Raw genomic sequence first — 72,089 nt, forward strand, 5'->3', positions numbered from 1 at the left:
AACAGGGATGACCCCTCTCACCACTGTTATTCCACGTAGTATGGGAAACCCTAACCACAGCACTCAGACAACCAAAAGAAATAAGAGGCATCCAAATCGGCAAGGAAGAAGTAGCACTTTCGCTATTGGGAACTGACGTGATGTGTTCTATAAAAAGCATGAAATATTCCCTTAAAAAATGCTAGAATTGATATATGAATTCCACAAGTCACAATATACAGAAATCAAGCTACATAGATGTATTGCATTTCTAACACAAATCATGAATTAACACAGAAAGAAAGTAAGGAATCAATCCCATTGACAGGCTCACAAATACCACAAGAAACCAGGAATAAACCTAACTAAAGAGGTGAAAGACCTGTACTCTAAAGTCTATGAAACACTGATGAAAGAAATGGAAGAGGACACAAAGAAATGGAATACATTTCATGTTCATGGATGGGAAGCACAAAATACTGTTAAAACGTCTACACTCCTCAAAACAATCTACACATATAATGAAATCCCTATCACACTAACAAAAACATTTGTCACAGAACAATAACAAATAATCTCAAAACTTGTATGGAATGACAAAAGTCCCCAAACAGCCAGCCAAAACAAACTTGAAGAAGAAAAGCAAAGCTGGAGACATCACAATTCCAGACTTTAGGTTATATTACAAAGCTGTACTGATCAGAACAGTATGGTACTGGCAAAACAACAACAACAACAACAACAACAACAACAACAACAACACACAGAGGCATAGATCAATAGAATAGAAACGCAGTAATGAATTCACACCTATATGGTCAATTAATTATCAACAAAGCAGGAAAGAACATCCAATGGAAAAAGAGATAGTCTTGGGACACAGGGGTGGCTCAGTCAACAAAGCGTGCGATTGTGAATTCAGCTCAGGTTATGATCTCAGGGCAGTGCAGAGCATGCATGGGATTCTCTGTCTCCATTTCTCTCTGCCCCCCTTCTGCATGCTCTCTCTCTCTCTCTCAAAAATAAGTAAATAAACTTAAAAAAAGGCTCCTCAACATATGGTTTTGGAAAAACTGGACAGCATCCGGCAAAACAAAACAAAAACAACAATGGACCACTTTCTTACAACATACACAAAAATAAATCCAACATGGATAAAGACCTATATGTGAAACCTGAAACCATAAAAATCCCAGAGGATAACACGGGTAGTATCTTATTTGACATTGCCTGTGCAAACGTCTTTGTAGATATATCTCTAGAGGTAAGGGAAACACAAGCAAAAATAATGAGACTTCATAAAAATTAAAACCTTCCGTCACCTAGGAAATAATCAACAAAACTAAAACACCTACAGAATGATATTTGCAAACGACATCAGATAAAGTGTTAGTGCCCAAAATATATACAGTTATACAGCACCCAAAAAATGAAAAATCTGATTAAAAATGGGCAGAAGACAAAAATGGACATTTCCTGAAGGAAGACATATACCTGGCCAAGAGACACATGAAAAAATACTCAACAATACTGATCTTCAGGGAAATACAATTCAAAAGTACAATGAGATAACACATCACATCTGTCACAATGACGAAAATCAATGAAGGATGAAACAGCAGGTGTTGCCAAGGATGTGGGGAAAGAATAACCCTCTTGCACTGTGGGTAAGAATGCAAACTGGTGCAGCCAGTCTGGAAAACATTATGGAGATTTCTCAAAAAAAAAAAAAACTGGAAATGGAAGTACCTTACGATCCAGCAATTTCACTACAAGGTATTTCCACAAAGAATACAAAATCTTCAAAGGGATACATGCACCATGATGTTTACAGCAGCATTTTCTACAACAGCCAAATTACAGAAACTATCCAAGCATCCATCAACTGATGAATAAATTGAGATATGGTATATGGAATGTAATATTATTAGGCCGTAAAAACATGAAATCTTGCCATTTGCCATGAGCTGCATGGAGAGAATGTTATCCTGGGTGAAATAAGCCTTTCAGACAAAGACAAATACCAGATGATTTCACTAACACATGGAAATAACACAAAACAAAGCGGGGGGCGGGGCGGGGAGAAGACAGTGACAAACAGACTTTTAACTAGGAAACAAACTGAGGGCTTCCAGAGCAAGGTGGGGAATGGGTGAAACAGCTGCTGGGGATTAAGAAGTGCACCTGGGATGAGCACCGGATGACGTGTGGAAGGGTTGCTCTATATTTTACACCTGAAACTAATACTACACTGTATCTTTACTCACTGCAATTTAAATTCAAGATAACGTACATTAATGACAGGTACCTACCAGGTTTTCTGTAGTTTGCAATCACTTAATTAGGTTGGAAAAATAACCATGAAACTTTTTAAAAGGCATGTATGATATGGGGGACAGTTTGTGCCCTTACCTCGGTCACTGGTTCTAGCAGGACTCGGAAAGTGGGTCCCAGCTCATTCTTCTAGGAGTTCCCAAGACGAGCATTTCATGTATTCATGTCCTAACGGAATGCAGCTCCCGTTCTTCTGAATTTCTGTCAGGGTTTCTTCCCGGAAACAAGCCTGAATCTGGAACAACAAACCATCGACTGCATCAATGAGGTGATGTCGTGGGCCTCCGCAATCCACGAGACCTTTAGTAAAATATGTCTTGTTCAAATACTGTCTGGGAAGGGGAGGAATGAAACACGGGAACAGCCCAGAAAACGCAAGGGCCTGTGCAGCTCAGCAACCAGTTTGCCCAGGGAAGCCACCCAGCGCCCACTCCTCAGCACTCAGTACAATAAGACAAATTCTCTCTGGCGACTCAGGAGATGCCAAGTTGCTACAAAGCTCCCAAGATCTCCCCTGGGGCGGGTGGCACAACCTGCTGGAAATGCAGCTCTGCTCTCTGTACTGAGGCAGCGGCAGAGGCCCTGAGTCCTCTGGGAGCAATCAAAGCCCTTCCTGCTCTCAGGTGCCCTGGGTCAGAAAAGCCCATGGTGCGCCCTCTACTGGCCATCACTGCCTGGGCAGAGGAACCCGCCTCTCCGGGTCTATGGTGCTCGAGCTCTCTCTGTTGGCCATCGTGGGCATTTTTGCAATGTGGAAGGCCCTGGTCGCTCAGCTGAGACACTGAAGGTGCCTGGGCAACTAAACCTGTTCTCCACATTGGGAAAGGTTTTAATGACAGGGCCTGGGACACAAAGAAATCTTTTCCTTCTCCTTTCTTGTGAGTGAAGAATGAAACCGACGTTATTAACGTAATGACATCATTTGTAATGTTTTAAGCAATGTTCACAGAAAAATAGACCGCCAATTTACACTTGCTGAGCAAGTGGTAATTGTGTTTACCACCAAAATACTTAGGTTAGATAAAGAATGAACACCTTTGAGAGAGATACTGGCGTCAGCTATGGAATGAATGAGTCCTAGGGATACAAGGGACAGCCAATGTAATGGAGTCAATCCTGTAATACTGTTGCATGCTTTCACAGGATAGCTACACTTGTGCTTAAGTACAATATAATTTATAGACATATGGAATGACTACAATGTATGCCTAAAACTCATACAACAAATGTGTGAACAATATTTCAATTAAAAATAAACATCCTTTACACTATTTTTAATTTCTCCTTCTTTGCCAATAAACTATCATTCCTGGGGCGCTTGGGTGGCTTAGTCGGCTAAGCGTCCGACTTTGACGCAAGTCGTGATCTTGCAGTCCATGAGTTTGAGCCCCGCGTCAGGCTCTGTCCTGAGAGCTCAGAGCCTCGAGCCTGCCTCAGATTCGGTATCTCCCACTCTCTCCCCCCTCCCCAGCTCGGGCTCTCTCAAAAAAAGAAAAAAAGAAACATTAAAAATGAAAAATAATTCCTCATTTGGAATTTGTGAAATTCCATTTCTACCAGATTCTCTAACATCACCATCTTGATGTGGAGAGCTTATCTGAAAAGTCACTAATAATATCTTTGATGACACGTATGTGACAAGGTCAGAATGAAACTTACAGGGAGCTATGAATCAGTTGTGAATTTACAGTACGTATCCTTGGCTAATATTTACAATGAAACGTGCTTTAGGGTCACGGATGGATGAAATAATGTCCACCAGTCATATAGGTAAATATTCTATAGGACCATTATGCCTTCAATTACTAATTGCCATCTCTTCAGCAGTAAAAGAAAGCTGGGACAAGAAAATGTCTTTGAATTTGATGTAAGAGAAGACTAGAGTGTTTTAAAGTGTTCACCTACCTTCTGGAATGCTCAGATTAGTTGTGGACAGGAGGATAGCAACCCACGATTGGGATGCACACCGCTAGTCCCAGAGGGAGGATATGGACCTTATTGTCAAATTTTTTTTAAATCAGTATCAGCAGTCCACCTCTGCCAGGTACAGACTTCAGGACTGGGGACAACATGATGCCTGATGCCTGGGTTCAGAACTTGAGGAAGGCCAGCTGGTGGGGGAGAGGGGAAATCCAACAGGGCCGGTGGCAGTGAGAGAGATGGCCCCAGGACACCTCCCCACAGGGCAGACTTGGAGTATACCTGCCAAAGAGCAGCACAATCTCCCTCAAGACATCCCTCTCCATGACAGAACATGAGGCTGAGCCTCACAGTTCCAGAAGAAATGAGGGATACCCATCTGTTCAATTCCAATGGCTTCTGCAGAGCTTGGACCCAGGGATGTTGGAGTCTTGGGGTCATGGAACTCTGGTTCCCATGATACAAGCCCTTTCTGCCCCAGCACTCAGAGCCACCTCATACATCCCCTCTCCCCTGACGCCTCTAACGCCATCCACATACCTCGAGCAGGTGTCTACCTTCCTCTTTGTACTTCCTCTTTGTCACTGTTTCTCTCTAACCACATCTCTCTATGTTTCTTCCTTTCACTCTTTAGGGAGTGGTGTAACATATGGTGCTAACCTTTATTCTTATACATGTGAATATCCAATTTTCGCAGCACCAGTTATTCAAGAGACTATTCTTCTCCACTGTGTATCTTTGACTCCCTTGTCAAATACTAGTTGACTGTGCATGCTTGGGTTTAGATTGGGCTCTGAATTTCCGTTCCATTGTCTTATGTGTGTGCTTATGCCAGTGACATAACTGACTTCTTTGTGTTAGAATGTAGCTTGAAATCGAGAAGTGTGATGCCTCCTATTTTGTCCTTTCTTGCATTGGCTACTTAGGATCTTTTTGTGGTTCCAAATACATTTGAGGAAATGTGTTTCTAATTGCATAAAAATTGCATCGGAGTCTTGATAGAGATAGCACTGAATCTCTAGGGGGCTTTGAGTAGTATGGACATTGTATCTGTATTAATTCCTCCTACAGATGGACATGGGGTGGCTTTTCACTGACTTGTGTGTTCTGTTTCTTCCATGAAAATTGAATTTCTTCCATTTCTGCACACAGGTTTTATAGTTTTCTGTAGAGATCTTTCACCTTCTTGGCTCAATTTATTCCAATAAATTTTATTGTTTTTGATGCTATTGTAAACGTATGGCCAACTAATCTTTGACAAAGCAGGAAAGATTATCCAATGGAAAAAAGACAGTCTCTTTAACAAATGGTGCTGGGAGAACCGGACAGAAACATGCAGAAGATTGAAACTAGACCACTTTCTCACACCATTCACAAAAATAAACTCAAAATGGATAAAGGATCTGAATGTGAGACAGGAAACCATCCAAACCCTAGAGGAGAAAGCAGGAAAAGACCTCTCTGACCTCAGCCGTACCAATTTCTTACTTGACACATCCCCAAAGGCAAGGGAATTAAAAGCAAAAATGAACTACTGGGACCTCATGAAGATAAAAATCTTCTGCACAGCAAAGGAAACAACCGACAAAACTAAAAGGCAACCAACGGAATGGGAAAAGATATTTGCAAATGACATATCGGACAAAGGGCTAGTATCCAAAATCTATAAAGAGCTCACCAAACTCCACACCCGAAAAACAAGTAATCCAGTGAAGAAATGGGCAGAAAACATGAATAGACACGTCTCTAGAGAAGACATCCAGATGACCAACAGGAACATGAAAAGATGTTCAACGTCGCTCCTTATCAGGGAAATACGAATCAAAACCACATTCAGATATGACCTCACGCCAGTCAGAGTGGCCAAAATGAACAAATCAGGAGACTATAGATGCTGGTGAGGATGTGGAGAAACGGGAACCCTCTTGCACTCTTGGTGGGAATACAAATTGGTGCAGCCACTCTGGAAAACAGTGTGGAGGTTCCTCAAAATATTAAAAATAGACCTACCCTATGACCCAGAAATAGCACTGCTGGGAATTAACCCAAGGGATTCAGGAGTACTGATGCATAGCGGCATTTGTACCCCAATGTTTATACCCTCCAGATTTTCCAGTGATCCGTGCACTGCAGTCTGCAGGGAACCAAGTCCCCACAGCACTGCACCCTGCAGTGAACCCTGTTCCGACTGCACTGCAGGTTCTAAGGATCCCAGTGCCCATGGCACTTCAGCCTCCAGGGAACAAAGTGCCCGCAGCAATGCAACCTCCAGTGAACCCAGTGCCCGCGGCACTGCAGCCTGCAGTGAACCCAGGGCCTGCGGGTCTCTACGCTCCAGTGAAGCCAGTGTCCCTGGCACTGCACCCTCCAGTGAACCCAGTGCCCACGGCACTACACCATCCTGTGAAAAGAGTGCCCTCAGCACTGCCCCATGCAGTGAATTCACTTCCCGCTTCTATGCAGCCTCAAGTAAACCAATTGCCCACAGCACTACAACCTCCAGTGTACCCACTGACCGAGGCACTGCACCCTACATTGAAGGCAGTGCCTGCCGCACTGCACCCTCCAGTGAAACCAGTGCTCGCGGAACTGCACCATGCAGTGAACCAGGTTCCCACTTATATGCAGCCTGTAGTGAACACAGTGCCCGTAGCACTGCAGTCTCCAGTGAACCCAGATCCCGCAGCAGTGGAACCTCCAGTGAACTCACTTCCTGCAGCACTGCACCCGCCAGTGAAGGCAGTGCCTGCCGCACTGTAGCCTCCTGTGAACCCAGTGCCCGCGGCACTGCACCATGCAGTGAAACCAGTTCCAGCTTGTATGCAGTCTCCAGTGAACATATTGCCCGCAGCACTGCAGCCTCCAGTGAACCCAGATCCGGTGGCACTGCCCCTTACAGTGAACCCACTGCCTGCGGCACTGCAGCCTCCAGTGACCCACTGCCTGCGACACTGCCTCCTCCAGTAATACAGTGTCCGTGGCACTGCACCCTCCAGTGAACCCAGTGCCTGCGGCAATGCACCCTCCAGTGAACCCAGTGCTCAGGGCACAACAGCATCCAGTGAACAAAGTGCCTGCGGCACTGCAGCCTGCTATGAACCCAGTGCCCGCAGATCTGCAGCCTCCACTGAAGTCAGTGCCTGCCGTACTACACTCTCCATTGAACCTTGGGTCCGCGGCACTGCAGCTGCCAGTAAAGCCAGTGCCCTCGGCATTGCAGCCTCAAGTGAAACCCGTGCCCACAGCACTGCAGGCTCCAGGTTTCCCAGTGATCTGTGCACTGCAGTCTGCACTGAACCAAGTGCCCACAGCACTGCACCCTGCAGTAGAACCTAGTTCCGACTGCACTGCAGGTTCCAAGGATCCCAGTGCCCATGGCACTTCATCCTCCATTGAACAAAGTGCCTGCGGCAATGTACCCTGCAGTGAGCCCAGTACCTGCGGCTCTGCAGCCTGCAGTGAACCCAGGGCCTGCGGGTCTCTACCCTCCAGTGAAGCCAGTGTCCCTGGCACTGCACCCTCCAGTGAACCCAGTGCCCACGGCACTACACCATCCAGTAAACAAAGCGCCCTCAGCACTGCACCATGCAGTGAACCCCGTTCCCGCTTCTATGCAGCCTCAAGTAAACCAACTGCCCGCAGCACTGCAGCTTCCAGTGAACCCACTGACCGCGGCACTGCAGCCTCCATTGAAGGCAGTGACTGCCGCACTGCACCCTCCAGTGAACCCAGTGCTCGTGGAACTGCACTATGCAGTGAACCCAGTTCCCGCTTCTAGGCATCCTGCAGTGAACACAGTGCCCGCAGCACTGCAGCCTCCAGTGAACACAGATCCCGCAGCACTGGAGCCTCCAGTGAACCCACTTCACGCAGCATTGCACCCGCCAGTGAAGGCAGTGGCTAACGCACTGTAGCCTCCTGTGACCCCACTGCCCACGGCACTGCAGCATGCAGTGTAACCAGTTCCAACTTGTATGCAGCCTCCAGTGAACACACTGCCCGCAGCACAGCAGCCTCCAGTGAACCCAGATCCGGCGGCACTGCCTCCTCCAGAGAACCCACTGCCTGCGGCACTGCAGCATCCAGTGACAAACTGCCTGCGACACTGCAGGCTCCAGTGAACCCAGTTACGCGGCACTGCACCATCCAGTGAACCGAGTGCACGCGTCACTGCATCCTGCATTGAACCCACTGCCCAGGGTACTGCAGCCTGCATTGAACCCAGTTCCCGCTGCACTGCACCATCCAGTGAACTCAGTACCCGTGGCACTGGAGCCTGCTGTGAACCCACTGCCCGAGGCCCTGCAGCCTCCAGTGACCCACTGCCTGCGACACTGCCCACTCCAGTGAACACAATGTCCGTGGCACTGCACCCTGCAGTGAAGCCAGTGCCAGCGGCAATGCACCCTCCAGTAAAACCAGTGCCCACGGCACGACACCATCCACTGAACAAACTGTCCGCAGCACTGCAGCCAGTAATGAACCCAGTGCCCGCGGTTCTGCAGCTTACATTGAAGCCAGTGCCCGCCGTACTGCACTATCCAGTGAAACTAGGGTCTGCGGCACTGCAGCCGCCAGTAAAGCCAGTGCCCACGGCATTTCAGCCTCCAGTGAAACACTTGCCCACTGCACTGCAGCCTCCAGTTATCCCAGTGATCCGTGCACTACAGTCTGCAGTGAACCCAGTGTCCACAGCACTGCACCCTGCAGTGAACACAGTTCCAACTGCACTGCAGTTTCCAGGGATCCCAGTGCCCACTGCACTGCAGCATCCAGTGAACGAAGTGCCTACGGCACTGCAGCCTGCAATGAACCCAGTGCCCGCGTCTCTGCAGCCACCACTGAAGGCAGTGCCCGCTGTAATGCACTCTCCAGGGACCCTAGGGTCCGCGGCACTGCAGCTGCCAGTAAAGCCAGTGCCCGCTCCATGGCAGCCTCCAGTGAAACGCGTGACCACTGCACTGCAGCCTCCAGTTATCACTGTGATCCGTGCACTGTGAGCCTGCATTGAACACAGTACCCGCAGGACTGCACCATGCATTGAACCCAGTTCCCGCTTCTATGCAGCCTCCCGTGAACCTAGTACCCGTGGAATTGCAGCCTCCAGTGAACCCAGTGCACGCGTCACTGCATCCTGCATTGAACCCAGTGCCTAGGGTACTGCAGCCTACAGTGAACCCAGTTACCACGTCACTGCACCATCCAGTGAACCCAGGAACCGTGGTACTTGAGCCTGCTGTGAACCCACTGACTGCGGCACTGCAGCCTCCAGTGAAACCAGTGCCCGCGGCACTGCACCCTCCATTGAACCCAGTGCACATGTCACTGCATCCTGCATTGAACTCACTGCCCAGGGTAATGCAGCCTGAAGTGAACACAGTTCCTGCGACACTGCACCATCCAGTGAACTCAGTACCCGTGGCACTGGAGCCTTCTGTGAACCCAATGCGTGCGGCACTGCAGTCTCCAATGACCCACTGCCTGCGACACTGCCCCCTCTAGTGAACACAGTGTCCATGGCACTGCACCCTCCAGTGAAGCCAGTGCCCACGGCACTACACCATCCAGTGAACAAAGTGCCCGCGGCACTGCAGCCTGCAATGAACCCAGTGCCCGCAGCTCTGCAGCCAACATTGAAGACAGTGCCTGCTGTAATGCACTCTCCAGGGAACCTAGGGTCCGCGGCACTGAAGCCTCCAGTAAAGCCAGTGCCCGCGCCATTGCAGCCTCCAATGTAACCCGTGCCCACTGCACTGCAGCCTCCAGTTATCCCTGTGATCCGTGCACTGCACTCTGCATTGAAACCAGTACCCGCAGGACTGCACCATGCAGTGACCCAGTTCACGCTTCTATGCAGCTTCCAGTGAGCCCAGTGCCCGCAGCACTGAACCATGCTGTGAAACCAGGTCCCGCTTCTATGCAGCCTCCAATGAACCCGGTGCCAATGGTACTGCAGCCTCCAGTGAACCCAGCGCACGCGTCACTGCATCTTGCATTGAACCCAGTGCCCAGGGTACTGAAGCCGGCAGTGAACCCAGTTCCCGCGGCAATGCACCATCCAGTGAACCCAGGACCCATAGTACTGGAGCCTGCTGTGAACCTCTGCCCGCGGCACTGCAACCTCCATTGACCCACTGCCTGCGACACTGCCCCCTCCAGTGAACAAAGTGTCCGTGGCACTGCACCCTCCAGTGAACCCAGTGCCCACAGCACTGCAGCCTGCTATGAACCCAGTGCCCCCGCTCTGCAGCCTCCATTGAAGCCAGTGCCCGCGGTACTGCACTCCCTATTGAACCTTGGGTCCGCCGGACTGCAGCTGCAGTAAAGCCAGTGCCCGCGGCATTGCAGCCTCAAGTGAAATCCGTACCCACAGTACTGCAGCCTATAGTTTTCCAAGTGATCTGTGCACTGCAGTCTGCAGTGAACCCAGTGCCCACACCATGGCACCCTGCAGTGAATCTAGTTCCGACTGCACTACAGGTTCCAAGGATCCCAGTGCCCATGGCACTTCAGCCTCCAATGAACAAAGTGCCTGTGGCAATGCACCCTCCAGTGAACCCAGTGCCCATGGCACTGCAGCCTGCGGTGAACCCAGGGCCTGTGGGTGTCTACCCACCAGTGAAGCCAGTGTCCCTGGCACTGCACCCTCCAGTGAACCCAGTTACGTGGCACTACACCATCCAGTGAACAAAGTGCCCACGGCACTGCAGCCTGCAATGAACCCAGTGCCCGCAGCTCTGCAGCCTCCATTGAAGCCAGTGCCCGCCGTAATGCACTCTCCAGGGAACCTAGGGTCCGCGGCACTGCAGCCACCAGTAAAGCCAGTGCCCGCGTCATTGCAGCCTCCAGTAAAACCCGTGCCCACTGCACTGCAGCCTCGAGTTATCCCAGTGATCCATGCAATGCAGTCTGCATTGAATCCAGGGCCCGCAGGACTGCGCCATGCAGTGAACCCAGTTCCCGCTTCTATGCATCTTCCAGTGAACCCAGTCCCGCAGCACTGCACCATGCAGTGAACCCAGGACCCGCTTCTATGCAGCCTCCAGTGAACCCAGTGCCCACAGTACTGCAGCTTCCAGTGAACCCAGTGCCCATGGCACTTCAGCCTCCAGTGAAAAAAGTGCCTGCATCAATGCACCCTTCAGTGAACCCAGTGCCCAGGGCACTACAGCATCAAGTGAACAAAGCGCCTGCGGCACTGCAGCCTGCAGTGAACCCAGGGCCTGCGGGTCTCTACCCTCCAGTGAAGCCAGTGTCCCTGGCACTGCACTCTCCAGTGAACCCAGTGCCCACCACACTACACCATCCAGTGAACAAAGTGACTGCGGCACTGCAGCCTGCTATGTACCCAGTGCCCGTGGCTCTGCAGCCTCCATTGAAGCCACTGCCCACCGTACTGAACTCTCCATTGAACCGTGGGTCCCTCGAACTGCAGCCGCCATTTAAGCCAGTGCCCGCGGCATTGCAGCCTCAAGTGAAACCCGTGCCCACAGCACTGCAGCCTCCACTTATCCCAGTGATCCGTGCACTGCAGTCTGCAGTGAACCAAGTCCCCACAGCACTGGACCCTGCAGTGAACCTAGTTCCGTCTGCACTGCAGGTTCGAAGGATCCCAGTTCCAATGGAACTTCATCCTCCAGTGAACAAAATGCCTGCGGCAATGCACCCTCCAGTGAACGCAGTGCCCGCGGCACTGCAGCCTGCAGTGAACCCAGGGCCTGCCGGTGCCTACGCACCAGAGAAGCCAGTGTCTCTGGCACTGCACCCTCCAGTGAACCCAGTGCCCACGGCACTAAACCATCCAGTGAACAAAGTGCCCGTGGCAGTGCAGCCTGCAATGAGCCCAGTGCCTGCAGCACTGCACCATGCAGTGAACCCAGGTCCCGCTTCTATGCAGCCTCCAGTGAACCCGGTGCCCACAGTACTGCAGCTTCCATTGAAGACAGTGCCCATGGCACTGCAGCCTCCATTGAACCCAGTGCCCGCAGCTCTGCAGCCTCCATTGAAGCCAGTGCCCGCCGTACTGCACTCTCCAGTGAACCTAGGGTCTGTGGCACTGCAGCCGCCAGTAAAGCAAGTGCCCGCAGCATTGTAGCCACAAGTGAAACCCGTGCCCACAGCACTGCAGCCTCCAGTTATCCCAGTGATCCGTGCACTGCAGTCTGCAGTGAACACACTGGCAATGGCACTGCATGCTGCAGTGAACCCAGTTCCAACTGCACTGCAGGTTCCAGGAATCCCAGTGCCCATGGAAATGCAGCCTCCAGTGAACAAAGTGCCCGGGGGAATGCACTCTCCAGTGAACCCAGTGACCGCGGCACTGCAGCCTGCAGTGAAACCAGGGCCTGAGGGTCTCTATATTCCAGGGAAGCCAGTGTCACTGGGAGTGCACACTCCAGTGAACCCAGTGCCCACTGTACTACATCATGCAGTGAACAAAGTGCCTGCCGCACTGCAGCCTGCTATGAACCCAGTGCCCGTGTCTCTGCAGCCTCCATTCAAGACAGAGCCCACCATAACTGAACTCTCCATTGAAACTTGGGTCTGTGGAACTGCAGCCGCCATTTGAGCCAGTGCCCGCGGCATTGCAGCCTGAAGGAAACCCGTGCCCACAGCACTGCAGCCTCCAGTGATCCCAGTCATCCGTGCACTGCAGTCTGCAGTGAACCAACTCCCAACAGCACTGCACCCTGCAGTGAACCCATTTCCAACTGCACTGCAGGTTCAAGGATCCCAGTGCCCAAGACACTTCAGCCTCCAGTGAACAAAGTCCCTGTGGTAATGCACCCTCCAGTGAACCCAGTGCCCGCAGCACTGCAGCCTACTATGAACCCAGTGCCCACGGCTCGGCAGCCTCCATTGAAGCCAGTGGCCGCCGTACTGCACTCTCCATTGAACCTTGGGTCCGAGGCACTGCACTGCCAGTAAAGCCACTGCCCGCGGCATTGCAGCCTGAAGTGAAACCAGGGACCACAAAACTGCATCGTTCAGTTATCCCAGTGATCCATGCACTGCACTGTGCAGGGAACCCAGTGCCCACACCACTGCACCCTGCAGTGACCCCAGTTCCGACTGCACTGTAGGTTCCATGGATCCCAGTGCCCATGGCAATTCAGCCTCCAGTGAACAGATTGCCTGCTGCAATACACCCTCCAGTGAACCCAGTACATGCGGCACTGGGGCCTGCAATGAACCCAGGGCCTGAGGGTGTCTACCCACCAGTGAAGCCAGTGTCCCTGGCACTGCACCCTCCAGTGAACCCAGTTACGTGGCACTACACCACTGAGTGAACAAACTGCCCGCAGCACTGTAGCCTGCTATGAACCCAGTGCCCGTGGCTCTGCAGCCTCCATTGAAGCAAGTGCCCACCGTATTGCACTCTCCATTGAACCTTGGGGCCGCGGCACTGCAGCCGCCTGTAAAGCGCGTGCCCGTGGCATTGCAGCCTCAAGTGAAACCCGTGCACACAGCACTCCAGCCTCCAGTTATCCCAGTGATCAGTGCACTTCAGTCTGCAGTGAACCAAGCCCCCACATCTCTGGACACTGCAGTGAACCCATTTCCGACTGCACTGCAGGTTCCAAGGCTCCCAGTGCCCAAGGCACTTCAGCCTCCAGTGAACATAGTGCCTGCGGTAATGCACCCTCCAGTGAACCCAGTGCCCGCAGCAGTGCAGCCTGCTATGAGCCCAGTGCCCACGGCTCTGCAGCCTCCATTGAAGACAGTGCCCGCCGTACTGCACTCTATTGAATCTTGGGTCCGCAGCCCTGCACTGCCAGTAAAGCCACTGCCCGCAGCATTGCAGCCTGAAGTGAAACGCGTGCCCACAGCACTGCATCGTCCAGTTATCCCAGTGATCCATGCACTGCACACTGCAGTGAACCCAGTGCCCACACCACTGCACCCTGCAGTGAACCCAGTTCCGACTGCACTGTAGGTTCCAAGGATCCCAGTGCCCATGGGAATTCAGCCTCCAGTGAACAAATTGCCTGCCGCACTGCACCCTCCAGTGAACCCAGCGCCCGCGGAACAGCACCATGCCATGAACACAGTTCCTGCGGCACTGCACCATGCATTGAACTCAGTACCCGTGGCACTGGAGCCTGCTCTGAACCCACTGCTTGTGGCACTGCAGTCTCCAGTGACCCACTGCCTGCGACACTGACCCCTCCAGTGAACACAGTGTCCGTGGCACTGCACCCTCCAGAGAACCTAGTGTCTGCGTCAATGCACCCTCCAGTGAAATACGTGCCCAAGGCACTACACCATCCAGTGAACGTGCCCGTGGCACTGCAGCCTGCTATGAACCCAGTGCCCGCGGCTCTGCAGCCTCCATTGAAGCCAGTGCCCACCGTACTGCACTCTCCATTGAACCTTGGGTCCGCGGCACTGCAGCCGCCAGTAAAGCCAGTGCCCGCGGCATTGCAGCCTCCAGCGAAACAAGTGCCCACTGCACTGCAGCCTCCAGTTATTCCAGTGATCCAGGCACTGCACTGTGCAGGGAACCCCGTACCCACACCACTGCACCCTGCAGTGAACCCAGTTCCGACTGCACTGTAGGTTCCAAGGATCCCAGTGCCCATGGCAATTCAGCCTCCAGTGAACAAATTGCCCGCAGCAATGCACCCTCCAGTGAACCCAGTGCCTGCGGCACAGCGGCCTGCAGTGAACCCAGGGCCTGCGGGTGTCTACACACCAGTGAACCCAGCGCCCGCGGAATGGCACCATGCTGTGAACACAGTTCCCGTGGCTCTGCACCATGCAGTGAACTCAGTACCCGTGGCACTGGAGCCTGTTCTGAACCCACTGCTTGTGGCACTGCAGTCTCCAGTGACCCACTGCCTGCGACACTGACCCCTCCAGTGAACACAGTGTCTGTGGCACTGAACCCTCCAGAGAACCCAGTGCCCGTATCAATGCACCCTCCAGTCAAACCAGTGTCCTAGGCACTACACCATCCAGTGAACAACGTGCCTGCGTCATTGCTGCCTGCTATGAACCCAGTGACCACGGATCTGCAGCCTCCATTGAAGCCAATGCCCACCCGTCTGCACTCTCCATTGAACCTTGGCTCTGCGGCACTGCAGCTGCCAGTTAAGACAGTGCCCGCGGCATTGGAGTCTCAAGTGAAACCCGTGCTGGCAGCACTGCAGCCTCCAGTTATCCCAGGGATCCGTGCAATGCAGTCTGCAGTGAACCAAGTCCCCACAGCACTGCACCATGCTGTGAACCCTGTTCCGACTGTACTGCATGTTCCAAGGATCCCAGTGCCCATGGCACTTCAGCCTCCAGTGAACAAAGTGCCTGCGGTAATGCACCCTCCAGTGAACCCAGTACCCGCAGCACTGCAGCCTGTTATGAACCCAGTGCCCACGGCTCTGCAGACTCCATTGAAGCCAGTGCCCGCCGTACTGCACTCTCCATTGAACCTTGCGTACGTGGGACTGCAGCTGCCCGTTAAGCCAGTGCCCGCGGCATTGGAGCCTCAAGTGAAAACTGTGCCCACAGCACTGCAGCCTCCAGTTATCCCAGTGATCCATGCACTGCAGTCTAGAGTGAACCCAGTGCCCACAGCACTGCACCCTGCAGTGAACCCAGTTCCCACTTCTATGCAGCCTCAAGTAAACCAATTGCCTGCAGCACTGCAGCCTCCAGTGAACGCACTGACCGCGGCACTGCACCCTCAAATGAAGGTAGTGCCTGCCACACTGCACCCTCCAGTGAACCCAGGGCCCGCAGAACTGCACCATGCGGTGAACCCAGTTCCCGCTTCTATGCACCCTGCATTGAACACAGTGCCCGCAGCACTGCAGCCTCCAGTGAACCCACTTCCCGCAACACTGCACCAACCAGTGAAGGCAGTGCCTAACGCACTGTAGCCTCCTGTGAACCCAGTGTCCACGGCACTGCACCATCCAGTGAACCCAGGACCCGTGGTACTGGAGCCTGCTGTGAACCAACTGCCCGCGGCACTGCAGCCTCCAGTGAACCCAGTTCCCGCGGCACTGCACCATGCAGTGAAACCATTTCCAGCTTGTATGCAGCATCCAGTGAACACATTGCCCCCAGCAATGCAGCCTCCAGTGAACCCAGATCCGGCGGCACTTCCCCCTCCAGTGAACCCACTGCCTGCGGCACTGCAGCCTCCAGTGACCCACAGCCTGCGACACTGCCCCCTCCAGTGAACACAGTGTACGTGGCCCTGCACCCTCCAGTGAACCCAGTGCCCGCGGCAATGCACCCTCCAGTGAACCCAGTGCCCAGGGCATGACAGCATCCAGTGATCAAAGTGCCTGCAGCACTGCAGACTCCTATAAACACAGTGCCCACTTCTCTGCAGCCTCCATTGAAGCCAGGGCCCACAGTAATAGACTCTCCAATGAACCTTGGGTCCGCGGCATTGCAGCCGCCAGTAAAGCCAGTGCTCAAGGCATTGCAGTCTCAAGTGAAACCCGTGCCCACAGCATGACAGCCTCCAGTTTTCCCAGGGATCCGTGCAATGCAGTCTGCAGTGAACGCATGCCTACAGCACTGTACCCTGCAGTGAACCTAGTTCTGACTGCACTGCAGGTTTCAAGGATCCAAGTGCCCATGGCAGTTCAGCCTCCAGTGAAAAAAGTGCCTGCGGCAATGCACCGTCAAATGAACCCAATGCCTGCGGCACTGCAGCCTGCAGTGAACCCAGGACCTGTGGGTCTCTACATTCCAGTGAAGACAGTCCCCACGGCACTACACCATCCAGTGAACAAAGTGCCCGCAGCACCGCACCATGCAGTGAACCCAGTACCCGCTTGTATGCAGCCTCAAGTAAACCAATTGCCGCAGAACTGCCGCCTCCAGTGAACCCACTGACCACGGCACTGCACCCTCAATTGAAGGCAGTTCCTGCCGCACTGCACCCTCCTGTGAACCCAGTGCCCGCGGAACTGCACCATGCTGTGAACCCAGTTCCCGCGGCACTGCACCATCCAGTGAACTCAGTCCCCTTGGCACTGGATCCTGCTGTGAACCCACTGCCCGCGGCACTGCACCCTGCTATGAACCTTGTCGCGAATGCACTGCAGGTTCCAGGGATCCCAGGACCCATGGCACTTCAACATCCAGTGAACAAAATGCCTGCCGCAATGCATCCTCCAGTGAACCCACTGCCCATGGCACTACACCATCCAGTGTACAAAGTGCCCGCGGCACTGCAGCCTGCAATGAACCCAGTCCCCACGGCTCTGCAGCCTCAATTGAAGCCAGTGCCTGCCGTACTGAAATCTCCATTGAACATTGGGTCCGCGGCATGGCAGCTGCCAGTAAACCAGTGCCCGTGGCATTACAGCCTCCAGTGAAACACGAGCCCACTGCACTGCAGCCTCCAGTTATTCTAGTGATCCGTGCACTGCAGTGTGCAGTGAACCCAGTGACCACAGCACTGCACCCTGCAGTGAACCCAGTTCCGACTGCACTGCAGGTTCCAGGGATCCCATTGCCCATGGCACTGCAGCCTCCAGTGAACAAAGTGCCCGCGGCAATGCACCCTCCAGTGAACCCAGTGACCGCGTCACTGCAGCCTGCACTGAACCCAGGGCCTGCGGGTCTCTACCTCCAGTGAGGCCAGTGTCCCTGGCACTGCACCCTCCATTGAAGACAGTGCCTGTGGCACTGCACCCTCCAGTGAACCAAGTGTCCGCGCCACTGCAGCCTCAAGGGAAGCCAGTACCCATGGCACTGCACACTCTAGTAAAGCCAGTGATGGCGGCACTGCAGCTTCCAGTGAATCCAGTTCCTGCGTCACTGGAGCCTCCAGTGAACCCAGTGACCACTGCACTGCAGCCTCCTGTGAACCCAGTGCCAGCTGTAATGGATTGTCCAGTGAACCCAGTGCCTGGGGCAATGCAGCCTCCAGTGAATGCACTGCCCGATGCAGTGCAGCCTACAGTGAACCCACTGCCAGTGTCACTGCAGCCTCCAGTAAACTTACCACCCGAAGCACTGCTGACACCTGTAAACACACTTTCCGACGCACTGCTGCCTACAGTGAACCCACTGCCCGAGGCAATGCAGCCTCCATGAACCCAGCGCCTGCCATCATGGAGTTACTTACGTTAAGGCGTCATGTCACTAACCCTAAATTTACTCCTGTAGGAATGTAACCTTTAACCGGTCAACAATGAAATTCCTAGTCATTGCCGGAAATTTAACTGATAGACCACTGCCATTCCATCAGGGAGGAAATCTCGCATAAATAAGGTATTCCATGCCACTAAATTTGTTTTCAGTTTATTTTGAGAGAGACAGAGAGACAGAGAGCACAAGCAAGGAAGGGGCAGGAATAGAGGGAAAGAGAGAAGCCCATGACCACGAGGTCATGATCTGAGCCAGGATCAAGACTCGGACACTTAACCAAGTGATCCAGACCCTGAGAATGTGGAGTTTCAAAGGTTAGAAGGCTTGGCTGGGATACAGCCCTGAGGGCACTGGCCTAATTCTTCAGAGAGGGCAGCAAACTACTTACAGGCAGATGGCATGGAAACAGTGACCTGTACATCGCCTGGTGAACACAGTGGGGAGATTATACACTATCATGGAGAGCACCCTTGAGAGGCAGTGTTCACAACAAGGGGACAAAGGAGCTAGGACAGAGGAGGTGTGTGGGACCATTTTCCTCCTCTTCTCCACAGCATTAACACAGAGCCATCTGCTGGAAACAATGTCATCCCCACACTGGCTGCCTAAGATGCTTACACCAACCCCACATTCCTGTGCTCTGGTGAGACTGGCCTTCTAGGTCAATCAGGCTTGCCTCAGTCCCAATGGAGGTGTCCCCTTCCCCAGGAGACCAGCGGAAGCCCAGGACCACACCACCTCTCTTGACCAGACAGTTCTGCAGAGCTTCACTTCGAGTGGCAGTCATTTCAAGTCTCATTTAAGAAGCAGATCGGAGCTGGCCTAGACAAAACTCAGCACATTCTGGCCAAGGACCATACATTGTCCATACAACTGGCCTGAAGGACAGTGCAGCCAGAACACAAAACAATGTATGCAACACACACCATGGACACTCCCTGATGTGTCAGCCCCTGGACACTAGATGACCTCCTTTTCATAAAGCCATTCATCTCACAGACAGCTAACATAATGAGTGTTTGTAACACAGAGAAGGCAAAAACTCAGCCAAAATGCCAAGACAAGAGGAAGGCATCCCAAATGAAAGAACAAGATAAGGTCATGGCCAGAGAAATGGAAGGAACACTTCCAAACTCATTCTATGAGGCCAGCTTGGCCTTGAGTCCAAACTGGACAAAGACCCCACCAGAAAGGAAAACTACAGACCAATTTCCCTGATGAACCTGGATGCAAAAATTCTCAACAAAAGTAGTAAACCGGATCCAACAATACATACAAATAATTATTCACCACAATGAATTGGATTCTGGGATGCACCACGAATTCAATATCTGCAAATCAACTGATGTGATACATCACATTGATAAAAGAAAGAATAACAACCATATGATCCTCTCAATAGATGCAGAAAGAGCATTTGACACAATGCAGCATCCGTTCTTGATGGAAAAAAAAGCACTCGTGAAAGGAAGGATAGAAAGATCTTGTCTGAATATCCGTATGTCCAGATACGAAAGTCCCACAACTAATATCATCTTCAATGAGGAAAAACTGAGAGCTTTCCCCCTAAGGTCAGGAACACGACTGGGATGTCCACTCTCACCACTGTTATTCCACAAACTGTTGGAAGTCCTAACCTCAGCAAGCAGACAACAAAAAGAAATACAAGGCGTCCAAATTGGCAAGGAGGGTCAAACTTTCCCTCTTCGCAGACATGATACTTTCCAAGGAAATCCAAAAGACTCCATGGAAAAACTTGTAGGACTGATACTGGAATTCAGGAAAGTCTCAGGATATAAAATCAATATACAGAAGTTGACTGCATTTCTATACACCAATAATGAGTCAGCAGAGAGAAATCAAGGATTGATGTTCTTTACAACTGCACTGAAAACCATCAAATACCCAGGGGTAAACATAACCAAAGAGGTAAAAGATCAGTACACTTAAAACAATAGAGGGGCGGGGCGCCTGGGTGGCTCAGTCGGTTAAGCGTCCGACTTCAGGTCACGATCTCACGGTCCGTGAGTTCGAGCCCCACGTCGGGCTCTGGGCTGATGATGGCCCAGAGCCTGGAGCCTGCTTCCAATTCTGTGTCTCCCTCTCTCTCTGACCCTCCCCCATTCATGCTCTGCCTCTCTCTGTCTCAAAAATAAATAAACGTTCAAAAAATATTAAAAAAAAAACAATAGAGGGGCGCCTGGGTGGCTCAGTCGGTTAAGTGCCGACTTTGGTTCCGGACATGATCCTGCATTTGTGGGTCTGAGTCCCGTGATGGGCACTGTGCTGACAGCTCGGAGCCTGGAGCCTGCTTCAGAGTCTTTGTCTCCCTCTCTCTCTCTTTCTGCCCCTCCCCTGCTCATGTGCTCTCTCTTTCTCTCTCTCTCTCTCAAAAATAAACAAAGATTAAAAACATAAAGGAACAAACCATAACATCTATGAAAGAAATGGAAGAAACACAAAGAAATGGAAAAACATTCCATACATGGATGAGAAGAACAAATATTATTAAAATGTCAATACCACCCAAAGCAATCGACACATTCAATGCAATCCCTATCAAAATAACAACAGCATTTCTCACAGAAACAGAACAACCCTAAAATTTGTAGGGAGCCAGAAAAGACCCCAAATCGCCAAAGTCATGTTGAAAAAGAAAACAAAGCTGGAGACATTAAAATCTGGACTTTATGGTGTATTAGAAAACCGCCATCATCAAGACAGTATGGTACGGGCACAAAAACGGACACAGACATCAATGGAACGGAATAGGGAACCCATAAATGGACCCTCAAACATATGGCCGAGTAATCTTTGATAACACTGGAAAGAGTATCCAATGGAAAAACAAAAGTCTCTTCAGCAAATGGTACTGGGAAAACTGGACAGTGAGAAGATTGGACCTCACCTATGTTCTTAAACCACACACACACACACACACACACACACACACACACACACACACACACAAACACACACCTGAAAATGGATGAAAGATATAAATGTAAGAAAGGGACCATCAAAATCCTAGAGGAGAAAACAGGCAATCTACCTCCTTGATCCTGGCCACAACAACTTCTTGCTTGTCATGTCTCCAAAGCAAGGGCAATAAAAACAAAATGAACTATTGGGACCTCAAGATAAAAAGCATCTGCACAGCAGAGGACACAATCAGCAAAACTGAAAGGCCACTGAATGAAATGGGAGAAGATATTTGCAGGTGACATATCAGATAAAGGGTTAGTATCCAAAATCTATAAAAAATTATCACACTCAACACCCAAAAACCAAATAATCCAGTGAAGAAATGGGCAAAAGACGTAAACAGACACTTTAACAAAGATGACATCCAGACTGGTCACACATGAAAAGATGCTCAATCTCACTTGTCATCAATGAAATACAAATCGAAACCACAATGAGATATCCCCTCACACCTATCAGAATGGCTAAAATTAACATCTCCGAAAAAGACAGATGTTGGCAAGGATGCATAGAAAGGGAACGCTTTTGAAATGCTGGTGGGCATGCAAAGTGGTGTAGCCACTCTGGAAATAGTATGGAGATTTGACAGAAAAACTAAAAATAGAACTACACTAGGCCCCAGCAATTGCACTACTACGTATTTATGCAAAGGATACACTAACGCTGAGTCGAAGTGGCATATGCACTGCAATGTTTATAGCAACATTATCAACAATAGCTAAATTATCCAAAGAGCCCAAATGACCATTGACAGATGAATGGATAAAGAAGATGTGGTATATCATACAATGGAATATTACTCGGCGGTCAAAAAGAATGAAATCTTGCTATTTGAAACAACATGGATGGAACCGGACTTGATTATGCTAAGCAAAATATGTCAGAGAAAGACACATATCATATGATTTCTCTCATCTGTGGAATTTAATACAACTGATGAATGTAGTGAAAGGAAAGCAAAAATAAGATGCAAACAGAGAGAGAGTCAAACGATAAGAGACTCTGAAATACAGAGAAGAAACTCAGGGTTCCAGGAGGGTTACTGAATAGGGGTATGGACTAAATGGGTATGGGCATTACGGGCGCACTTGGGATGAGTATTGGGTATAATTTGTACTTGATGGATCACTAAATTCTACTGCTGAAATGTATTCCACTATAAAGTAACTAACTTGGGCTTAAATTTAAAAAAAAAAAGAAATATTAAAAAGAAGTAAAGAAATGTACTACCAGTCAAAAGAAAAGAATATTTAAATCGGGCTCCTTGAGTGGAAATATAGGACTAAAAGTGTTACAGACAAGAAAGGATCAGAGAAAACATCAAGAAACAATGGCAAAACAACTAGTAGAATGGCACTAAATATATGCCTATTAATAATCACTCTAAATGTACATGTACTAAATGCTCCAATCATAAGACATTGGATAGGGCGTCAGAATGGACAAAACAAACAAACAAACAAACAAACAAACAAACAAAAACAACACCTATCTAGATACTGCCTACAAAGCTTTATTTGGACTTGAGTCACCTTCAGATTTAAAGTAAGGGAATGAAGAAACACTTATTATGCCAATAATGTCAAAGGAAAGCCAGTAGCAATACTTATATCAGGCAAAATAACCTTTAAAACCCAGACTCTATTTTGATACACTTTGGGTAAATACCTAATAGTGACATTTCATGAACCCAGTATTTATAGCAGCATTATCAAGAGTAGCCAAACTATAGAGAAAGCCCAAGTATCCATCAACTGATGAAGGTATAAAGAAGTTGTGGTGTGTGTGTGTGTGTGTATGTATGTATACGCATATATACATATGTACATATGTGTACGTTCATATATACAAACATGTATATGCAAAGAAATATAACTCAACTTCAAGAAGAATGAAATCTTGCCATTTGCAATGATGTGGATGGAGCTAGAATGTATTATGTGGATGGAGCTAGAATGTATATATGACATATATAGAAATATGTCAATCAGAGAAAGACAAATATATGATTTCACTCATGTGGAATTGAAGAAACAAAACAGATGAAAACATGGGAAAGGGGCAGGAAACGAGAAGAGTGGTAACAAACCACATGACTCTCTTAATGTTAGAGAAAAAAACCGAAGGTTGATGGAGGGAAATGGGTCAGCGCTGGGCTAGATGTGGGATGACTATTACAGAGAGCACTTGTTGGGATGAGCACTGGGTATTGTATGTAAGGGATGAATCACCAAATTCTACTCCCGAAACCGAGAATGCACTATATGTCAACTATGACTTAAATTAAAATACATAAATAAATAAATAAATAAATAAATAAATAAATAAATAAAGCTATAACAAGAGATGAAGACGACGCTATCTCATACTAAAGGGGACAATGAAACAAGAAGATCCAATGATTATAAATTTTGATGCACCCAACATGCGATCAACAAGTATATAAAATATTTAACAACAACCATAAAGGAACTCATCTTTTATAATATAATGATAGTAGAGGACTTTAACACATCGCTCACATCAATGGACAGAAGCTGTAAACAGAAAATCAACAAGGAAACAATGGCTTTGAATGACACACTGGACCAGATGGGTTTAACAGATATATTGAGAACACTCCATACTCAAATGGCAGAGTACATATTCTTTCCAAGCGCACATGGGACATTCTCCAGAATTGATAATATTCTAGGTCACATATCAGAAGAAGAACAGCAGAAGGAAGGAAGTAATAGAGATTCAGACAGAAATAAGGGATATTCAAACCAAAAAGACACTAGTCAAAATCAGTGAAACCAGGGGCTGGTTCTTTGTAAACATTAATCGACATGAAAACTTCTAGGCAGACTTTTCAGTAAGAAGAGAGAAATGACTCAAATAACTAAAATCACAAATAAGAAAGGAGAAATAACAGTCCACACCACAAAAATACAGTTAGAAGTTAATATTATGAACAACTATATGCAACAAATTGGACACTCTGAGAAATATAGACAAATTCCTATAAACACACAAACTACCAAAACTGAAACAGGAAGATACATAAAATCTGAAAACAGAAAGAAATAAAATCTGTAATAAAAAAAAATGTCCCCCCAACACAAGAGTTCTGGGCCAGATGGTATAACTGATGAATTCTACCATCCATTTAAGAAAGAGGTAATATGTATTCTCCTCGAATTATTACGAAAAATAAAAAAGAAGGAAAACTTATAAATTCATCTTATGAGGCCATCATTACCCTGATACCAAAACCAGATAAAGTCTCCACTAAAACCGAAAACTGGCGGGGCGTCTGTGTGGCTCGGGGTGTTTACTGTCCAACTCTTAATTTCGGATTATGACATTATCTTGCGGTGCGTGGGTTCGAGTCCCATGTTGGACCCTGCCATGACAGTGTGGGGCATGGCCAGGATTCTCTCTCTCCCTATCTCTGAGCCCCTCCCTCACTTTTATGTACTCAAAGGAAAGAAATAAACATTTTAAAATGTTTAAATTTTTTTAAAATAAAACTGCAGCCCAATAGCCTGATGACTATGTATGCAGAAATTCTTATTAAAATACCTTAAATTAAAGTCAACAATACATTAATAGAATCATTTACCATAATCAAGTGGGATATATTCATGGGCTGCCAGGGTGGTTCCACATTCACAGATCAATCAACATGATGCACCACAGTAATAGAAGAAAGGATAAGAACAATACGATGCTTTCAACAGATGCAGGAAAACTATTTGACAGAATGTCACATCCATTCATGATAAAACCCCTCAGCAAAGTACATTGAGAGTCAACCTACCTGCACATAATAAAGGTCATCTAGGAAAAACCCACAGCTCGTCTCATCCTCAATGGGGAAAAATTGAAAATTTTTCCTCCAAGGTCAGGGACAAAACAGGGATGACCCCTCTCACCACTGTTATTCCACGTAGTATGGGAAACCCTAACCACAGCACTCAGACAACCAAAAGAAATAAGAGGCATCCAAATCGGCAAGGAAGAAGTAGCACTTTCACTATTGGGAACTGACGTGATGTGTTCTATAAAAAGCATGAAATATTCCCTTAAAAAATGCTAGAATTGATATATGAATTCCACAAGTCACAATATACAGAAATCAAGCTACATAGATGTATTGCATTTCTAACACAAATCATGAATTAACACAGAAAGAAAGTAAGGAATCAATCCCATTGACAGGCTCACAAATACCACAAGAAACCAGGAATAAACCTAACTAAAGAGGTGAAAGACCTGTACTCTAAAGTCTATGAAACACTGATGAAAGAAATGGAAGAGGACACAAAGAAATGGAATACATTTCATGTTCATGGATGGGAAGCACAAAATACTGTTAAAACGTCTACACTCCTCAAAACAATCTACACATATAATGAAATCCCTATCACACTAACAAAAACATTTGTCACAGAACAATAACAAATAATCTCAAAACTTGTATGGAATGACAAAAGTCCCCAAACAGCCAGCCAAAACAAACTTGAAGAAGAAAAGCAAAGCTGGAGACATCACAATTCCAGACTTTAGGTTATATTACAAAGCTGTACTGATCAGAACAGTATGGTACTGGCAAAACAACAACAACAACAACAACAACAACAACAACAACAACATCAAACACAGAGGCATAGATCAATAGAATAGAAACGCAGTAATGAATTCACACCTATATGGTCAATTAATTATCAACAAAGCAGGAAAGAACATCCAATGGAAAAAGAGATAGTCTTGGGACACAGGGGTGGCTCAGTCAACAAAGCGTGCGATTGTGAATTCAGCTCAGGTTATGATCTCAGGGCAGTGCAGAGCATGCATGGGATTCTCTGTCTCCATTTCTCTCTGCCCCCCTTCTGCATGCTCTCTCTCTCTCTCTCAAAAATAAGTAAATAAACTTAAAAAAAGGCTCCTCAACATATGGTTTTGGAAAAACTGGACAGCATCCGGCAAAACAAAACAAAAACAACAATGGACCACTTTCTTACAACATACACAAAAATAAATCCAACATGGATAAAGACCTATATGTGAAACCTGAAACCATAAAAATCCCAGAGGATAACACGGGTAGTATCTTATTTGACATTGCCTGTGCAAACGTCTTTGTAGATATATCTCTAGAGGTAAGGGAAACACAAGCAAAAATAATGAGACTTCATAAAAATTAAAACCTTCCGTCACCTAGGAAATAATCAACAAAACTAAAACACCTACAGAATGATATTTGCAAACGACATCAGATAAAGTGTTAGTGCCCAAAATATATACAGTTATACAGCACCCAAAAAATGAAAAATCTGATTAAAAATGGGCAGAAGACAAAAATGGACATTTCCTGAAGGAAGACATATACCTGGCCAAGAGACACATGAAAAAATACTCAACAATACTGATCTTCAGGGAAATACAATTCAAAAGTACAATGAGATAACACATCACATCTGTCACAATGACGAAAATCAATGAAGGATGAAACAGCAGGTGTTGCCAAGGATGTGGGGAAAGAATAACCCTCTTGCACTGTGGGTAAGAATGCAAACTGGTGCAGCCAGTCTGGAAAACATTATGGAGATTTCTCAAAAAAAAAAAAAACTGGAAATGGAAGTACCTTACGATCCAGCAATTTCACTACAAGGTATTTCCACAAAGAATACAAAATCTTCAAAGGGATACATGCACCATGATGTTTACAGCAGCATTTTCTACAACAGCCAAATTACAGAAACTATCCAAGCATCCATCAACTGATGAATAAATTGAGATATGGTATGTGGAATGTAATATTATTAGGCCGTAAAAACATGAAATCTTGCCATTTGCCATGAGCTGCATGGAGAGAATGTTATCCTGGGTGAAATAAGCCTTTCAGACAAAGACAAATACCAGATGATTTCACTAACACATGGAAATAACACAAAACAAAGCGGGGGGCGGGGCGGGGAGAAGACAGTGACAAACAGACTATTAACTAGGAAACGAACTGAGGGCTTCCAGAGCAAGGTGGGGAATGGGTGAAACAGCTGCTGGGGATTAAGAAGTGCACCTGGGATGAGCACCGGATGACGTGTGGAAGGGTTGCTCTATATTTTACACCTGAAACTAATACTACACTGTATCTTTACTCACTGCAATTTAAATTCAAGATAACGTACATTAATGACAGGTACCTACCAGGTTTTCTGTAGTTTGCAATCACTTAATTAGGTTGGAAAAATAACCATGAAACTTTTTAAAAGGCATGTATGATATGGGGGACAGTTTGTGCCCTTACCTCGGTCACTGGTTCTAGCAGGACTCGGAAAGTGGGTCCCAGCTCATTCTTCTAGGAGTTCCCAAGACGAGCATTTCATGTATTCATGTCCTAACGGAATGCAGCTCCCGTTCTTCTGAATTTCTGTCAGGGTTTCTTCCCGGAAACAAGCCTGAATCTGGAACAACAAACCATCGACTGCATCAATGAGGTGATGTCGTGGGCCTCCACAATCCACGAGACCTTTAGTAAAATATGTCTTGTTCAAATACTGTCTGGGAAGGGGAGGAATGAAACACGGGAACAGCCCAGAAAACGCAAGGGTCTGTGCAGCTCAGCAACCAGCTTGCCCAGGGAAGCCACCCAGCGCCCACTCCTCAGCACTCAGTACAATAAGACAAATTCTCTCTGGCGACTCAGGAGATGCCAAGTTGCTACAAAGCTCCCAAGATCTCCCCTGGGGCGGGCGGCACAACCTGCTGGAAATGCAGCTCTGCTCTCTGTACTGAGGCAGCGGCAGAGGCCCTGAGTCCTCTGGGAGCAATCAAAGCCCTTCCTGCTCTCAGGTGCCCTGGGTTAGAAAAGCCGATGGTGCGCCCTCTGCTGGCTATCACTGCCTGGGCAGAGGAACCCGCCTCTCTGGGTCTATGGTGCTCGAGCTCTCTCTGTTGGCCATCGTGGGCATTCTTGCAATGTGGAAGGCCCTGGTCGCTCAGCTGAGACACTGAAGGTGCCTGGGCAACTAAACCTGTTCTCCACATTGGCAAAGGTTTTAATGACAGGGCCTGGGACACAAAGAAATCTTTTCCTTCTCCTTTCTTGTGAGTGAAGAATGAAACCGACTTTATTAACGTAATGACATCATTTGTAATGTTTTAAGCAATGTTCATAGAAAAATAGACCGCCAATTTACACTTGCTGAGCAAGTGGTAATTGTGTTTACCACCAAAATACTTAGGTTAGATAAAGAACGAACAACTTTGAGAGAGATACCGGCGTAAGCTATGGAATGAATGAGTCCTAGGGATACAAGGGACAGCCAATGCAATGGAGTCAATCCTGTAATAATACTGTTGCATGCTTTCACAGGATAGCTACACTTGTGCTTAAGTACAATATAATTTATAGACATATGGAATGACTACAATGTATGCCTAAAACTCATACAACAAATGTGTGAACAATATTTCAATTAAAAATAGACATCCTTTACACTATGTTTAATTTCTCCTTCTTTGCCAATAAACTATCATTCCTGGGGCTCTTGGGTGGCTTAGCCGGCTAAGCGTCCGACTTTGACGCAAGTTGTGATCTTGCAGTCCATGAGTTTGAGCCCTGCGTCAGGCTCTGTCCTGAGAGCTCAGAGCCTCGAGCCTGCCTCAGATTCGGTATCTCCCACTCTCTCCCCCCTCCCCAGCTCGGGCTCTCTCAAAAAAAGAAAAAAAGAAACATTAAAAATGAAAAATAATTCCTCATTTGGAATTTGTGAAATTCCATTTATACCAGATTCTCTAACATCACCATCTTGATGTGGAGAGCTTATCTGAAAAGTCACTAATAATATCTTTGATGACACATATGTGACAAGGTCAGAATGAAACTTACAGGGAGCTATGAATCAGTTGTGAATTTACAGTATGTATCCTTGGCTAATATTTCCAATGAAACGTGCTTTAGGGACACGGATGGATGAAATAATGTCCACCAGTCATATAGGTAAATATCCTATAGGACCATTATGCCTTCAATTACTAATTGCCATCTCTTCAGCATTAAAAGAAAGCTGGGACAAGAAAATGTCTTTGAATTTGATGTAAGAGAAGACTAGAGTGTTTTAAAGTGTTCACCTACCTTCTGGAATGCTCAGATTAGTTGTGGACAGGAGGATAGCAACCCACGTTTGGGATGCACACTGCTAGTCCCAGAGGGAGGATATGTACCTTATTGTCAATTTTTTAATCAATATCAGCAGTCCACCTCTACCAGGTACAGACTTCAGGACCTGGGGACAACATGATGCCTGATGCCTGGGTTCAGAACTTGAGGAATGTCAGGTAGTGGGGGAGAGGGGAAATCCAACAGGGCCTGGGGCAGTGAGAGAGATGGCCCAGGACACCTCCCCACAGGGCAGACTTGGAGTATACCTGCCAAAGAGCAGCACAATCTCCCTCAAGACATCCCTCTCCATGACAGAACATGAGGCTGAGCCTCACAATTCCAGAAGAAATGAGGGATACCAATGGTTCAATTCCAATGGCTTCTGCAGAGCTTGGACCCAGGGATGTTGGAGTCTTGGGGTCATGGAACTCTGATGCCCATGATACCAGCCCTTTCTGCCCCAGCACTCAGAGCCACCTCATACATCCCCTCTCCCCTGATGTATCTAACGCCATCCACATACCTCGAGCAGGTGTCTACCTTCCTCTTTGTACTTCCTCTTTGTCACTGTTTCTCTCTAACCACATCTCTCTATGTTTCTTCCTTTCACTCTTTAGGGAGTGGTGTAACATATGGTGCTAACCTTCATTCTTATACATGTGAATATCCAATTTTCCCAGCACCAGTTATTCAAGAGACTATTCTTCTCCACTGTGTATTTTTGACTCCCTTGTCAAATACTAGTTGACTGTGCATGCATGGGTTTAGATTGGGCTCTCAATTTCCGTTCCATTGTCTTATGTGTGTGCTTATGCCAGTGACATAACTGACTTCTTTGTGTTAGAATGTAGCTTGAAATCGAGAAGTGTGATGCCTCCTATTTTGTCCTTTCTTGCATTGGCTACTTAGGGTCTCTTTGTGGTTCCAAATACATTTGAGGAAATGTGTTTCTAATTGCATAAAAATTGCATCGGAGTCTTGATAGAGATAGCACTGAATCTCTAGGGGGCTTTGAGTAGTATGGACATTGTATCTGTATTAATTCCTCCTACAGATGGACATGGGGTGGCTTTTCACTGACTTGTGTGTTCTGTTTCTTCCATGAAAATTGAATTTCTTCCATTTCTGCACACAGGTTTTATAGTTTTCTGTAGAGATCTTTCACCTCCTTGGCTAAATTTATTCCAATAAATTTTATTGTTTTTGATGCTATTGTAAACGTATGGCCAACTAATCTTTGACAAAGCAGGAAAGATTATCCAAGGGAAAAAAGACAGTCTCTTTAACAAATGGTGCTGGGAGAACTGGACAGCAACATGCAGAAGATTGAAACTAGACCACTTTCTCACACCATTCACAAAAATAAACTCAAAATGGATAAAGGATCTGAATGTGAGACAGGAAACCATCCAAACCCTAGAGGAGAAAGCAGGAAAAGACCTCTCTGATTCAGCCGTAGCAATTTCTTACTTGACACATCCCCAAAGGCAAGGGAATTAAAAGCAAAAATGAACTACTGGGACCTCATGAAGATAAAAAGCTTCTGCACAGCAAAGGAAACAACCAACAAAACTAAAAGGCAACAAACGGAATGGGAAAATATATTTGCAAATGACATATCGGACAAAGGGCTAGTATCCAAAATCTATAAAGAGCTCACCAAACTCCACACCCAAAAAACAATCTAGTGAATAAATGGGCAGAAAACATGAATAGACACTTCTCTAACGAAGACATCCAGATGGCCAACAGACACATGAAAAGATGCTCAACGTCGCTCCTCATCAGGGAAATACAAATCAAAACCACATTCAGATATGACCTCACGCCAGTCAGAGTGGCCAAAATGAACAAATCAGGAGACTATAGATGCTGGCGAGGATGTGGAGAAATGGGAACCCTCTTGCACTCTTGGTGGGAATGCAAATTGGTGCAGCCGCTCTGGAGAACAGTGTGGAGGTTCCTCAAAAAATTAAAAATAGACTACCCTGTGACCCAGCATAGCACTGCTAGGAATTTACCCAAGGGATACAGGAGTACTGATGCATAGGGGCACTTGTACCCCAATGTTTATAGCAGCACTCTCAACAATAGCCAAATTATGGAAAGAACCTAAATGTCCATCAACTGATGAATGGATAAACAAATTGTGGTTTATATACACAATGGAGTACTACGTGGCAATGAGAAAGAATGAAATATGGCCCTTTTTAGCAACATGGTTGGAACTGGAGAGTGTTATGCTAAGTGAAATAAGCCATACAGAGAAAGACAGATACCATATGGTTTCACACTTATGTAGATCCTGAGAAACTTAACAGAAACCAATGGGGGAGGGGAAGGAAAAAAAAGAAGTTAGAGTGGAAGAGAGTCAAAACATAAGAGACTCTTAAAAACTGAGAACAAAATGAGGGTTGGTGGGGGGTGGGAGATAGGGGAGGGTGGGTGATGGGTATTGAGGAGGGCACATTTTGGGTTGAGCACTGGGTGTTGTATGGAAACCAATTCGACAATAAACTTCATATATTGAAAAAAAAATAAAATAAAATGTATTTAGTTTAGTTTAAATTTATGTATGCATTTCTTTAGTATTTATTTTTTCAAGTTTTTTATTTAAATTCTAATTGGTTAGCATACAGTGTATGTTAATTTCAGGTATAGAATGTAGTCATCCATCACTTACATACAACACCCAGTGATCCTCACTGCTAGCGCCCTCCATAGCCCATCACCCATTTAACCCATGCCCCTGCCCACCTCACTTATAGTAACCCTCCATTTGCTATTTATAGTTAAGAGTCTGGTTTCTGGTTGATTTTTATTTCATTCAATTATGTGAGGGGTCACATTTATTGATTTGCATTTCTGAAACATCCTGCCTTTACAGGGAAAAAACCCTTCATCATGGTCAATGATCCTTTTCATGTGATCCTGAATTTGGTTTGCCTGTATGTTACTGGGAATTATTCATCTATATTCATCACGGGGATACTGGCCTATAGATTTCTGTTCAGCTATTATCCTTTCTGGCTTCCTACCAGGGTAATTCCAGTCTCATGAAATGAGTTTGGTGGTGTTCATTCCTTTTGAATCAGTGAGAGTACCGCTGTTAGTTCTTCTACAAACGTTTGGTTAAATTCACCAATGAATCCACCTGGTCCTGGGGTTTTCTTCCTTGGCAGAACATCGATTACTGATTCAATTTACTTACATTGGTTATCTTCTTGTATTGATACAGTCTTTCTTTAATGGGTCTGTGCAAACCTTCTATATCTTCCTGATACAATCTTGGTAGGTTGTGTGTTTCTAAGAACCTATCCATTTCTTCTAGGTAGGTAGTTTTCTGTCATCTAATTTGGCCATAGTCGCCACTTTGTCTGCTTTATGTTTCTTTTGTATAAGGCATAATATCTTCTCTTTTATGTATAATTCTTTTGAATTTGGTCCTCTTTATGTCTTAGCATAGTCTATGTATAGTCCTGACAATTTTATTTCACTCTTCTGAAAACTCACTGTTGGTCTTCTTCATATTTTCTATTGATTTCATGGTCTGTTTCATTGGTTTCCACTCTCATATGGATTAATTTCTCCCTTTTGAGAACATTGGGCATAGATTGTTTTTTTCTTCTAGTTCTTAGAAGTTAAAGGTAGGTTGTTCATTTGAGTCTCAAATCTATCCTCCACGCATGCAAATCCAGTGACTCATCAGAGAACCTTCAATAGGTCTTTTCTGTCCTATTTCTCATTCTCAGAACTCTGAGAAATAGAATCCGAAAATTTATTTGAAGACACAATAAATGAAAACTTCCCTAATGTGGGGAAGGAAACAGATCCAGAGCAGGAGGCACAAAGAACCCTCATTATATTCAACAGAAGCAGATCCACACCAAGTCGTATAGTAATTAAAACCCAAAATGTCGTGATAAAGAAAAATTTTCACAGCAAGAAAACAAAAGTTGACAGTTACCTACAAGGGAAACCCCATAAGGTTATCACTGGATGTATTTCAGTAAGTGAGCAGCACGGTTTTGTAAAGTGAGTGAGTGAAACCGCAAGTGAGCAGCATGGTTTGGTAAAGGTGCCGAATGGAAAACATCTGCAGCCAAAGAGAGTCTATCCAGCAAACTATCATTCAGAAGGAAGGAGAGATTAAGAGGTTCCCAAATAAATACTAAGCGAGTTCACAATCAACAAACCACCCCTGCAAGAAATGTTAAAGGGGACTCTTTAAGTGGAAAAGAAACACCTAAAGTGACAATATTAAAGTGTGAAACGCAAAAGCAATAAAAATGAGTTTATCTGTAAAACATCAGTCAAGGTATTCACAATATGAAAGGTTTCGAAATAGGAACACTACATAGCTACAAAACGGGGAGGAGAGGAGTAAACAACTGGTTCAAACTTAAACAACTATCAACTTAATATAGACTCCTATATGCAGAAGTGGTTAGGTACAAACCTAATAATACCCACAAATCAAACACTACTAATACATATGCAGAGTATAAAGACAAACAATTTCAACTGTGAAATTGTGAAGAAACCCAGCAAATCAAAAAAAGAGAAAGAGAACAAAGGATCAGAAAAAATCAGAAATAACCAATATCAAGTAATAAGAGGACAAGTACATGTCTATCAATTACTTTGAATAGAAACAGAATAAATGCTCAAATCAAAGGCACTGGGTGAGAGGGGCAACTGGATGGCTCAATCGCTTGAGATTTCGACTCTTGATTTCGGTTCAGGCTATGATCGCAGGATCATGGGATTGAGCCCCAACTGGGCTCTGCACTGAGCATGGAACTTGGTGAGGATTCATTCTCATTCTCATTCTCTCTCTCCCTCTCTCTCTGTCTCTCTCTTCCCTCATTCCCCCCTCCCCACCCTCCCATGCCTGTGCTCTCCCTCTTCATAATAAAAGGCACTGGATGATAGAATGAGTAAATATATAGGACCCATCTATCTTCTACCTACAAGAGACTAATTATAGAACTAAGGTTTCAAAAGAAATCTGCAGTAGCAGTACCTTTATCAGACAAAATAGATTTAAAAATAAAACTGTAACAAGAGACAAAGAAGGACAATATAATAATAAAAGATACAATCCAACAAAAAGAACAATTGGAAACATATATGCGCTCAATCTGAGAGCATTCAAATACACAAAGCAGTCCAAAACTAAAGAATTGATAGTCATCCAATAATAGTAGGGCACTTTAACACCCCAATGACATCAATGGAGAGATTTTTCCATCAGAAAATCACAAAGGAAGTAGAGACTTTGAATGATAGAGTAGACCAGATGGACTTAACCAATATATTTTAGACATTCCATCTTAAAACAGCACAATACACATTCGTTTCACGTGCACATAGAACATTCCCCACACTCGATAAAAAGGTCATAAAACAAGCCAAAACAAAATCAAACCGATCGACACCATACCATGTGTCTTTTCAGACCACAATGCTATGAAACTAGAAGTCTGAAACAAACAAAAAAAAAATTCCGGAAAAGGCACAAAATCATGAAAGTTAAATAACATGCTACTAAACAATCAATGGCTCAAACAACAAATCAAAGAGAAAATACAAAAAAAAAAAATGAAAACAAATGAAAATGAAAATACAACAATCCAAATTTCTGTAAAGCAGGAAAACTGGTTCTAACAGGGAAGTTTATAACAATACATGTCTGCCTCAGGAAAAAAAGAAACAAAAAAAAACCCAAAAACTGAAGTAAACACCATAACTTTATAAAATAAAAACCAGACAAAGGACAACAAACAAAACTCACAAAGGACAGAATGAAGAAAATAATTAAAATCAAAAAAGAAATAAATGATATAGAGATTAAAACTATGCATCCGATGCATCAAAAACAGAGGAGGCAGTACGTGAAATCCTATCATACCGAGAGAGGCAGCGTGGCGGTGTGAAACAGTCCAGAGCCAAGCAAGAATGGAGCAAGGCAAAAACAACCTCCAGTGCACAGAGACAGGGGCGAAAAAAATGAACACACTCCCTCCCAGATGCAGGGCGGTGTCCACGGATAAACATCTCCCCGCTCCAAGTGGGAGTGTAAACATAACTTACTTCTTGTCCTAGACCTAACCCTAACAATAACCCAAATCCCAACACCTAAACATAACAGCTAACCCTAACCAGAACCCAAATACTAAACCCAGTCCCTATCCCTACGCCTAAACCCAAACCTAACCCTACCAAACTGAGAAAGTAAACAAACCCTGAACTAACCCTAAACTTGTGACTAAATCTCTTACTCTAACTCTATAACTCTAACCCTAAAACCCTAACCCTAATGCTCTAACTATACCCACTAACCCTAAAATTATAAAACATAAAACTAACCCTAACCATAACCATAAAACTCTAACACTAACCCTAACGCTAACCGCGAATCGAATCTCCAAACCCATAACCCGAACGCAAGTCCTAGACCTAGACCTCACCTTATCCCTAAACCTAATGCAAACCCTAACACTAATGCTATCAACTTACCCTAACCCCACCATCTAACCATTATCCTAACTCTCAAACCCAAACAATAACTCTAAACCTAAGCCTAACGCAAGCCCAAACCTAATGCCTAAACCTAACTCTAACTCCAAACCCTAACCCTTAAGCATAACCCTAAACATAACCCTAATGCATAAACCTAACTCTATCCCCTAACACTATCCCCTAACACCAACCCTAACCCTAACCCTAACCCCTAACACCAAACCCAATCCCAAACCCTAACCCAACGCACACGACACACAGGAATGGTGTCACATCCACACTGGTGAAGTCCCTGGTCAGAACATTAACCCTAGTTAAGGATCTTTCTAGATGGGGACCCAATTCCTATCTCTGAGAACACCACAAACAAATGGCCCAAAGCAGTGCAGAATTACTCCACATGGAACATCGAACATCATCATGACATTTCCAATGCCCGCATGGAGCAGCACAAGGGGGCTGATGAGGCCCAACTGAAGATGGCACACACACGAGGCTGGTCCTGGAACACAACGACTAAGCCTGAACAGCCCATTCTGATGAGGCCCACACACATTCCTCTGGGGAGACCACTACACTGCGGAGGTTCAGCGCTTGGAGCTTCCTGGGACCTAACCCTAACCTTAACTGTGACACTCACATACCGCTCAAACTAAAACTCACCCCAACTCTAAACCTAACCCTACACATGACTCGCAACCGCGCATGGACCCTCATTCAGCCCTCAGGGTGATCACGGCACTGGTGTCGCTTTGGCCCTGGCAACATCCATGGAACGAACCTTAACCTTGGCAAAAGCTTTCTCCTAATGGGGACCCAATTCCTAAGTCTAAGGGCATGACGGACATGGGGCCGAGAAGCGGAGGAGGATTACGTGGCATGGAACCTGGAACATCACCATGTCATTTCCAAAGACCAGAAGGAGCTCCACAGGGGACTTCTTGAAGTCTAACCGAGGAGTGGCACTGGCACCCAAAACTCAGCCTAACTGGGACCCTCCTTAGACCCCTCTACTCAGCCTTGTGGGGTGACAATGGCCCTACTGGGGGTATAGTGCCAGGAGCCTCCTGTGACCAAGCCCTAATCTTAACAGTGACCCACAGTATACACGTGAACCTAAACCTCACCTCATCTTTAACACTCACCCTACACCTGACTCGCACCATGCATGTGCCCTCATATCATCGATTCAGAGAGATCACAGGACTGGTGTCACTTCAGCCCTGGAGATTTCCCTGGCCAAAACCCTAACTGTAGCTAAGGCTTTCTGCATATGGACACCGAATTTCCACAGTCTGACAAGAGCAGGCACAATTGGTTGAGAAGCGGTGCAGGATAATTGTGTGTGAAGCGTGGAACATCACCATGTCATTTCCAAAGCAGGGCTTCAGATGCACAGGAGGATTCCTGAGGCCTACTGAAGAGTGTGGATATAGGTGTGGGGCCGTGGAATGCAAAGACTAATGCTGACCGGTACCCTTCCTTCTGCACTCCAGTCAGCCCTTCGGGGAGACAACTGCACTGCTGTAGGTTCAGGGTCTAGAACCTCCTGGGAACTAATCTCAACCATAAACAGAAACGTAACCCTAACGCTACACCTAAACCTAACACGAACTCTCACACTAACTCTAAACCAGACCTACACCCGCCCATGTGCCCACATTTCAGCCCTCCATGGAATTCACGAGAATGGTATCGCTTTGGCCCTGGCGACGTCCCTGTACCAAACGCTAATCCTAGCTAAGGCTCTCTCACCATGGAGACCCAATTCCAAAGTCTGATAACAGCATGTACATGGGTTCCAGAATCAGTGCAGAAATACTCAACATAACATGGAACATCACCATGTCATATCCAAAACACGACTGCAGCTACAACAGAGGATTTATGAGTACTACATGAAGAGCATTCCATACACTTGTCTGGACTTTGTACACAAAGAAAAATCCATACTGGAAACCTCCCTTGTGTACTCCACTCAGCCCTTCGGGGAGACAACTTCGGGGAGACAGCTGGACGAGGGGATTCCTGAGCCCCACCAGAAGGGTGGCCCATACATTTGACTGGCCATGGAACACAAAGACTAATCCTGACCGGCACCCTCCCTTGTGTGCTCCACTGAAACCTTCAGGGAGACAACTCCTCTGCTGTGGGTTCAGTACCTGGAGCCTCCTGGGACATAACCCTGACCCTAACCCTAACCCTAACCCTAAAGCTTACCCTACACCTGACCCTATCTATCACACTAACTCTAAAACAGACCCAGAGCCAAGAATGTGCCCTCACGTCACCCTCCATGGATTCACAACACTGGTGTCACTTTGGCCCTGGCAATGTCCCTGGACCGAACCCTAACCCTAGGTAAGGCTTTCTTCCCTGGGGACCCAATTCCAAAGTCTGACAACAGCATGCACACGGGTTCAAGAATCAGTGGAGAAATACTCACCATGGAACGTGTAACATCACAACATCATTTCCAAAGATCTATGGCAGCTGTACTAGAGGTCTTCTTAGGCCTAACCAAAGGGTGGCCCATATATTTGTCTAGCCTTGGAATCAAAAAACTAATCCTGACGGGCACCTTCCCTTGTGTACTCCACTCAGAACTTTGGGGAGACATTGCTCTGCTGTGGGGTGTCTAGAGACTCCTGGGACCTAACCCTAACCCTAAACATAACCTTAAACATAACCATCACCCTACACCTAACCCTATCTGTAACCCTAACCCTACACGTGACCCGCACCGTCGCATGGGCCCTCACTTCAGCCCTCGAGGGAGATCACGAGACTGGAGTCGCTTCAGCCCTGGCGATGTCCCTGGACCGAACCCTAACCCTAGCTAACACTAGCTAAGGCTCTCTCCCCATGGGGACCCAAAACCAAGTGTGACAACACCACGCACCTGGGGTCCAGAAGTGGTGCAGGATCACTCGGCATAGAACCTGGAACAACACCATGTCCTTTCAAAGACCTGGCTGCGGCATCCGAGAGGATTCCAGAGGCCTCACTGACCAGTGGCCCAAAGAGCTGTGTGGTCTTGGAAGACCAAGACTAATCATGACTAACACCCTACCATGTGCCCTCATCTTATTCCTTCGGGAAGACAACTGCACTGCTGTGGGTTCAGCGCCTGGAGCATCCTGGGTCCTAACACTACCCTAAACCTAAGCCTAACAAGAACCCTCAACCGAAACCTAATCCTATCTCAAACACTAACCCTCCACTTGACCATCACCATCGCATGGGCTCTCACTTCATCCCTGGAGGGACATCACGAGACTGGAGTCGCTTCGGACCTGGCGACATCCAGGGACAGAATGTTAACCCTAGCTAAGGCTCTCCCCCATGTGGACCCAAAACCAAAGTCTGACAACACCACATGCCTGGGCTCCAGAAGCGGTGCAGGATCACTCGGGATAGAACCTGGAAGGTCCCCATGTTCTTTCGAAGGCCTGGCTGCAGCTGCCTGATAGGATTCCTGAGGCCTACTACACCAGTGACCCATAGAGTTGTCAGGCCTTGGAACCAAAAGACTAATCCTGACTAGCACCCTCCCTTGTACACTCAGCCCAGCGGGGAGACAACGGCACTGCTGTGCTTTCAGTGCCTGGAGCCTCCTGGGACCTAATTCTAACCCTAACCCTAAACGTAATCCTAACCAGAACCCTCAACCGAAACCTAATCCTATCTTGAACTCTAACCCTACACTTGACCCACATCGTCGCTGGGCCTCAATTCAGCCCGTGAGGGAGATCACGAACCTGGAGTCGCTTCGGTCCTGCCGACTACCCTGGACCTCACCCTAACCCTGGTTAAGGCACAAACCCTGTGGGGAACCAATTGCAAAGACTGACAACAGGAAACACACGGTTTCGAGATCAGTGTAGAAATACTCTACACAGAATGTAGAACATCACTACATCATTTCCAAAGCACGACTGCAGCTGCACAAGAGGATTCCTAAGGCCTATCTGAAGTGTCTCTCATACATTAGTCTGGAATTGGAACCCAAAGACTTATCCTGACTGACACCCTCCCTGGGGACACCACTCGGCCCCTCAGGTAGACAACAGCACTGTTGTGGAATCAGTGCTTGGAGCCTCCTGGGACCTAACCCTAACCGAAACCATAACCCAAACCATATCCCTCAACCTACACTTAACCCTATCTCTAACCCTAACCCTGTACTTCACCTGAAACTTCGCATGGGCCCTCAATCAGCCCTCTAGGAAGATCATGAAACTGGAGTCGCTTCAGCCCTGGTGACTTCCCAGGACCGAACCCTAACCCTAGCTAAGGCTATCTCCCCATGTGGAATAAATTTCAAGTCTGAAAACAGCATGCACATGAGATCGACAATCAGTGCAGAAATACTCGGCATGGAACATGGAAATTCACCATGTCATTTGCAAAGCGCGACTGCAGCTGCATGAGAGGATTCCTGAGGCCTACCTGTAGGGTGGCCAATACATTTTTCTGGCCTTGAAACCCAAAGCCTAATGCTGACCGGCACCCTCCTTTGTGTAGTGCACTCAGCCCTTTAGGGAGACAACTGATCTACTGTGGGTTCAGTGCCTGGAGTCTCCTGTGACCTAACCCAAACCCTATCCATGACCCAAACCATAACCCTCACCCTACACCTAACCCTATCTAGCACACTAACTCTACAGCGGACTCACAGCCACACATTTTCCCTCACTTCACCTTCCATGGAATTAACAACACTGGTGTCGCTTCAGCCCTGGCAACTTCCCTGGACCAAATCCTAAACCTAGCTAAGCCTCTCTTCCCATGGGGTCCCAACTCCAAAGTCTGACAATACCACACAGACGGGTTCGAGAATCAGTGCAGAAATACTCAGTATGGAGCGTGTAACATCACCATGTCGTTTTCAAAGCGTGACTGCATCTGCACGAGAGGATTCCTGAGGCCTACCTGAAGGATGGCCCATACATTCATCTGGCCTTGAAACCCAAAGACTAATCCTGACCAGCACCCTCCCTTGTGTCCCCCACTCAGCCCTTTGGGGAGACAAAGGTTCTTCTGTGGGGTCAGTGCCTGGAGCCTCCTGGGACCTAACACTAACCCTACACATAACCCTAACCGTAACACTCACCCTACACTTAACCCATTCTCTAACACTAACCATACACTTGACGCGCACCCTCCCATGTGCCCTCATTTCAGCCCTTGAGGGAGATCACAAAACTGGAGTCGCTTGAGCCGGGTCTATTTGCCTGGACCGAATCCTAACCCTAGCTAAGACTCTCTCACCATGGGGACCCAATTCCAAAGTCTAACAACAGCCCGCTCAAGGGTTCAAGAATCGGTACAGAAATACTCGGCATGGAACGTGGAATATCAGTATGTCATTTTCTAAGGGTGACTGCAGCTGCAAGAGAGGTTTACCAAGGCTTACCCGAAGGGTGGCCCAGATATTTGTGTGGCCTAGAATCCAAAGGCTAATCATGACCGGCACCCTCCCTTGTGTCTTCCACTCAGCCCTTCGGGGAAACATCTGCACTGCCTTGGGGTCAGTGTCTGGAGGCTCCTGAGACCTAAACCTAACAGAAACCCTAACCAGAACCCTCAGGCGAACCCAAACCCTATATCGAACTCTAACCCTACACTTGAAGCACACAGTCACATGGGCCCCCACTTCAGCCCTCGAGGAAGGTCACGAAACTGGTCTCGTCAACACTGGCGATGTCCCTGGATCGAACCCTAACCCTAGCTAAGGCTCTCTCCCCATGGGTACCCAATACCAAAGTCTGACAACCCCACGCGACTGGGGTCCTGAAGCGGTACAGGATCACCTGGCATAGAACCTGGAACATCACTATGTTGTTTCCAAGCCCCACTGTAGCTGCCCCTGAGAATTCCTGAGGCCTACCCGACCAGTGGCCCATACAGTTGTCTGGCCTTCGAACCCAAAAATTAATCCTGACGAGCATGATCCACTGTGCCCTCACTCAGCCCTTCCGGGAGACAACTGCACTGCTGTGGGGTCAGCGCTTGGATCCCCCTGGGAACTAACCCTAACCCTAACACTAGCCAGAACTCTCAACAAAACCCTAACCCTATCTCAATTCAAAGCCTATTCATGACATGCACCTTCGCATGGGCCCTCAATTCAACCCTCCAAGGAGATCACAAGACTGGATTCGCTTTGTCATTGGTGATGTCACTCAATCGAACCCTAAATTTAACTAAGGTCTCTTCCATGGGGACCCAATACCAAAGTCTGAAAATACCACGTGTCTGGGCGCATGAAGCAGTACAGAATCACTCGGCAAAAATCTTGGAACATCACCATGTCCTTTCAAAATCCTGGCTGCAATACAGAGAAAGACAGATACCATATGGTTTCACTCTTATGTGGATCCTGAGAAACATAACAGAAACCCATGGGGGAGGGGAAGGAAAAAAAAAAAAAAAGAGGTTAGAGTGGGAGAGAGCCAAAGCATTAGAGACTGTTAAAAACTGAGAACAAACTGAGGGTTGATGGGGGGTGGGAGGGAGGGCAGGGTGGGTGATGGGTATTGAGGAGGGCACCTTTTGGGATGAGCACTGGGTGTTGTATGGAAACCAATTTGACAGTAAATTTCATATATTAAAATATATAAAAAAAAAAAAAACAACAAAATCCTGGCTGCAGCTGCCCAAGAGGATACCTGAGGCCACCCTGAAGGGTGGCCTATACATTTGTCTGACCTTGGAACTCAAAGACTAATCCTGACCGGCATCCTCCCTTGTGTACTCCACTCAGCCCTTCGGGGGGACAGTTGCTCTGATGTAGGGTCAGTGCCTGGAGTCTCCTGGGACATACCCTAACCCTAACCGTAATCCTAACCCTAGCCCTCAACCTGCTCCTAACCCTATTTATCACACTAACTCTACAGCAGGCCCACAGCTGTGCATGTGCCGTCACCTCAGTCCTCCATGGAATTTATGATACTGGTGTCGCCTCAGCCCTGTCGTCCCTGGTCCGAACCCTAACCGTTGCTATGGCTCTCTCCCCATGGGACCCAATTCCAAAGTCTGACTACAACACGCACACGGGTTCGAAAAAAGGTGCAGAAACACTTGGCATGGAACCTGAAACATCACCATGTGATTTCCAAAGCGCGAGTGTGTCTACAAGAGAGTATTTCTGAGGCCTACCTGAATAACGTCCCATAGAGTAGTCTGGTCTTGGAACCCAAAGAATAATCCTGACTGGTACCCTCCCTTGTGTACTCCACTCAGCCCTTCGTGGAGACAAGTGCACTGTTGGGGTTTCAGTGCCTGGAGCATCCTGGGTCCTAAGTCTAACCCTAACCTTAACCCTAACCATAACCCTCAACCTACACCTAACCCTGTCTCATTAAAAAGGACAACATCAGAATCAGAGGGCTCCCAGAAGATGAAGAGAGAGACAAAGGGGTAGAAGTGTTAAGTCAGCAAGTCATAGCGGATATATATATATATATATATATATATTTTTTTTTTACCTAGGAAAAGGCACAGACATTAAAGTCCAGGAAGCACAGAAGACTCTCATAAGATTCCATAAAAATCCACCAGTAAAAGGAATATCACATTCAAATTCACAAAATACTCAGGCAAGGAAAGAATCATGAATGCAGCAAGGGAAAAAAGTCCTTAACCAACAAGGGAAGACAACACAGATCAGGTTTGCAGCAGACCTACCCACAGAGGCTTGGCAGGCCAGAAAGGAGTGGCAAGATATACTCAATGTGCTGAATCAGAAAACTATGCAGCCAAGAATTCCTTATCCAGCAAGTCTGTCGTTCAAAATAGAAGGACAGATTAAAAGTTTCCCAGACAATAAAACTTAAAGGAGTTTGTGACCACTAAGCAATTCCTCAAGGAATTTTCAGGGGGGCTCCCTGAGGGGAGAAAAGATAAAAAAAAAAAAGAATAAAAAAACACCAAAAGTACCAAAGACTGGATAGCACAAAAAAACACCACCACAAAATCCAACGCTACAAGACACATAACGGCCATAATCTCATATCTGTGAGTACTCACTCTAAACGTCAATGGCATAGATGCTCCAATCAAAATACACAAGGTAACAGGGTGGGGAAAAAAACAAGATCCATCTATATGCTGTTTACAAGAGACCCATATTAGACCTAAAGGCGCCTTCAGATTGAAAGGAAGGGGCTGCAGAACCATCTATCATGCTAATGATCGCCAAAGAAAGACGGAGTAGCCTTGCTCATATCAGACAATCTAGATTTCAAAATAAAGACTGTAACAAGAGATGAATAAGTGTGTTGTATCATAATTGAGGGGGTCTATCCACCAAGAAGACCTAACAATTGTAAACATTTATGCTCCCAATGTGAAAGCACACAAAGATATAAATCAATTAATCACAAATATAAGGAAGCTCATTGATAATAAAACCATAATACTATGGGACTTCAACACCCCATTATGACAACAGAAAGATCATTTAAACAGAAAATCAACAAACAAACAATGGATTTGAGTGTATATAAAAACACTATATTTGAGTGAATATACACATACATATATACACACACACACATACATACACACACACACACATATACATAGTGATATATATATCACATATATATATATATATATATATATATATATATATATATATATATATATATATATATAAAAGACTGAAATCTTGCCATTTGCAACTACGTGTTTAGAACTGTAGGGTATTATGTTAAGTGAAATTAGAGAAAGACAAAAATCATGACTTCACTCACATGAGGACTTTAAGAGACAAAACATGAACATAAGGGAAGGGAAACAAAAATAAAAACAGTCAGGGGGACAAAACAGAATGGACTCATAACTATGTAGGACAGACAGAGTGTTACTGGACAGGATGTGGGAGGGGGTTTGGCTAAATGGGTAAGGGGAATTAAGGAATATACTCATGAAATCATTGTTGCACTATATGCTAACTAATTTGGATGTAAATTTTAAAACATAAAAAAAAATGAAAAAAAAGGAATGAATGGGTGAACCAAGAAGTTAAAGAGAAAACTAAAAAGTACATGGAAGCCAATGAAACGGATAACACCACACCCCTAAACCTCTGGGATTCAGCAAAAGTAGTAATAAGAGGAAGTTTATAGCAATCCAGGCCTTCCAAAAGAGGTAAGAGGGTCTCAGATACACAGCCCAACTTTATACCTTAAAGAGCTGGAAAAAGAACAACAAATAAAACCAAAACCAGCAGAAGACAAGAAATGATAAAGATTACAGCAAAAATCAATGCTATCGAAACTGAAAACAAAAACAAAAACACACACAGAAAAAAAACAACAACAAATAACCCCCTCCACCCACACACAAAACAGTAGAACAGATCATTGAAACCAGAAGCTTGTTCTTTGAAATAATTAATAACATTGATAAACCACTAGCCAGTTGGATCAAAAAGAAAAAGGAAAGGACCCAAATAAATAAAATTACGAATGAAAGAGGAGAGGTCACAACCAACGCAGCAGAAATACAAATAATAAGAGAATATTATCAGCAAATATATGCCAATAAAATGGACAATCTGGAAGAAAGAGACAAATTCCTAGAAATATATAAACTAACAAAACTGAAACAGGAAGAAATAGAAAATTTGAACAGACCCATAACCAGTAAAGACATTGAATTAGTAATCAAAAATTTCCCAAGAAAAAGAGCCTAGGGCCAGATGGCTTTCCAGGGGAATTCTACTAAACATTTAAGGAAGAGTTAACACCTATGCTCTTGAAGCTGTCCCAAAAAAAGAAATGGAAGTAAAACTTCCAAACATTTTCTCTGAACCCAGCTTTACCTTGATTCCAAAACCAGAAAAAGACCCACTAAAAAGGAGAAGTATACACAAATTTTCATGATGAACATGGATACAAAAATCTTACACAAGATATGAACCAACCAGATCTAACAATACATTTAAACGTTACTCACCACGACCAAGTGGGATTAATACCTGGAATACAAATTGGGTTCAATATCCACAAAACAATCAATGTGACTTATCACATCGATAAAAGAAAGGACAAGAACCACATGATCCTCTCAATAGATGCAGAGAAAGCATTTGACAAAATACAGCATCCTTTCTTGATAACATCCCTCAAGAACGTAGGGATAGAAGGATCATACCTCGAGATCATAAAAGGCATATATGAAAGGCCCGATGCTAATATTGTCCTCAAAGGGGCAACACTGAGAGCTTTCCTCCTAAGGTCAGGAACAAGACAAGGATGTCCACTCTCGCCACTGGTATTCAACATAATATGGGAATTCTTAGCCTCAGCAATCAAACAACACAAAGAAATAAAAGGCATCCAAATCGTCCAGGAGGAGCTCAACCTTTCATTCTTCATAGATGGCATGAAACTCTATGTGGAAAACCCACAATAGTCAACAAAAAACTGCTAGAAATAATACAGGAATTCAGCAAAGTGGCAGGATACAAAATCAATGCACAGAAATCAGTTGCATTCCTATGCACCAACAATGAAGCAAGAGAAAGAGGGATCAGGGAATCGATCCCATTTAAAATTGCACCAAAACCCATAAAATACCTAGGAATAAATCTAACCAAATAGGTGAAAAATCTATACACTGAAAACTATAGAAAGCTTATGAAAGAAATTGCAGATGGCAAGCACACAGAAAAGACAAATATTGCATGCTCCTGGATAGGAAGAACAAATATTGTTAAAATGTCAATAGTACCCAGAACAATCTACATAGTCAACACAATACTTATCAAAATAATACCATCATTCTTCACAGAGCTACAACAAAGAATCCTACAATTTGTATGGAACCAGAAAAGACCCGGAATAGCCAAAGCTATCTTGAAAAAGAAAACCTAAGTAGGAAGCATCACAATCCTGGACTTCAAGCTGTATTACAAAGCAGTAATCACCAAGACAGTATGCTCTTGCCACAAGAACAGACACTCAGATGAGTGGAAGAGAATACGAACACAGAAATGGACCCAGAAACGTATGGCCAACTAATCTTTGACAAAAAGGATAGAATATCCAATGGAATAAATACAGTCTCCTCAGCAAGAGTGCTGGGAAAACTGGACAGCGACATACAGAAGAATGAGTCTGGACCACTTTCTCACACTCAAAATGGATGAAAGACACTCAAAATGGATGAAAGACCTAAATGTAACATAGGAAGCCATCAAAACCCTCGAGGAGAAAGCTGGCAGAAACCTCTTTGATGTTTGCTTCCACAACTTCTTAGTCAACAAGTCTCCAGAGGCAAGGGAAACAAAAGCAAAAATGAACGATTAAGACCTCATCAAAATAAAAAGCTTCTGCACAGTGAAGGAAACAATCAGCAAAACTAAAAGGCAACCAACAGAATGGGAGAAGATATTTGCAAACGACATATGAGATAAAGGATTAGTATACCAAATCTATAAAGAACATATCGAACTCAATACCCAAAAAACAAGTAATCCAGTGAAGAAATGAGCAAAGACATGAGCAAACATCTTCCAAGGATGACATCCAGATGGCCAAATGAAACATGAAAAAATGCTCAACATCACTCATCATCATGGAAGTACAAATCAAAAACACAATGAGATAACACCTCACCCCTGTGAGAATGGCTAACACTAACAACTCAGGCAACAACAGATGTTGGCGAGGAAGCAGAGAAAGAGTAACTCTTGCACTGCTGGCGGGAATGCAAACTGGCACAGTCACTCTGGAAACCAGTAGGTAGGTTCCTCACAAAATGAAAAAGAGGACTACTCTACAACCCAGCAGTTGCACTACTAGGTATTTATCCAAATGATACAGATGTGCTATTTTGAAGGGAAAAGTGAACCTCAAAGTTATAGAAGCACCATCAACAACAGCTAAAGTATGGAAAAAACCAAAATGTCCATCGATGGATGAATGGATAAAGAAGATGTGGTGTATACACACACACACACACACACACACACACACACACACACACACACACAATAGAGTATTGCTTAGCAATCCAAAAGAATAAAATGTTGCCATTTAACCTGCATGGATGGAACTAGAGGGTATTATGCTAAGCGAATTTAGTCAGAGAAAGACAAATATTATAGGACCTCACTCGTATGAGGACTTTAAGATACAAAACAGATGAATATAAAGGACGGGAAGCAAAATAATATAAAAACATGGAGGGGGACAAAAATATAAAAAAAAAAACCTCTTAAGTGTGGAGAATAAACAGGGTTACTGGAGGGACTATTGGAGGGCTGATGTGCTAAATGGGTAAGGGACTTTAAGTAATCTACTACTGAGATCATTGTTCCACATTATGCTAACTTGGATGTAAATTAAAAAATAAATTAACTAAAAATTAAAAAAATTATCCCAGTAAATAAAAGACATCCCAACAGAATATTGTTGAAAAGGTGTCAGTCATGAGTCCCCACTAAGGTTTGTACCTAAGTGGCTTTCTTAATTTCCCTAGTTTCTCATAAATACGGACAGTGCGCTCTGACACAAATCTGCTCTTGCCCTGCCTCAAGGTGAGCAGAAAGAATATATTCACCTTTGACTTGGCTTGTTAAAAATAAAAGAGAAAAGCAAATTCATTTAAGATAAAGCAACTTTTACTCATGATGCAAAATCTGCTTGACTACTTTGGACATAATGTATTGCATTTGTTTATGGCTGACTTTGCCTAAATTAGTGAATCTATTTAAATGACCAAATATTGCACATTTCACTTAGTTGCAAACACACACACACACACACACACACACACACACACACACACACACAAATAGCATGAAACAAAAGTGAATAGTATATAACATAAATGCAGTAAGGACATAAAAGATTAGTTTTCCTATAAAACATAAAATAACTGCTTTGGCAACAGTTTTCCATTTGATAACTTCACAAGCAAATTTATATTGACTTCCAATTTATTAACCATTTTTAGAAATACTATGTTTAATGATAACTCTAAATACAAATGGGATTATTTTTCAGAAAGAGGGAAACATTTTTTTTCTCCTTAGTATATTAATTAAGCTGAAAACTGAAAGGATATCAGTTTTGTAAAAGACAATCCCAACAGACAACATTGTTGGTATCTGAACCATCATGTCAGTAAAAGTACAGTCAGTGAGGCTGTATCCTTGACTGAAAATCATGCACCATTTGTGGAGGGAACGCCAGAAACTCTCCTCCAACATGATGATTGTCATTCAGGAGCTGTATTTTTTTTTTATTTGATGAAATGGCATGTTCAAACTATCTTTATCATGACTCCAGTCTCTGGCTTTTTAAGTCCAGGTCAGTTCTAAAATGGTCTTAATTCATTTTCCTTGGGTAACTTCTCTTAATCCTGAATACCCAAATAAAAGAGACCTCAAATTAATTTTTTGATCATTAAAGAAAATAGGTCTACCAAAACGACATATACCAAACCTTACTAGCTATGATAGTATGCTTATCTCTTCCAAGTTACTAAAAGATTACTGCTTGTATTCAGCTTAATGGTCAACCTGGCATTTAATGGGAGCCTAGGGAAACAACAGTAATGTATTTTTGGAATTTCAGGATATTTCTTTGTTTCAATCAGCAGTCACTATAAATATGTTATGGTCTACAGATTTATTCTAGACCTATTTTCTATGTTTAAGTTTATATTTGAGAGAGAGAGAAAGAGCATGAGCCAGGGAGGGGCAGAGAGAGGGAACACAGAATCGCAATCAGGCTCCAGGCTCCCAGCTGCCAGCACAAAGCCCAACATGGAGTTCAAAGTCATGAGCAGTGAGATCATGACCTGTGCCAAAGTCAGATGATTAACCAACTGAGCCACACAGATGCCCGAAGACCTATTTTAAATTTGCAAATATCAGACTCCAAAAGTACTGACTATTATCTAAGCCTTTAGCTCATTCACAAGTTGCATTGATTTTGAACAAAAGTAATTTTGATAAGATGCGCTAGTCTTCTATTTTTAGGAGCTACACAGACATAGAAGCAGAAAACCAACAGCTTCCTCATACACAACTTAAGAATCATCTCTACACCACTGATGCCAATTTAAAACAACCATTATATGGCCACTTGATCAACATTCATAAGGTCATGGCAATGGTTTGGAAATGCCAAATGAAACCAGAGCTCAACACGTGTAAGGAGTCACACCATGACCCTTAGGATTTCCATCTACATGTCCAAATGACAACTATTAACAGCTGCTTTCCTGTCAATTTAATGATGGTACAACTTACATGAATGCAAATATAACATACTTTTTAAAACAAAGCTCATTCTGAAATAGACAATCTATGCAGACAAATCCTAAGTTCTATTTCAAAAATCAGCTGCACCCAAAGAAAGAACGATACTCTCTTAACTATAAATAACTGACTTTCAAAATCTACGACGGGTTTTCACCAATACAGCTCAGTCATGTTACCAAGAACACATGGTAAACTCTTACAACAAAGGCAATGACCTTTTCCTCTATATTGTAGGAAAAAATAACAGCTATTATCTTGACATTATGAATTCATCCTATAATTCAGACCTGTTAAAAAGGAAACAAACTCTCTCAGTATTCTTACTGGCTAAATTTTGCAAAGGGAAGAATACGTTTATATAATCATTAAGGATAACAGAAATTCCAGCAGTAAAAAATAAAAGGATGTGATATTGAAATTCAACCTGTGGGTATAATTACTCAGATACTAAACTTAATCCCATTTCCTGAATTGTTACACCAGCTTTACACGTACCATTGCTTATATTATACCATGCTGAAATATGGCTTTTCCCCATTCATCTTGGGGACATATGGTAGATGAAAGAAAGTGGGCTTTGGAGCCCATGAGAACAAAGTTATCCAAAGGACAGCACTTACTAGTATTGTGATCTCAGAAACATGACCTACTCTCTTTTGAGCTTCAGATTGTTGATTTTCAAAATGAAAATCATACTTACCTCACCTGGAGGTTATGATGTCCGTGCTAAAGATGTAATTCCAGTGCCAGCCAGGAACTTGGAGCATAGAGGTAGAGGGAAGATGCAAGCCTATACAAATAAATAAACAGAGTTATAACTTGGGCTAAGGGCAAACTGGGATTAGCACTGTGTGAGCAAATAACGGGCACAAGGGCATAAAGAAAAAAAAAACCCATGTAGGTAGTGACTAGGTACAACAGACATAAACCTGTTATGGAATGGATTTGCCCCCAAAATCCATACATTGAAGTCCTAACTACCCATGGGACTGTACTTGGATACCAGATCTTGAAAGGTAAAGTGGAGGTCGAATGAGCTCATTTGCGGGGAGGGACTCTAGTCTGATAACCGGTGTCCTATAGGAAGAGAGTGGGCAACTACACACACAGAAGGAAGACCACGTGAAGACAGTGGGAAGGAGGCCATCCACCAGTCATGGAGAGAGGACACCCACCCTGGCCACACCTTGATCTGAAGTGTGAGAAAATAAATAAATCAATTTCTGTTGCTTAAGCCACCCAGTCTGTGGTACATTGTGATGGCAGACACAGCAAAACAATACGAAATCCTAATATTTACTTGCTCAGCAAATGGTTTGTGAGCCTTTGAAGGAGTCGGGCACTGTTCGAGGGCCCTAAGGAACCAGCCCTAAACAAAGCTAGTTTGGTCTTTGGAGCCCATGGAGCCGACAATCTGGCAGGGACTGCAGTAGGCGACATCCAGCAAGCAAGAAAGAAAACAGATGGTGCCAAGGGCCAGGAAGAAAAAGAATGCAGGGAAGGGATATGGGGTGTTCAGGTCGGAGAAGGAACAGTTTTCAGTTTTACATAGAGAGCTAGCAGAGAATCCACTGAGCAGGTGATGTCAGAGCAAGGTTATGACGGAATTGAGGGAGTATGTCTTGTTGGCACGTGGAAGTATATCTCCGACAGAGAGAGGCAAACTGATTGCAAAGACCTGAAGCAGGAGTATGTGCTTGACAAGCTCAGGGAACAGGGAGGGGCCAGTGTGGCAGCAGCCCAGTAAACAACGGGAGGGGAATAGGAGAGGCCTATAGGGAGGTAGCAGAGTCTGGGGAGGGTAGCACCTGTGTGGTGCACAGCTGGAGTCAGGTGTCTGGAGACATGAACAGCTGTGGGCAGCGCATAAAGACTTAGAGGCCCCAGATGCTGGCATATAGAAGCCTGAGGCTGGCTGAGATCACCCCAAAGTAAGGGCGGGTGGAAAGCAGATGGGGGGCAGGAAGAAGACGAGGACCTACCAACACAGACACTGGTGAGCAGCGGCCCAGACGGTGGGAGGAGGAAGGAAGTAATTTTTAAAGAAAGGGGGTAATCAATTGAGACTGTAAAATGGTGCCACGTAATCCACATACTGAAGTTTGAGACTTCACTGTGACCTTCAGCGATGTGTGTCATCCATTAAAGAGATGAGAACTAGGGACAAGTGGGAGAGGAAGCCCATTCAGACTCAGCTGACAGAGAAACAAGGGAAGTTCTGCAGACACTGGCACGTGCGCTGCTAGGCGTAGGAAGACAAAGCAGGTGGTGCTGGATGGGAAGTGATTGCTCCCCGTGGGCCGGGAGAAACAGCTGCAGGTGCACAGGAAACAGTAATGCTAGTATGTGCAACACGAAATATTTGTACTTGTGTAAGCTGTATCAGAGCGGATAACCATGGATAGTTAACCATGAGATAAAAATAACCTAAATGTAAAGTCAATATCAAACTAATTGTTGACCCAACATGGATAGGCAATCAAGGAAAGATGAAACGAAGTAAAAGGAACTCAGTGAACACAAACCCCACCTGCTTACCAGTAAAATCACCTCTAGCATTTCTAGTTTTAGAGGCCCCGCCTGCCTAGGGACATTCATGAAATGGCCATGGTATCCTGACCGTGGAAAAGTAGCATAATCACTTGTTTCCTAAATAGTGACTCATTTGAATGGCCACACGAGGGTTTTACTCTCTTCGTAAAACCGTAAAACCAATCAGTGAAATGGACCTTCCCGTGAAGAGGCGGGAATAGGGCAAGAAGACAAGTAGACCGATGGAGCTGCTTTAAAATGTTTTCAGCTTCACTGTTTTTTTTTTGAGAGAGAGAGAGAGACAGACAGACAGACAGACAGAACACACGTGGGGAAGGGGCAGACAGAGAGTGAGACACAGGATTTGAAGCAGGCTCCATGTTCAGAGTCATCAGCACAGAGATGAAGCGAGGGTTCGAAACCACAAACCGTGAGACTATGACCTGAAGTGGGACACTTAATCCACTGAACGGCCGAGGCAGTGCAAAATACGTCTGGCCTAAAAGGAACATCAAGGCTACATCACCGATGAAGGGGTGCAGAAGGGGCACATGCATGATCCCCTCCCATGCCAAGGTGTGGGAAAGAACATGAGTGACACCCCTCCATCGCAGAGACAGTGGCGCAATGGTGACCCCCTACCTTGATGTGGGAGAGCGCATGTGTTAACCCCCTCCTGTCCAAAGGGGGGGGGAAGCTAATGCTTGAAAACCTTTCATACCCAGGGTGGAGGAAGTACTACCTAAGCCTTACCCTACCCCTTATGTCAGTGTCAACCCTAACAATTAATTACCTTAAGAGATGTGTGTTTCTTCAGCTGTGAAAGTGAAAGAACCATTCATGAAATATCACATTTAATAGTGACACCACTACTCTCCCTAAAAGGTGGCACTGTGCATGGGTGACCATCTCACACACCAACCAGGGGCAAGGCAGAATCCTGAACCACTTCTGGCATCAAGTGGGGTGGGGCACATGTTTGAACACCCTCCAATGCTGAGGGGGGTTATGTGCATGTGTGAACACCCTTCCCACCGAGGTGAGTGGGGCCAAGCATGAACACTGTCCCTTGCTGAGGGAAGGTTGTGTGCCTGTACAAATGGTCTGCCTCACAGAGCGGGGGTTGTGGGCATGCCTGAACCCCCTTTGGCAAGGGGGGGGGGCTTTGCACATGCGTGAACACCATCCTGGCAAGGGGAGCGGGGAGAATATGTTAATGCCCTCCCTGGCCGCATTTCTTCAGCTGTGTTTCTTCAGCTCTGAAAGTGAAAAGAACCATTCATGAAACATCACATTCAATAGTGACATCAGTACTTCCTCCCTGAGGGGTGGCGCTGTGCATGGGTGACCGACTCACATGCTGACAGGGGGCCAGGCGGAAGCCTGAACCACCTCCTGTGCTAAGTGGGGCAGGCCGCATGCACCAACGACCTCCCTGGCTGAGGTGGTGGTTCTGTGCATGCCTGAACACCCTTCCTTGCCCAGGGGAAGGGGGCGCATGTGCAAATGCCTTCCCTCATTGAGGGGAGCTGTGTGCATGCGTGAACATACACCAGTAGGGGGGGCAGTGCGCATGCCTGTACAGCCTCCTGCGGTAGTGGGTAAGGAGCATGCATGCATGCCCTCCCTCACTGATGGGGATTGTGCTCATGTGGAAACACCCTACCTCTTGGAGCAGGAGTTTTGTGCATGTGTGAACACTCTTACGCCAGTAGGGAGAGCTGTGCACATGTGTGAACAGCACCCAGTGGTATGGGGTGGGGCCAACGTGAGAATGGCATCCCTCCCCCAGCCGGGGTTGTTCAGAAGTATGAACACACTTCCGCCACAACGGGGGCTGTGCACATCTATGAACACCCTCCAGCGCTGAGGGGGTAAGGTACATAGGTCAACACCCTCCCGTGCCAAAATGGGTATGGGGCACATGCTTGAACCATTCCCTTGTTGAGGGATGCATGGCGCATATGTGAATGCCCTCCTTCATGGAGGGGTTGTTGTGCGCATGCATGAATACCGTCCCTCACTGGTGGCTGTGCGCATGCATGAACACCCTCCCGGACAGAGGGGGGCGGGGCAGATGTGTGAATATTCCCCCATGCTGACATGTCATGTCACATAGGTCAACACCTTCCCATGCCAAAGTGGGGGGATGGTGCACATGGGTGAACGCCCTTCCACCAGGAGGGGGGGCCTTACACACACGAGAACAAACTCACGCACTAATGGGGCAGGGTGCATGCACAAACACGTTCCATCGCCAAGGAGGGTTGTGCGTGAGAACACCCTTCTACACGGATGGAGGGCTGTGCCCATCTGTGCCAGGGGGGGCAGGGAGTATTAGTGAAACACCTCTCGTGCAGAGAGGGGAAGCAAGCATGACCTAACCCTTACCCTAAAGCCTAAATGTATAGCTAACCCTAACCCTTACCTTAAGTGATGCATGCTGCTTCAGCTGTGAGAGTGAAAAGAATCATTGATGAAAGGTCACATTTAATAGTGGCAACAGTACTCCCTTGCCAAGGGGTGGCACTGTTCATGGGTGACACCATCCATCACCGAGGGGATGAGGAGCATGTGTGTACCACCTCCCATGCCGAAGGAGACAGGGCACATGTGTCAACACCCTCCCTCACCTTGGGACGGGTGGTGCAAATGTGAGAATGCGTGAATGCACTTCCAAGCTGAAGAGGATGGGGCACATGTGTGAACACCCTCCCACGCTGAAGGGGGCAGGACACATGCATGAATATTCTCCCACACTGAGGGGCGGTGCTATTGTGTGAATACACTCTAGAGAGGAGGGGGTGGGTGTGGAAGCATGACCTAACCCTTACCATAACCGTTAATGGTAATGCTAACCCAGACCCTTACCTTAAGAGTTGTCTGCTACTTCAGCTGTGAAATTGAAAAGAACCATTCATGAAACGTCACATTTAATAATGGCATCACTATTCCCTCATTGAAGGGTGGCGCTCTGCATGGGTGACCTCCTCCCACACCAAGGTGAGGCTGTGCACATGCGTAAAAGCCCTCCCTGCTGAGGTGAGCAAGACACATGCATGAACCTCTCCCATGCAGAGGTGGGGTGTGCCCATGAGTGAACACCCTCCCGACCCGACAGGTGGTCATGCACATATGTGAACAATCTTTCCCGAAGGGGGGATCTACGCATGTGTGAAAGCCCTCCCCAGCGGAAGTGGAGTGGAGCACGTGCTTCAATATTTTACCACTCTCAGGGGTTGGGGTGAAAGGGTGAACACTCTCCCTTGCTCAGGATAGTAGGGTGATGCGTGAAGTCTTCCGGTGCTGAGGGGGGAGAGCAAGCATGACCTAGCCCTATTCTTAACCCCTAACTGTAATGATAACCCTACCCCTGACCTTAAGAGATGCATGCTTCTTCAGCTGTGAAAGAGAAAACAGCCGTCCATGAAACGTCAGATTTAATAGTGGCATCACTACTCCCTTGCTGACTAGTGGTGCTGGGCACAGGTGACCCCCTCCAGCGCCTGAGGGGGGAGGGCACATGCGTGAACGCCCTCCCACGCTGGGGAGCAGGTTCATGCACATACCTGAACACCTTCCCAAGCCACGGGGGCACTGTGCTCATGCGTGAACACCTCCTGAGCCAAGGAGGGCATGGTGCATGGACAAATGCCCTCCCTCACCAAGCGTTGTGGTGTCCATGCATGAACACCCTCGCACACGAGATGGGTGCAGGCGCATACATCAACATCCCCCCGCTGAAGGGGACTGGTTCCTATTGGTGAACACACTCCTGAGATGAGGGGGTCGTGGCTCATGTGTGAACGCCCTCCCACTCCAAGGGAGGGTGCAGGCATGGCCTATCCCTTACCCGAACCATGAACAGCAATCCTAACCATAACCCTTATGTTAAGAAATGCCTGCTTCTTCAGCTGTGAAAGTGAAAAGAGCCATTCATAAAACAACACATTAAGTAGTGGCATCACTACTCCCTTGTGGAGGGGAGGCAGGCTGCATGCCTGAACACCCTTCCACAAGGAGGGTGGCAGGGGTCAGGTGTGACCTTCCTCCCTTGCCAAAACGGGGGGTGCAAGCATGACCTAACCCTTACCCTAATCCTCAGGGTAATCCAAACCCTAACCCTCATCATAAGAGATGCTGCTTCTTCAGCCATCAAAATGAAAAGACTCATTCATGAAACATCAGATTTAATAGTGGCAACACTACTCCCTTGGTGTCTCTTTCAATCGGTGAAATGGACCTTCCCGTCAAGAGGCAAGAACAGGACAAGACCCTATGGAGCTTTAATTCACTGGCCTACAGAGACAACATCAATACAGTCAATAGGGACAACACATCTCCCCATGGGCCAACAATTTAGGTTGGGGTGACCTCAGAGAATATCCCCTCTGAGGGATTTAGTTGTACACTTACCAGTCAAAAGTACAACCTCACTTATTGATCCAAAATACATAACCAACACCTTAGGTTTGATACATGTACCCTGCTAGAGTTTCCTTTTGGGGGTGGGTGATTGTTGTCTCCACATTCGGTGCAGAGTTATGAAACGGTGGTGGTGGGTGTTTTCTCCTCTTCCATAAAGAGTTCCAAGGCGACCATTTGTGGGAGCGAAGCGGTAGTTGGTCTGCTCCTGAATCCCTGTGTGCTTCGGGTTCCCTGTTGAGCATCATAGCAGTGGCCTAGTGGAAACATGAGAGAAGATGTCAGAAGACACTCAGGTAACCAAAGATGCGAATGAAGAACCTCCTGAAATACCATCAGAAGACTATGGGACACTGCTACCATCCACAGTTACAGTCCAGTTTCCGAGAGCATGTGGGATGCTCTAGAGGAACGCAGTGTTACAGTGGATGAGAGGTGTCTGGCTGGTAGAAGAAATGCTGAGCATCCCCGATGCTGGCTGGGGAAATGTCGTATATGTTGTCAGCTATGCCAAAGATAACAAAAGAACAATGAATGAGACAGACGCCTTCTTCTTCAGCAATGAAAGTGAAAAGAGCCATCCAGGAAACATCGGATTGAAAATGATTTTAGGTACATTAATTTTTGAAAGACACAAAGAACACAAGTGGGGCATGGGCAGAGAGAGAGAGAGAGAGAGAGAGAGAGAGAGACAGATAGTATCTGAAGCAGGCCCCAGATTCAGAGCCATCAGCACAGAAGCTACCCAGGGCTCAAAACCAGAAACCCAGAGACCATGAACCAAGACGGAGTGGGAAGCTTAACCCAGAGACATCCAGGTGCCAAGGAAAACATCTGAATTAAAAGGACTATCACTGCTACATCGCGGATAAAGAGAAGCAGATGGGACACATTCATGAAGGCATCCCACACCAAGGGGGATTGAACCATGCGCTAAACCTTAACTCACACCTAATATTAATCCTAAACATAAACCTTACCTTAAGAAACGCCTACTTTTTCAGTTGTGAAATTGGAAAAAGATATTCATGATTTAATACTGGCATCAGTATCAGATTTAATACTGGCATCAGTAATCCCAATCTAAGGAGGGGTGAGGCTCATGGGTGACACCATCGCATGCAGAGGGGGTGGAGGGTCGCATGTGTGAGCACACCCCATGCACCAAAAAGGATTGGGTGGTATGTGAAATCCTACCATACCGAGAGAGTGTGGGGTGATGGTGTGAAAAACTCCAGAGCAAAGCTGGAATGGGCGAGGCAAGAACAACCTGCAGTGCAGAGAGACTGGGGCCATAGCAAGAACACAATCCCTCAAACATGGAGGGCGGTATCCACGCATGAACACCTTCCCGCTCAAAGTGGGGGTGCAAGCATGACCTACTCCTTGCCCAACTCCTAACCCTATCACTAAACAAAATCCCACCACCTAAACCTAACACCTAACACTAACCATAACCCTAATGCTAAATACTGCCCCCATCCTTCCCCTAACCCTAGCCCTACCTCTAACTAACCGCAAATGTAAACATAACCCGAACTCACCCTAACCTTACCCTAACCCTCTAACACTAAGCCTCTAATTCTAACCCTAAAACCCTCGTCCTAACCCTCTAACTCTACCCGCTAAGTCTAAAACTATAAACCTAAGGCCTCTCTCCCCATGGGGATCCATATCGAAAGACTGATAACAGCACACACACCAAGACCAGAAACGGTTCATGAACACTCAGCATAGAATGTGGAAATCACCATGTATTTCCAAAGCGTGGCTGCAGCTGCACAAGAGGATTCCTGAGGCCTAACTGATGGGTGGCCCATACAGTTGTCTGGCCTTGGAAGCAAAAGACTAATTCTGACCAGCACCCTCCTTTGTGTACTCCCTTCTGCCCTTCAGGGAGACAAATGCTCTGCTGTGCTTTCAGTGCCTGGAACCTCCTGGAACCTAACCCTAATGCTAACCAGAACCGTATGCTAACCCTCAACCTAAACCTAACCCTATCACTCACACTAGACACATGTATCTACACCAGACCAGATACAGTTGTCTGTCCTTAGAACCCAAAGATTAATCCTGACCCGCAGCCTCGGTTGTGCACACCACTCAGTCATTCGTGGGGGCAACTGCACTGCTGTGGGTTCAGTGCATGGAGCCTTGGGAACAAAGAAAACCCTAACCGTACCCCTAACGATAACCCTCAACCTAATCGTAACCCTATTTCTAAACCTAACCCTACACTTGAGCCACAGCCTCGCATGGGATCTCAGGTCAGCCCTTGAGGGATACCACTAGACTGGAGTTGCTTCGGCCCTGGTGGCTTCCCTGCACTGAACCCTAACCCTGGCTAAGGCTCCTTCCCCATGGGGACCCAATTCACAGTCTGACATCAGCACGCACATGGAATCGAGAAGTGGTACAGGAATACTTGGAGTGGAATGTGGAACATCATCATGTCATTTCAAAAGCCCGGCTGCCACTGCACTCGAGGATTCAACAGGCCTACCTGAAGAGTGCCCGATACAGTTGTCTGGCCTTGGAAACTGAAAACTATTCCTGACTGGCAGCCTCCGTTGTGCATTCCGCTCAACCCTTCCGGGAGACGACTGCACTGCTGTGGGTTCAGCGCCTGGAGACTACTGGGACCTAACTCTAAACCTAACCGTAAACCTAACAATAACCCTCAACCTAAATCTAACAGTTTCTATCACACTAGACTCACCTATCTACACCAGACCTTATAGAGTTGTTCATCCTTGGAACCCAAACACTAATTCTGACAAGCAGCCTCCATTGTGCACTGACTCAGCCCTTCGGGGAGACAACTGCACTGCTCTGGGTACAGCGCCTGGATCATTCTTTGACCTACCCTAACCATAACCATAACCCTGAGCATAACCCTCAATCTCACCTGACCATATATCTCACAATACCTCTACACCAGACCCACACCAGCGCATGTGCCCTCACTTCAGCCCTCCAAGGAGATCACGAGACTGGAGTCCTTTGGCCCTGGCCACATCCCTGCACTGAACCCTAACCCTAGCTAAAACTCACTCCCTAGGGGTACCCAATTACATTGTCTGACAACAGAATGCACATGGGGTCAAGAAGCAGTGCAGGATCACTCAGCTTGGAACGTGGAATATCACCATGTCATTTCCAAAGCCCGGCTGCTGCTGCATAAGAGGATTCCTGAGGTCTTCCCCAAAGAGTGTCCAATACACTTGTCTAGCCTTGGAACCCAAAGACTAATCCTGACCGGCAGCTTCCGTTGTGCCCGAGAGCATTCCTGAGGCTTACCCGAAGAGTGCCAGAAACAGTTGTCTGGCCTGGCAACCGAAAGACTAATCCTGACGCGCAGCATCCATTGTGTACTCCAGTCAGCACTTCAGGGAGACCACTGAACTGCTGTGGGTTCAGCATCTGGAGCCTCGTGGGACCTATCCCCAACCCTAACCAGAATCCTGACCCTAGCACTCAACCTAAACCTAAACCTATCTTTCACACTAACTCTATACCAGACCCATACCCTCACAAGGTTTCTCACTTCAGCCCTCATGAAATTCATGAGACTGGAGTCACTCTGCCCTGATGATGTCCCTGCACTGAACCCTAACCCTAGCTAAGTCTCCCTCCTCCTGGCAACCCAATTCCAATGACTGACAACAGCACACTCATGGTGTAAATCACTCGGCTTGGAACCTGGAACATCACCATGCCATTTCCAAAGCTCAGAGGGAGCTGCACAAGGGCGCTGCTGAGGCCCAACTAAGGAGTGTCCTACACCCAAGGAGGGCCTTCACACCCTAAGACTAAGAAGGAATGGCACCATCCTTTGCGCCCTCCACTCAACCCTCTAGGAGACCACTGCACTATTAGGTTTCTGCACTTAAGCGCCACCTGGAACCTACCCCTAACCCTCACCATGACCCTAGCCATATTCCTCAACCTAAACCTCACCCCAATTCTAACACTAACCCTACACCTGACCTGCTACTGCGCATGGCCCTCATTCATACTCAGTGGAGATAAATGGACTGTTGTTGCTTCAGCCTTGCTTATGTCCCTGGATCTAACTGTAATCCTACCTATTTCTCTATCCCGATGGGGATCCAATTCCTAATGCAGAGAATATCACGCACCTGTGGCCCAGAAGCAGTGCAGGATTACTCCACATGGAGCATGGACCACCACCATGTCATGTCCAAATACCAGAGGGAGGTGCCAAAGTGCTTGCTGAGGCCCAAAAGTGGCACACATGCAAGGCTGGCACTGGTAACCAAAGACTAAACCTGACCAGAACCCTCCCATGTGCCCTCCACTGAGCCCTCCCAGGAGACCACTGCACTGCATGGAGTTCATCACCTGGGGACTCCTTGGAGCTATCTCTCACCCTAATCATGACCCACTCCATACTCCTCAATCGGAACCTCACCCTAAGTCTAACGCTAACCCTACACGTGACCTGCATCCGTGCATGAGCCCTCACTCAGCCCTCCATGGAGGTAAAGGGATTGTTGTTTCTTCAGTCTTGCTTACGTCCCGTCCCTGGATCAAACGCTTGCCCTAGCTATGGCTCATTCCCAATGGGGACCCAATTCCTAACTCGGAGAAAACCACGTACATGGGGCCCAGATGCGGTGCAGGCTTACTTGGCATGGAACGGGGAACATCACCATACCATTTCCAAAGCCCAGAGGGACCTGCACAAGGGGGTTGCTGAGGACCAACCGAAGAGTGGCCCACACAAGAAGCTGGCCTTGGCACCCAAAGAATAAGCATGACAGGCACCCTCCCATGCACACTCCTCTGGGTCCCCCAGGGAAACAACTGCACTGCCTTGGATTCAGCACCTTGGGCCTCCTGGAACCTAGCCCTAACCCAAACCATGACCCTCCCCATACTACTCAACCTATACATCACCCCAACGCTAATGCTAACCCTACACCTGACCCTCACCTGTGCATTGGCCCTCATACAGGCTCTCATGGAGATAATGGGACCGGTGTCTCTTCAGCCCTGCTTATGTCCCTGGACAGAACCTCACCCTATCCGTGGTTCTCTCCCAATGGATATCCAGGTCCTAATTCTGAAACACCATGCATATAGGTCAAACCCCTGCAGTATTATTCGGTATGGAATTGGAACATGATCATTTCATTTCCACTGCTGGGATGGAGCTGCCCCAGGAGGCTACTGAGACCCAATGAATAGTGGCACACACGGGAGGCTGGCCTTGAAACACAAAGAATAAGTCTGAACTGAAGGCTCCCGTGCAGCCACCACTCAGCCTTCCGTGGAGACCACTGTGATGCTAGGGGTTCACCGCCTGGAATTTCTTGGGCCCTAACCCTAACACTAACCGTGACCCTCACCATACCCTGAACCTCAAACTCATTCTTACACTAACGCTAACCCTACAACTGACCTTCACCTGCACACTGGCAACCATTCATCACCCCATGGAGGTAAGTGGAATGGGGTAGCTTTGGCCCTCCTCATGGCCCTGGTCTGAAACCCAACTCTATCTAAAGCTCTCTCCAGATGGTGACCCGATTCTTAAGTCTGAGGATACCTGCCTTCCAGAAGAAGAGGCGGATTCCTCGGCATGGAATGTGGAATATCACCATGTAATATCCAAAGCCCAGATGTTGCTTCAGAAGTGGTTCCTGAGGCTCAACCAAAGTGTGGCCCACAAAGGAGGCCCACCCTGGCTCTCAAAGACTAAGCATGACCTACACCCTCCCATGTGCTCACCACTGAACCCTACAGGAAGACCAGCACTGCTGGTGCTTCAGCTTCTGGAGGACCCAGGACAAAACCTAACCATCATATTGTCCAGAACCATACACATCATCCTCAACCTCACCCCAACTCTAAAGGTAACACTACACCTGACCTGCACCCCTGCATGGGTGCTCATTCAGCCCTCCATCTAGATAATGGGACTGGTGTTGCTTCGGCCCTGCTTATGTCCCTGGACCGAATCCTGACCCTAGCTATGGCTCTCCCCCAAAGGGGATCCAGTTCCTAACTCTGAGAACACCATGCACATAGTGTCCAAACCCCTGCAGTATTCTTCAGTGTAGAATTGGAACATCATCATCTCATTTGCACAGCTGGGATGGAGCTGCACAAGGAGGTTGCTGAGGCCCAACTTAAGAGTGTCACACATAGGATGCTTCCCTGGCACGCAAAGACTTAGTCTGAACTGTAGACTTCCATGCAGCTTCCACTCAGCCCTCTGTGGAGACCACTGCACTGCTAGGCGTTCACTGCCTGGAACCTCCTGGGACCTAACACTAACACTAAACTTGACCCTCACCATACACCTCAACCTAAACTTCACACCAACTCTAACGCTAACCCTACACATGACCCGCACCCAAGCATGGGCCCTATGGAGTCCTCCAGAACGATCACGGACGCATGTGGATTTGGACCTATCTACATCCCTGGGCCGATACCTAACCCTAGTAATGGCTCTCTCTCATTGAGGAACAAATTCCTAAGTCTCAGTCACCACGCATATGGGGCCCAGAAGCACTGCAGCGTTACTCGCATGGAACATGGAACATCGACAGGTAATTTCCAAAGCCCAGAGGGAGCTGCACAAGGGGGTGGCTGAAGCCCAACCAAAGTGTGGTCCATATCCGAGGCTGGCCCTAGCCCTTAAAGACTAAGCCTGGCCGGCACCCTCCAATGCGACCTCCCTCAGCCTTCCAGGGTGATCACTGCACTGCTTGGGTTTCAGCACCTAGGGCCTCCTGGACCCTAACCCTAACTGTGACCCTCGCAGTACTCCTCAACCTAAACCTCACTCCAACTCTAACACTAATCCTACACCAGACCCTCACGTGTGCATGGTCCCTCATCCAACACCCCATGTAGATAACGTGAGTAGTGTTGCTTCAGCGCTGCTTATGGCCCTGAAGCAAACCCTAACTCAAACTAAGGCTCTCTCCTGATGGTGACTCAATTCTTTTGTCTGAGGATACCACACACATGGAGTCCAGAGGAGGAGGACTATTACTCGGTGTGAAATGTGGAATATCACCATGTAATATCCAAAGCCCAGATGTTGCTGCAGAAGTGGTTGCTGAGGCTCAATCAAAGAATGGCCCACGATGGAGGCTTGCCCTGGCAAACAAAGACTAAGCATGATGGACAACCTGCAATATGCCCTCCACTGAGCCCTCCGGGAAGCTCACTGCATTGCTGTTGGTTTATCGCTTGGAGCCACCTAGGACTTAACCCCAAACCCAATAATGAACATAACTATACACACCAACCTCACCATGAACATAACTATGAACAGAACTATAACAATGAACATAACTATAGACACCAACCTCACCAACTCTAACCGTAACCCTACATCTGACCTGCACCTGTGCATGTGCCCTATTCAGACCTCCATGTAGCTCAAGGGACTGGTGTCGCTTCAGCCGTGCTTATGTTGCTGGAACATACCCTAACCCTAGAGATGGCTCTCTCCCAATGAGGATCGAGTTCCGAATTCTGAGAACAACACGCCCATAGGGCCCAGACCCCTGAAGTATTATTCGGTATGGAATTGGAACATCATCATGTCAATTCCACTGCCGGCATGGAGTTGCACAAGGAGGGTGCTAAGGCCCAACTGAAGAGTGGCACACACGGGAGGCTGGCTCTGGCATGGAAAGACGAAGCCTGAACTAGAGGCTTTCATGCAGTCTCCATTCAACCCTATGTGGAGACCACTGCACTGCTAGGAGTTCACTGCCTAGAACCTCCTGGGACCTAAACCTAACAGTAACCTTGACCCGCACCATACCCCTCAACCTAAAGTTCACACCAACTCTTACCATAATCCTAAACCTTACACACATTAGTGCATGGGCCCTCACTTCAGCCTTCCAGGGTGATCATGGGTCTTCTGTCCATTCAGCCCTATCTAAGTCCCTGGCCCAAACCCAAACACTAGCTAAGACTCTCTCTCTCTCTCGATGAGGACAAAATTCCTAAATCTGATATGACCACACACATGTGGGGCCAGAAGTGGTGCAGCATTACTTTCCATGGAAAGTGTCCTGAAGGGCACAGACGCTCCCAGTACCTGAAGGCACACCCCATGCCGGAAGTGGCTCCCCATAACTGAAGGCACTCCCCGTGCCTGAAGACAAGCTCCGTGCCTGAAGGCAAGCCACGCACCTGAAAGCAAGCCCCGTGCCTGAAGCCTTGCCCCATGCATGAAGCCCCACCCAGTGCCTGAAGGCACGCCCCTTGCCTGAAGGCACGCCCCATGCCTGAATTCTCACCCTGTGCCTGAAGGCTAGCCCCCTGCCTGAAGGGCACAGGCATGCCCAGTGCCTGAGGTCATGCCCAGTGACTGAAGTCACTCACCCCCAATGACTGAAGTCACTCCCACTGACCGAAGTCACTCTCGAAGTATCTCCCAGTGATTGAAGTCAATCCTGACGTCACTCCCACTGACTGAAGTCAAGTTACTCGCAGTGACTGATGTCATAGTCACTCCCAGTGACTGAAGTCAAAGACACACTCAGTGTCTGCGGTTACTCCGAGTGACTGCAGTCGTCAATCTCAGTGCCTGATGTCGGCACTCCAGTGAAAACAAGGCCCGCGACACTGCATCATCCAGTGAACCTAGTGCCCGCGGCAGTGGAGCCTCCAGTGAACCCAGGGCCCGCGACAGTGCATCCTCCAGTGAACACAGTGCCTGCGGCACTGCATCATCCAGTGAACCCAGTGCCCGCGGCACTGGAGCCTCCAGTGAACCAAGTGACCGCGACACGGCAGCTTCCAGTGAACCCAGTGACTGCGACATAGCCTCCTCCAGTGAACGTAGTGCTCGTGGCACTGGTGCCTCCAGTGAAAACAGTGCCCTTGACAATGCATCCTCCAGTGAACCCAATGCCAGCGGCACTGCATCCTCCAGTGAAACCAGGACCCGCAGCACTGGAGATCCAGTGAACACACTGCCGGTGGCACTGCAGCCTCCAGTGAACCCAGTGCCCTCGACACTGCATCCTCCAGTGAACCCAATGCCCGCGGCAATGGATCCTCCAGTGTGCCCAGTGCCTGAGGCCCTGCCGCCTCAAATGAACCCATTGTCCAACACACTGAAGCTTACAGTGAATCCACTCCCCGAAGCACTTCTTGCAGGACACCCACTGCGCCACCACTGCTGCTAACAGTGAACCCTCAGCCCGAGGCATGCAGCCTCCAGTGAAACCAATGCCCACGGAGTTGCATCTTCCAGTGAACACAGTGCCTGCAGAACTGCATCATCCAGTGAACCCAGCACACGAGGCACTGGAGCCTCCAGTGAACCCACTGCCCGCAGCACTGCAGCCTCCAGTGAATCCATCGCCCATGGCACTGAACCCTCTTCTGAAACCAGTGCACGTGGCACAGAACCCTCCAGTGAAGCCAGTGCCCGCGACACTGCAGCCTCCAGTGAAGCCAGTGCCCGCGGCACTGCAGCCTCCAGTGAACGGAGTGCGCGCAGCACTGCAGCTTCAATTGAACCCAGAGCCCGTGGCACTGCACCCTCCAGGGAACAGAGTGCCCACGGCACTACAGCTTGCAGTGAACTCAGTGTCTGTGGCAGTGCAGCCTCCAGTGAACCAAGAGCCCGCAGAACTTCACCCTCCAGTGAAATCAGTGTTCGGTACACTGCACCCTCCAGTTAAAGCAGTGCCCGCAGCACTGAACCATCCAGTGAAAAAAGTGCCCGCGGTACTGCAGCATTCAGTGAACCCAGTGCCCGAGGCACTGTGCCCTGCAGTGAACCCAGTGCCCAAGGCACTGCAGCCCGCAGTGAACCCAGGGCCTGCATGTCTCTACCCTCCAGTGAAGCCAGTGCCTGCGGCACTGCACCCTCCAGTGAACCAAGTGTCTGCGCAACTGCAGCCTCAAGTGAAGCCAGTGTCCACGGCACTGCACACTCTAGTAAAGCCAGTGTCCGCGGCACTGCAGCTTGCAGTGAAGCCAGGTCCCATGGCACTGGAGCCTCCAGTGAACCCAGTGACCGCTACAATGCAGCCTCCAGTGAACCCAGTGCCTGTGGCACTGCAGGCACCAGTGAAACCAGTTCACGTGGCACTGCAGTCTGCAGTGAACCAAGTGCCCATGGCACTGGAGCCTCCAGTGAACCCCGTGCCCAAGGCAATGAATCCTCCCATGAATACAGTGCCCGCGGCACTGAAGCCTCCAGTGAACCCAGTGCACAAGGCACTGCAGCCTCCTGTGAACCCAGTGCCCGTGGCACTGCATCGTCCAGTAAACCCAGTGGCTGGGGCAATGCGGCCACCAGTGAATGCCTGCCCGAGGCACTGCAGCCTCCAGTGAACCCACTGCCAGTATCACTGCAGCCTCCAGTGAACTTACCACCCGAAGCACTGCTGAATCCTGTGAACACATTGTCCAAAGCACTGCTGCCTTCAGTGAACCCACTGCCCGTGGCACTGCAGCCTCAAGTGTACCCAGTGTCCGTGGCACTGCAGGCTCCAGTAAAGCCAGTGCCCGATGCACTGCATCCTCCAGTGACCCCAGTGCCCACAGCACTGCAGCTTCCAGTCATCTCATTTACCGGTGCTCTGCAGCCTTCAGTGAACCCAGTGCCCGTGGCACTGCACCCTACAGTGAACCCAGTACCCACTGCACTGCAGCCTCCAGTGAACCCACTGCCCGCGGCCCTGCAGCTTCCAGTGAAGGCAATACTCGCTGCACTGCACCCTCCAGTGAACGCAGTGCCTGCAGCACTTCACCCTCCAGTGAACCCAGTGGCCAAGCACTGCAGCCTCCAGTGAACAAAGTGCCCATGGCAATGCATCCTGCAGTGAACCCAGTGCACGGGGCACTGCATCCTGTAATGCACCCAGTGCCCGCGGCTGTGCATCCTCCAGTGAACACAGAGCCCACAACACTGCAGCCTCCAGTGAACCTCGTGCCTGAGGCACTTCAGCCACCAGTGAAGCAAGTGCCCGCCGTGCTGCACCCTCCAGTGAACCCAGTGCCCGTGGCACTGCTTCATCCAGCGAACACAGTGCCCATTGCACTGCAGCATCCAGTGAACACAATGCGCGAGGCACTACAGCCCCAGTGAACCCAGTGCCCGCAGTTTGCAGCCTCCAGTGAACCCAGTGCCCGCAGCACTGGATCCTCCAGTGAATCCAGTGGCAGTGGCACTCCAGCCTCCAGTGCCCCATGACCGCGGCACTGCAGCCTCCAGTACCCCAGTGCTCACGGCACAGAGCCTCTAGGCTCTGTGCTCGCGGCACAGACCCTCCAGTTCCTGACGCCACTCACCATATCTGAAGGCGCTCCCCGTGCCTGAAGGCACTCCCTTGGCCTGAATGGCATAGGCACTCTCTGAGGGTGCACCCCTGCCGGAGGGCATTCTCTGTGTCTCCTTGAGTGCCTTGTGCATGATGGGGCACCCCTGTTGAAGGCACATTTGCTCCCCTGGCCCGAATGGCACAGGAGCTCGCTGTGCCTGAAGCCGCGCCCTATGCCTGAAGAAGCTCCCATTGCCTGAAGGCAAGCCCCATGCCTGAAGGCGCTCCCCTTGACTCGAGGGCACAGGAACTCCGTGAAGGCTTTCCCATGCCTGATGGCGCACCCCTTGCCTGAGCGCGCCCTGTGCCTGATGGCGAGCCCAGTGCCTGATAGCTCATGCTGTGCCTGATGTGCACAGAGGCTCCCCATGCCTGATGTTGGGCCCTGTGCATGAAGCCACTCACTGTACCTGAAGGTGCTCCCAGTGTCTGAAGACAAGCCCCATGGTTGAAGGTATGCACCGTGCCTGAAAATGCTCCCTGTGCCTGAAGCCGCTCCCTGGTCCTGAAGGCATGCCTCTTGCCTGAAACAGCTCCACATGCCTGTACTCAAGCCCCTTGCCTGAAGGCAAGGCCCGTGCCTGAAGGAAATCCCCGTGTCTGAAGACTTGCCACAAGCATGAAGCCCCGCCCAGGGCCTGAAGGCACACCCCTTGCCTGAAGGCACGCCCCATGCCTGAAGTCTTGTGCCATGCCTGAATGGCACAGGCATGCCCAGTGCCTGACGGCATGCCCAGTGACTGAAGTCAGTCACCCAAAATGACTGAAGTCATGCCCAGTGAATGAAGTCACTCCCAACGTCACTCCCAGTGACTGAAGTCAAAGTCACTCACAGTGAAGGAAGTTCCTCCCAAAGTCACTCCCAGTGATGGAGGCCTCTCCCGAAGTCACTCCCAGTGACAGAAGTCACTCGCTATGTCACTCCCAGTGACAGAAGTGCCTCAAGAGTCACACCCAGTGACGGAAGTCCCTCTCGAAGTCCCTCCCAGTGACGGAAGTCACTCCCGAAGTCACTCCCAGGGACTGAAGTCACCCCTGACGTCACTCCCAGGGAATGAAGTCAAAGCCACTCCGACTGACTGATGTCATAGTCAGTCCCAGTGACTGAAGTCAAAGTCACACTCAGTGTCTGCAGTTACTCCCAGTGACTGCAGAAGTCACTCCCAGTACCTGAAGTCTTCACTGCCAGTGCCTGAAGTTGGCACTCCCAGTGCCAGAAGGTATTGCAGGGAAAGGACAGAGAGAGTGAGACACAGAATTCCGAGCAGCCTGCAGGCACTGCGGTCTCAGCACAGAAACTCCCGGGGAAGGACAGAGACAGAGGGAGACACAGAATCCCATGCAGCCTCCAGGCTCTGGGCTCTCAACACAGAGCCTCCTGTGGAAGGACAGAGAGGGAAGCACAGAATCCCAAGCAGCCCCTCCAGGCTCTGTGCTCGCAGCACCAGGCCTCCAGGCCCCAGTGCTCGCAGCTCCAAGCCTCCAGGCCCCAGTGCTCACAGCACCAAAACTCCAGGCCCAGGTGCTCGCAGCACAGAGCCCCCAGGCTCCGGAGCTCGCAGCAACGAGCCTCCAGGCACTGGTGGTCGCAGCACCAAGACTCCAGGGCGCATTGCTTGCAGAACCGAACCTCTTAACCCAGTGCTTGCAGCACGGAGGCTCCAGGCCCCAGTGCTCGCAGCACAGAGCCTCCACTTCCTGAAGCCACTCACCATGCTTGAATGCACGCCCAGTTCTGAAGGCACTCCCTTTGCCTGAAAGGCAAAGGCACTCTCTAAGGGCGCACCCCATGGGTAACAGAGCACCCCTTGCCTGAGTTCACCCTGTGCCTGATGGCGAGCCCAGTGCCTATTGGCGCACCCTGTGCCCGAAGAGCACAGAGGCTCCCCATGCCTGAAGTCGCACCCTGTGCATGAAGCCGCTCACTGTACCTGAACGTGCTCCCAGTGCCTGAAGACAAGCCCCATGGTTGAAGGTGCGCCCCGTGCCTGAAAATCCTCCCTGCTCCTGAAGCAGCTCCCTGTTCCTGAAGGCATGCCTCTTGCCTGAAACAGCTCCAGGTGCCTGTACTCAAGCCCCGTGCCTGAAGGCAAACTCCATGCATGAAGCCCCGCCCAGTGCCTGAAGGCACGCCCCTTGCCAGAAGGCACGCCACATGCCTGAATTCTCACCCTGTGCCTGAAGGCTAGCCCCCTGCCTGAAGGGCACAGGCATGCCCAGTGCCTGAGGTCATGCCCAGTGACTGAAGTCACTCAGCCCCAATGACTGAAGTACCTCCCACTTACGGAAGTCACTCTCGAAGTAACTCCCAGTGACTGAAGTCAATCCTGACGTCACTCACACTGACTGAAGTCAAGTTACTCACAGTGACTGATGTCATAGTCACTCACAGAGACTGAAGTCAAAGTCACACTCAGTGTCTGCAGTTACTCCGAGTGACTGCAGTCGTCAATCTCAGTGCCTGATGTCGGCACTCCAGTGAAAACAAGGCCCGCGACACTGCAACATCCAGTGAACCTAGTGCCAGTGGCACTGCAGCATGCAGTGAATCCAGTGCCAGTGGCACTGCTGCATGCAGGGAATCCAGTGCCAGTGGCTCTGGAGTCTGCAGTGTATCCAGTGCCAGTGGCACAGCAGCATGCAGTGAATCCAGTGCCAGTGGCACTGCTGCATGCAGTGAATCCAGTGCCAGTGGCACTGGAGTCTGCAGTGAATCCAGGGCCCGTGGACTGCAGCACGCAGTGAATGCAGTGCCCGCATTACTGCACCCTCCAGTGAACCCAGTGCCCGCGGCAATGCACCCTCCACTGAACCCAGTGCCAGCGGCACTGCAGCATGCAGTGAATCCAGTGCCAGTGGCACTGCTGCATGCAGTGAATCCAGTGCCAGTGGCACTGGAGTCTACAGTGTATCCAGTGCCCGCGGCACTGCACCCTCCAGTGAACCAAGTGTCCGCGGCACTGCACCCTCCAGTGAACCCAGTGCCAGCGGCACTGCAGCATGAAGTGAACCAGTGCCAGGGACACTGCAGGATGCAGTGAATCCAGTGCCAGCGGCACTGCAGCATGCAGTGAACCCAGTGCCAGCGGCACTGCAGCATGCAGTGAATCCAGTGCCAGTGGCACTGCAGCATGCAGTGAATCAAGTGCCCGCGGCACTGCAGTCTGCAGTGAATCCAGTGCCCGCAGCACTGCAGTCTGCAGTGAATCCAGTGCCCGCGGCACTGCAACCTCCAGTGAACCCAGTGCCAGCGGCACTGCAGCATGCAGTAAATCCAGTGCCAGGGGCTTGCAGCTAGCAGTGAATCCAGTGCCAGTGGCACTGGAGTCTGCAGTGAATCCAGTGCCCCTGGCACTGCACCCTCCAGTGAACCCAGTGCCAGCGGCACTGCACGCTCTAGTGAACCCATTGCCAGCGGCACTGCAGCATGCAGTGAATTCAGTGCCAGCGGCACTGCAGCATGCAGTGAATCCAGTGCCAGCGGCACTGC

General features: G+C 47.9%; 1 long non-coding RNA gene across 1 annotated transcript; it reads right to left on the reverse strand.

Moving 5' to 3' along the window:
- Positions 1 to 27,628: 27,628 nt before the first annotated feature.
- On the reverse strand, positions 27,629 to 54,242 carry LOC122212890. Its single transcript, XR_006199348.1, has 3 exons — positions 53,626 to 54,242; positions 51,001 to 51,090; positions 27,629 to 27,785 (listed from the first exon to the last, which is right to left on the reverse strand). It is a non-coding gene; the product is annotated as an uncharacterized LOC122212890 (long non-coding RNA).
- Positions 54,243 to 72,089: the final 17,847 nt, after the last annotated feature.

This window comes from Panthera leo, unplaced genomic scaffold (assembly GCF_018350215.1).
Source record: "Panthera leo isolate Ple1 unplaced genomic scaffold, P.leo_Ple1_pat1.1 Un_scaffold_43, whole genome shotgun sequence".
In the NCBI taxonomy this organism is placed as follows: Eukaryota; Metazoa; Chordata; class Mammalia; order Carnivora; family Felidae; genus Panthera; species Panthera leo.